The sequence below is a fragment of the Pelobates fuscus genome, chromosome 1, assembly GCF_036172605.1.
Source record: "Pelobates fuscus isolate aPelFus1 chromosome 1, aPelFus1.pri, whole genome shotgun sequence".
Taxonomy (NCBI): Eukaryota; Metazoa; Chordata; class Amphibia; order Anura; family Pelobatidae; genus Pelobates; species Pelobates fuscus.
In genome coordinates, this window is record NC_086317.1 from 150,472,720 (window position 1) to 150,544,808 (window position 72,089).

The 72,089-nt window shown below is 42.0% G+C and overlaps 3 protein-coding genes across 3 annotated transcripts; all 3 read right to left on the minus strand.

Moving 5' to 3' along the window:
- Positions 1-17,060: 17,060 nt before the first annotated feature.
- LOC134601110 (olfactory receptor class A-like protein 1) lies at positions 17,061-21,725 on the minus strand. The gene is made up of 2 exons (XM_063445576.1): positions 21,708-21,725; positions 17,061-18,063 (listed from the first exon to the last, which is right to left on the minus strand). The coding sequence occupies exon 2, from the start codon at positions 18,036-18,038 to the stop codon at positions 17,061-17,063; it is 978 nt and encodes a 325-aa protein (XP_063301646.1). The 5' UTR covers positions 18,039-18,063; positions 21,708-21,725.
- A 20,996-nt stretch (positions 21,726-42,721) lies between these two features.
- On the minus strand, positions 42,722-43,702 carry LOC134601195 (olfactory receptor class A-like protein 1). The gene has a single exon (XM_063445691.1). It carries the CDS (start codon positions 43,700-43,702, stop codon positions 42,722-42,724), a length of 981 nt encoding a protein of 326 aa, XP_063301761.1.
- Positions 43,703-61,559: 17,857 nt separating this feature from the next.
- Positions 61,560-62,534, minus strand: LOC134601289 (olfactory receptor class A-like protein 1). Its single transcript, XM_063445799.1, has one exon. It carries the CDS (start codon positions 62,532-62,534, stop codon positions 61,560-61,562), a length of 975 nt encoding a protein of 324 aa, XP_063301869.1.
- Positions 62,535-72,089: the final 9,555 nt, after the last annotated feature.

Sequence of the window (72,089 nt, forward strand, 5' to 3'; positions counted from 1 at the left end):
CCTTATGGGCATACCCACCGTCAGGCCCTGGAGCCCAGATCTTGAGCTGTGTAAGAGGCCCCCCAAAAATGGAGCTGCTTCCAATTCTCCCAGAACATTTAATTTTGTGACCACAGTTGCAAACAGCCTCCAGAGATCCTGTTCTACACCAGACCAGTGGAGCCAAACTGCAGCCCATCATCATCCTCATCTAATTGTAAGTAGGCAATCTAGTATATTATTAGGGACACTAATCTATAATTTACCTCACATTAAAGGGACACTATAGCTTAATGAAGTGATTCTGGTGTCTATAGCTGGTCCCTGCAGGCTTTTTAATGTAAGCACACACTGTGTGCAGCACAGGCGTTAGTTCATATGGCAGATCATATGGGTGGGGCATTGTGATGTCACCATGGGGGGGCGGCAAATTTATATTTTGTCTAGGGCGGCAAAAATCCTTGCACCGGCAGGTGCACCAGTCTACTGATGACCCACAGGAGGAAAGTGCACTGATTGCACTGCACTCTCCTCCTGCTTAGACCCGTCTTGACCGCAGTCCAAGTGCCCTCTGCCCCTAATTTACAGTGGCTCACACTCACAACAAGCAGTGCCTGGAGCCCTTTGCAGAGACGGAAACAAAGAGGTTCTGCGGCAGCTGGCCGTCCTGCAAGCATTACATTAAACAGCTGTTCCCCATGCAGCCACAGGTGGCGTTGTGCTGGGAGACTGTGATTACTCTTCACTTCCTCCCAGCCTACAGAGCAGCGCATGGGGGAGAGAGAGGAGGAGGCATGATTTAATATTACAATAAATCCACTAAGCAAACCTTTATAAATTTGGGGGGATCAGCTCTGTTTCCACAGTTTATTGGTGTTTACTCTGATGTCTGTATTAATATTGAGGGATGTCTAGGGACACAGTGTGTGTCAGCAGGGCCAGCCGTTGGGGTGGGCAAGCTGTGCGGTCACGCAGTGTGCCATGACAACAGAGGCACCCGGCGGCCAACACAGCTCACAAGTTGGGTACACCAGCATATTTAATTTCAACGATTCGCTGGTGGTCCACTGGTGCGCACCAGCAGTAGGTGCAGTCAGATCATATCCTCTACCTCGTGGTTCCGGCGCTCAGTTAGTGAGTCAGAGCACAGGCTCAGAGATTCTCAGCCTGTGCTCTGACAACATTGAAAGTTAGAGCCGTGAAGGAGCGGGTATGGCAAAGAGCTACTGATTAGCATAACATCAATATCCGTTATAAAACCAGGAAAAGGTGGGCATGGATGGTGAACTGATTTGGTGGCGCAATGGGCCACTTGACTGGTTTTGCCCCCCAGGCCTAAGGCTGCCAGCCCTCCCCTGGAGAAACTCCATTCCTATTTTAAATTTAATGTGGAGGGTGATAACATTGAATCAATATGGCTTGACCATAAGTGTTATAATAGGGGTCTTGTTTGAAATATGCTAACCATAAACTTTCATGTGCGTACCGCAACACCCAAATAATGGACCCAAAAAACTCAATTCCTCGACTTTGCAGAAAAATGAGCACTTCTGAAAGCAACTTGATGAAAACCGAATTCGAGCAATCCAAGATTAACTTTATGTTACGGAAACCTAAACACCACTATTTTGCGCAGTTCAATAAGGTTGGGGTGTTACTGGTGGCCCAATTGATAAAGAAAATGGCACACGCAAAAATTGCCTACTTAACTAGAGAAAATGGCAAGAAAACAATTAACCTTAAGCTGATTGTAGAGGGATTTGCTGAATATTACAAACAACTTTATATTCTCAAAATAACCCCACTACACAGGTGTAGACAGGCAGAGATTGAATCCTTTTTAGCCACACTTTAGATACCTTACCTGCCATAGTCATCATACATAAACTTGACCAAACCATTTAAACCCAGGAAATACAAGACATTATAGATGGACTGCCAGCCCACAATTCACAGATACCAGACGATCTCTCAAACTAATACTACAAAATCTTCAAGCAAATTCACATACTTGGTGAAATGTTCTATCTTCAGTTATAATAAGGAGTTTTGGATTTATATTAAAGGAATGCTGCAAAGGTGTTCAATTCCTCCCCTTTCAAATATACAAATGGCACAGGGTAATGATGCCGTTTGCCTTCAGTACTATTTCTCCTATTTGTAGAACCCCCTGCTATGAAAATTAAAGCTCACCCTGACATTACAGGCATTTGCCTGGGCCCCAATGAACATCATATCTCCTTATTCACAAATACTATTGTAGCGGAGGCCTGATATTTCACAGGTTAACTCCACTATAGATCCCAGTGAGGCTCAGGAACAAGTATTATAGATCCATAGAGTAGTAATTTCAGCAGGCAAAATAATACAATAATATCCCAACAGCACTCCCAATAACTGGACGACACACAGCATCAGGAACAGAACTGACTTTTAATCCACACAGTCTCCTTATAAAGCATTCTCCCATGCAAGGGAGGGATTCACATTAATTAGGACAGTAACCAATAATATAACCGTTACCTCCCACACATCTCCTCCCCTCAGTATGACACTTAATCACATTATACATACTGTATTTTCCCCCCAGTTCTGGATGTACCCTAAAACAAGTAGTTAATAATACAATAATTCTGGGGTTACCCTCTGGTAGCCCTGATCTGGGTGACTGACATATCCAAAAATCACCCAGATCGGTCCAGGGGTTCGGGAGTTAGGTAGAAGGTATAATTTGACCGACCGCACACGAGGTGGTATCTGGAAAGAGTTCCATAGGTTTTCGCCCTGCGGTCGGTCTTCGTTCGGGAGGTAAAATACACATTAAACATTGCCATCCATGATTAATCTTGGATTCGTATGAACCCCCTTGTTCGGTACTTTGAAACTACCGAACGGGAGACTGATTAGCCTTCCCGTTCGTAAGTTACGTAGCTATGGAGGTCTCAGTGGTGTTCGGGTAATCGAGTGTTCGATTTGAGTTCCAGACACTCGACGACCAAACACCGCTGAGATTTTTGTGCGTAAGATGGCCACCGCCACTGGTTCGTATCCCAAACAGCGGCCACCCAGATACTCCATAAAAGTACCAATTAACCTGCGGTTATAGAAGTGTAAATGATTAATAAGGTACATACTTCTCTCTGAGGTGGTCTATGGGTTCGGTAGTTTACATTCGTATGGAGTACGGATGGAAACTACCGAACTATTATACGAATTTCACATACATTTTAACCGTAGGAATAAAAATAACACACGAATTGCAATAATAGTACAGTCTTTGAGGACAGCCCTGGCACCATCTGTGTCACGACTAGTAATGTGGTCCAGCACGCAGAAACTATGTAAACATATACATAAGTAAGAAAAGGAAAATAATAGGAAAGAGCGTAAACCGGTCCTTAGAATGGCCGGACTAATACGCTAGAGACAGAGAATGGTCAAAGGGAAAGCCGAGGTCAAGGAAGCCAGAAAATACTCAATACCGATAAACAAGCCAAGTCAGTACCGATAAACAAGCCCCCACTCGAAGACCGCGCACCGGGCGGGAAGGACCCGGCTTAAGAGGAAAGCGGTTGTGAAACGACCGGATAAGACGGGGCGCATGGACCCGGTCAGCAGGAACCCAACAACGTTCCTCGGGACCATAACCCTTCCAGTCAACGAGATAGGACAAGACACCTCTGGATAATTTGGAGTCCATGATAGAATGGACTTCGTATTCTTCTTGATCACCCACTACCAAGGGTGGAGGAGGAGTGGATACCCTGGTGTAGCGATTGCAAGTAAGGGGCTTGAGCAGAGACACATGGAAAGTATTCGCTATTCTCATATGAGCCGGTAGTGCCAAAGAATAGGTCACTGGATTAATACGTTGGGTAACTCGAAAAGGACCAATGTACCGAGGGGCAAATTTCATGGATGGGACCTTAAGCTTGATATGTCTCGTGGAGAGCCACACCCTGTCACCTGGAAGATAGACAGGATTAGCGCCCCGTTTCTTGTCAGCTTGGACCTTCGCTCGGAATGAGGCTTTTTGCAGAGCTGAATGGACGGAATCCCAGGTATCATGAATCGATTCTAAACGGGTGTCCAAAGCGGGGATTTCTGTGTCTGAGAATGCAGAAGGTAAAACAGCGGGGTGATAACCCTGATTAACAAAGAATGGACTGTGATTAGAAGATTCATGAGTGGCGTTGTTTCTGGCGAACTCAGCCATGGGTAAGAGCTCATACCAGTTAGATTGATTGGCATTTATAAAGCAACGTAAATAGGCTTCTAAAGACTGATTCGCCCTCTCTGCTGCTCCATTTGTTTGAGGGTGATATGCTGATGAAAAGGAGAGTTCGATGCCCAATTGTTTGCAAAAGGAACGCCAAAACCTAGAAACAAACTGGGTACCTCTGTCAGATACTATGTTTTTGGGTACACCGTGCAACCGAAAGATCTCTCTCAAGAATATTTGAACAAGATCTTGAGCAGATGGTAATTTCTTAAGTGGGACGAAATGTGCCATCTTCGTGAATCTATCAATAACCATAAGGACTGTATTAAACCCGTTTGAACTGGGTAGATCCACAATGAAATCCATGGCCAAGTGGGTCCAGGGGGCACTAGGTATGGGCAGTGGTTGTAACAGTCCAGGAGGTGACCTAGGAGGAACTTTAGAAACTGCACATATTTGACATGCCCCAACATAATCTTTGATGTCGTTTCTGAGAGCAGGCCACCAAAATCTCCTGGAGACGGCTGAGAGAGTTTTATGGACTCCAGGATGGCCCGCTGTGAGGTTGTCATGGAACAAATCTAGTATCTTCTTTTGAAACTGAGGTGACACATATAGTTTGTCCGGAGGTTTTCCCACAGGTGCCTGAGTTTGATCTGCTATTATGGCACAGAAAAGTGGAGAAGACACTTCGGAAACAGTAGTGGCAATGAGGAATTCAGGAGGTACAATAGGATATATCTCCTGTTCTGGTACTTCATCTGTCTCAAACTGCCGAGAAAGTGCATCTGCCTTGATGTTTTTAGTACCAGGCCGGTACGTAATTACGAAATTGAATCGGGAGAGAAACAATGACCACCTAGCCTGACGAGAGGACAGTCTCTTAGCTTCCCCAATATAAGCCAAATTCTTATGATCAGTAAAGATCAAAAGTGGCTCTTTGGAACCTTCTAAGAGATGCCTCCATTCCTTAAGGGCAAGTACAATGGCCAAAAGTTCCCTATTCCCTATGTCGTAATTCCTCTCTGCAGGTGTGAGTTTGCGAGAGTAAAATCCACAGGGATGTAAAGGCGTATCAGGACTTTCTCTTTGAGACAGAATGGCTCCAACTCCTGTTTCTGATGCATCCACCTCTAGGATAAATGGTTTGGATGGATCAGGATGGGTCAGGACAGGTGCTGAGGAAAATAAAAATTTTAATTGTTCAAATGCCTCTCTTGCTTCTTTGGGCCAAGATATACAATTTGTTCCTTTTTTTGTTAAATTGGTTATAGGGGAAATCACGGAGGAAAATCCCCTTATGAATTTGCGGTAGTAATTCGCAAAACCTATAAAGCGTTGAGTAGCTTTAAGGCCCTTGGGTAATGGCCACTGTAAGACTGCCTCCAGTTTACGAGGATCCATCTGGAAACCAGACGGAGATATAACGTATCCAAGGAATTGTATCTCCGTTTGGTCAAACTGGCATTTCTCCAGTTTACAGTAAAGGCCGTTTTGTAACAGGGTTTTCAGTACAATTCTCACATGTTCGTGATGTGTCTCTAGGTCTGGGGAATAGATGAGAATGTCGTCCAAATACACTAGAACGAACATGTGAAGGTACTCTCTTAGGACATCGTTAATAAAATCCTGGAATACCGCTGGAGCGTTACATAATCCAAACGGCATAACCAGGTATTCGTAATGTCCCATTCTTGTGTTAAATGCGGTCTTCCATTCGTGACCGTCCTTAATCCTGACTAGATTGTATGCACTTCGGAGATCGAGCTTGGTAAAGACTCGAGCTCCCTTCAATCTGTCAAATAGTTCTGATATAAGGGGAATAGGGTAGGCGTTTTTAATGGTAATCCTATTCAAACCCCTATAATCAATACAAGGGCGTAGGTCTCCTTCTTTTTTAGAGACTGGGTAAGAGGCCTCCCATCAATGGCCTCGACTGCTATAGGTTTCTCTTTATGTCTTAAGGGCAGGAGATGTTTTGCAGAGAATTCCTTGTCTAGGAAATTCTCCGCTGCCCCAGAGTCAATCATAGCCTCACATTGAATAGTAGTGTTCTCGAAAGATAAGGTTACTTTGATAAGGAAACGGTTCTTAGTCAATTTAGGGGACATATACATCACACCTAAGGTCGGTCCCCGTACGTGCCTTAGGTGTGCAAGTTTTCCGGCCGAACCGGGCATGATGACCTTAGATGCCCTTTCTTGCCACAATACATACATAACATAACCCCTCGTTACGTCTGTGTTGTCTCTCTGCCTCAGTGAGTTTAGCACTACCCAATTGCATGGGTTCTGGTTCTGGAAGAGGCGTCTGGCTACTCACCACTGGGTTAGAGAAACGAGGAGCTATGGACAAATTAGAGCGTCTGTTACGTTGTTTGTTTTTCTCTCTCTCTCTGAGCCGGTTGTCAATGTCTATCATGTAGGCAATAAACTCATTTAGACTAACCGGAAGGTCTCTAGCTGCAGTCTCATCTTGTATATTCTCAGCTAAACCTTCAGAGAAAGCAGCCACCAGACCGCTATTGGTCCAATCAACCTCAGACGCTAATGTCCTGAACTCTATAGCATAATCGACTACAGAACGACTGCCTTGCTTGATTCGCATAAGGGCTTTGGCAGCGTTCTTCTCCCTGCCTTTGGGTTCAAATGTAGCTTTAAAAGCCGTAAGAAAAGTATTGTAATCACGAGCTACTGCGTCACCACTTTCCCATAAGGGGTTAGCCCAGGTCAAAGCTTTTCCAGATAATTGGTTCATCAGATAGCCTATTTTAGATCTATCTGTTGGGAATGAACCTGGAGAGGCCTCAAAGTGGTATTCAATTTGGTTTAAAAAACCTCTGAATTCCTTAGAATCACCTCCATAGCGTGGGGGCGGTGACAAGGTTATGGACGGTGGTTTATGTGGTACGGGAACCACTACAGGTGGCGGAACCACAGGTGGTACCGGAGGGACCTCTAAATAGGCAGTCCTCTGGAGCAAGGTCTGAAATGCCTGGGCAAATTGGTCTAACCTGTGGTCCATATCCTCCACCCTACTCTCACATGCGATCATATGCTTGCATAATTCTGCAGGATCCATGGCCATGTCGTAATGTCACGACTAGTAATGTGGTCCAGCACGCAGAAACTATGTAAACATATACATAAGTAAGAAAAGGAAAATAATAGGAAAGAGCGTAAACCGGTCCTTAGAATGGCCGGACTAATACGCTAGAGACAGAGAATGGTCAAAGGGAAAGCCGAGGTCAAGGAAGCCAGAAAATACTCAATACCGATAAACAAGCCAAGTCAGGGAAACCAGAGATCAGAATAACCAGGGAAACGCCAAGAATCAGGATACCAGGAAATCAGAAACACGAGAATAGCACTTTCAGGAAACCAGGAAACTGAAACCACGACATGGCAAAGTAATGGGGAAAGCTAGGGGTTTAAATACCCCTCTCTAGGCTATGATTGGTCAGAGGGCGACCTCTGACCCCAAAACGTGCGTGTGCGTTGACGTCGTGACGTCACGCACACGTTGGTATAATTCTCGGGGGCGGGGCTGGTAATAGACGCGACCACGCGGTCGGCGCCATCTTGGATCCGGGCGCGATGCCCGGAAGAACTATGTGCGCGGTTCCCGGCTCGCCGACGAGCAGGTAAGCTCGTGTAGTCGGAGCGGTCGTGCCGGTCGGGCACGACCGTGAGGCTCGGCGGGCCGGCGACCGCAACAATCTGCTACAACTATATTACTCACACTGTCAAACCATATTATCTTGCAGCCTAATCTGCCTTCATTGTTATCGCATAATGGTTATCTAGCTTATAAACTTAACAGGCCAAAAATCCATGCTCTGCCTATTAATGATCTAACCACTGCAATTCAGAATATGAGACAAAACTGATAACTCATTTTTTAATGAAGGAAGGATTTCCTTGTCTACCTTGGTCCAAATATTACAAAGCTGTTTTTTACTTTGTATAAATATAACTGCCTACCCTTGCTTAAAACTTGAAGACAACTTTTCCAGTCTTGGACCTCCATCAGGATTTCCTGGGCAGGTAGAATTCACATAAAAATAGGGCATTACCAAAATTCCTATACCTATTCTGAATCCTACCAACACCACTTCCCCCTTCCTACTGCAAAGAGGCTCAACAATGATACACTAATTTATTTGTGTTAAAAACATGCAAGAATTTCCATGCAAATCTTTAAACAACCTGGCTCCTAGGGGGGTATTGAGGTACCCAATAGCTTTAATTATTACAGAATAATAGCTACCGGCTCCCTCCTTGAAATAAATATTCATTCCTACCCTCCCTTCCCCCCGTATTAAAACCTATGTGGGTCACTATTACATCCATATTAATAAAAGGGAGGTTAAATCCTCCCGCATGCCCCTACTCGCGAGTAGAGGCATTTCACAAAAACAGTGAGCAGCCAGTGACTATTGCTGCCCAATCGCTAGTGCAATAAGGGGGGACAAGTCCCCATGGTGGGGAACCCAAATGACTAAAATGGGGGATCATAGTGCCCCCCCACCGCATCCCCACCTGTGACCCGCGGGTGGGGCTATTAATATAAACCTAGTGTCCCCCACAGGCCCCCACCCATAACCATCAGGGGTGGACCTTAATTAAATAAATAAAGGGGAACCTAATGTCCCACCCAGGTCCCCACCCATGAGAGGCCCACCTAACACTCTCCTCCCAATAAAAATACTTTACCTACCCCCTGACCCTAATTATAGTGAGGGGGAGGCAATAAACTAACACCCTGTAAAATTAAATTTTACACTTACTATTAGATGTCTTCTTTTCTTCTTTCTTTTCTTTTCTTTCTTCAGCCCCAAAAAAGGGCAAATAAAAATCCATAATTGTCCCATCAAAAAAAAAACAAACAAAAAAAAAAAAAACAAAGACGGAAATATATAATCCATCTTCACCCAGCCAGGGCACCTTGCAGACTGAGCTCCGCAGGGTGGGGAAAGGCTTATAAAGCCTTCCCACGCCCTGCATTTAGACTTAGAGCACTCTGATTGGTTTATTCCAAGCCAACTAATCAGAGTGATCTGACAGGTAGCCTATATAAGGGTCTCATTCTGCGCGGAGCACTCCCTGGGTGAACATGGAAAAATGTTTGTGTCATTTTTTGGGGGGGCGTCTCTTTTTTTGCCCTCTGGTTCTTTTTTTTATTTTAACAGTTGCGACAGGAAAATTATAGATTTTTATTTTGTCTTTTTTGGGCTGAAGAAATAAAAGAAGAAAGAAGACATCTAATGGTAAGTATGAAATGACCCCTAGTCACTTTATTATTTGTGGTCTCCACCTGCCGGTCATGAGTGGGGACCTGGAGGGGACATTAGGTCCCCCCATTATTTAATAATTTAAGGTCTCCATCTGGTGGTCATGGTCATGGCCATTTTAGGTCCCACCATTATTTATTTATTTAGGGTCCCAACCCACCGCTCATGGTGGGGACCTGAGGGGGGACATTAGGCCCGCCCCTTTAATTATTTAAGATCCCCAATCACCAGTCATGGGTGGGAACCTGGGGGGGGGATTAGGTGTCCCCCCCATTATTTATTTATTTATGGTCGCCACCAGTGACTGCTCGCTGTCATTTAAAACTGGATATAAATGTATCTTATATAGAAGTGAGAGCTACGTAAGAATATGTGTAAAAAGTAGCTATTTAGATCAGTAGCACAGCCTTATTGTGTTACTGATCTAAATAGCTAATTTTTCATATTGCAACATTGTTATTGTTTTTGCTATAACTATTGGTTACATATACTCTTACCGTAGCTCTGTATAACTTCTATATAAGTCACATTTCTATCCAGTTTCAAATGTTTAGGCGACATGTCCCTTCTACATGGGGGGACCTGGCATACGTAGGGGCATGTGGGAGGATTTAACCTGTGCCAGCCCCCCCCTTATTGCACTAGGCCCAGTCACTAGTAGTTTTAAATCTGTTTAGGGGACATGCGAGTAGGGGCATGCGGGAGGATTTAACCTCCCTTTTATTAATATGGTGGTCAGAGTGACCCACAAAGGTTAATGCAGGGGGCGGGGGGTTGGAATGGATAATGTTTATTACAAGGAGGGAGTAGGTAGCGCTGGCGGCTCCCTCCTTGCGTTTTTATTTTATTTTATTTAAAAAATTTGTGCAGGCGCAGTGCTATTTTCATCTTAATGGACAAAAACAAATTATTTTTTACCATACTTCATACCGAAAATCTAATAGTTTACGGACTAAATTCAGGATTGACTAATGAAATTAGTGAAAATTTCACTGGTGAACATGTCTAATGGCAACTCTCTGTACTCTATTATTAAGTTAAGAATTTTCATCTCGACCAATGTGTTTGAACGCCTTGGCAAACTCCAAATAGATCACACCCACAGCAACACCCTGAACTATACTTCTGCTTACTTCTTTGTAGAATGCAATCAAGTTAGTTTGACATGACCTGTGCATGACCTTTGAACCATTTTTGAATATAGGAAGCACACCTGCCTTCCTCCAATTCTCCAGTACACTTCCTGAAAGAAAAAAAAGAGAAATTCACTTATTTACACACTCAGTTTCTTAAGTAATCACGAATACCCCTTTCTGTCTCATTAGAGATATCTTTGCCAGAAGCTCAAGGAAGCAAGGTGAATGGTTAGAGTTAGGACCCACCTAAGAAGCCTTGACGTGGCAGGTGGGCATACCCTCTCATGGCCTTTGGAGGTAACTACAAACCTCCTTTTGTTTAAATATATATAGGGATTTGGGAAAGAGTGCAGGTAACTTTTTTCTTTGGTTTTTACTGTATGTATTTGGGATGATGTGTACCATGGTCGTTGTGGCTGCCCAGGAGTAATGGGAGTTTGAGTGCAGGACTTTTTTTGTGTGTAAGTACTCATGAATGAATGAGGTCATGCCCTGAAACTTTGTTTATATTAACTTTCTTTAGTTGCTGAAGCACCTTGTCTTGAGCCATCCAATTGCATTTTTTCTGCAAGTTTTTTGCAGCAATCATTTGCATATCTATTGCCATAGGTTCTTCCTTAATATATACCAAGAAGAAATAGTTACCTTATTCTTCGCTCCATAAGATGCACTTTTTTCCTCCTCAAAAGTAAGGGGAAATATCTATACATCCTATGGAGCGAATGTGTGTTCCCTGGAGTCGAATCGTCAAGTCTGAGTGCAGGGGCGAAAAGCAGATCTCGGTCGGGAAGCATACTGAAATTGTGCAGCATGGAGGAAGGAAGGCTGCAGAGAGGAGGCTGCTGTGGTTACTGTGCTGGAAGGAGGGAGGGCCCTGCAATTCAACTTACCTGTTCCTGTGTTGGGTCTGCTTGGAGGGTGAAGAACGATCCTTAGTCGTGTAGACGGCATTCCCCTGCTAGTCCCCTAACAACTGGTCTCACCGGGACAGCAGTGCACATGCGCATCTTCCTTTACCTCACTCCTTCAAGCAGGGCCGGACTGGCCCACCGGGATACCGGGAAATTTCCCGGTGGGCCGCGGCACCTGGGGGTTGCGCTGGAAATGTATGTGCCACCGGGTGGTCGGTCCGGTGGCACACACTCTGAGGGGGCCGGCCGGCCGCATTCCATGCTGGAGCCGCCGGACCGGGTGGCAGCCTCGCCGGTCCGGCGGCACTCCTGTCACTAATGCTGGGGGCTGAAGGAGGAGGGAGGAGCATGTCTCTGTACCATGCTCCCTCGCGGTTCCCACAATTCCCAGCACAGGAACCGCGAGGGAGCATGGTACAGAGACATGCTCCTCCCTCCTCCTTCAGCCCCCAGCATTAGAAATGCCGCCGGACCGGCGAGGCTGCAGCGTGGAACGCGGCCGGCCCCCCTGACTCCTCTCAGGTGGGTGGGGGGGGGAGAAAGGTAGAGGGTTCAGGGAAGAAAGAGACAGTGGCAGAATAGAAAGACAGAGGGGGGAGAATAGAGAGACAGAGGGGGAGAATAGAGAGACAGAGGGGGAGGGAGAGTGCCATAAGGAAAGGAGGGAGAAAGAGACAGAGGGGGGAGAATAGAGAGTCAGAGGGGGAGGGAGAGTGCCATAAGGAAAGGAGGGAGAAAGAGACAGAGGGGGGAGAATAGAGAGTCAGAGGGGGAGGGAGAGTGCCACAGGGAAAGGAGGGAGAAAGAGACAGAGGGGGGAGAATAGAGAGACAGGGGGGGAGGGAGAGTGCCATAGGGAAAGGAGGGAGAAAGAGACAGAGGGGGGAGAATAGAGAGACAGAGGGGGAGGGAGAGTGCCACAGGGAAAGGAGGGAGAAAGAGACAGAGGGGGGGGAGAATAGAGAGACAGAGGGGGAGGGAGAGTGTCATAGGGAAAGGAGGGATAACGAGACAGAGGGGGAGAATAGAGAGACAGAGGGGGAGGGAGAGTGCCACAGGGAAAGGAGGGAGAAAGAGACAGGGGGGAGAATAGAGAGACAGAGGGAGAGGGAGAGTGCCATAGGGAAAGGAGGGAGAAAGAGACAGAGGGGGGGGGGAGAATAGAGAGACAGAGGGGGAGGGAGAGTGTCATAGGGAAAGGAGGGAGAAAGAGACAGAGGGGGAGAATAGAGAGACAGAGGGGGAGGGAGAGTGCCACGGGGAGAGGAGGGAGAAAGAGACAGGGGGAGAATAGCGAGACAGAGGGAGAGGGAGAGTGCCATAGGGAAAGGAGGGAGAAAGAGACATGGGGGGGGGAGAGTGCCACAGGGAAAGGAGGGAGAAAGAGACAGAGGGGGAGGGAGAGTGTCATAGGGAAAGGAGGGAAAAAGAGAAAGAGGGGGAGAATAGAGAGACAGAGGGGGGGGAGAGTGCCATAGGGAAAGGAGGGAGAAAGAGACAGAGGGGGGAGAATAGAGAGACAGAGGGGGAGGGAGAGTGTCATAGGGAAAGGAGGGAGAAAGAGACAGAGGGGGAGCACACTATGCTGGCGCGACGCGTTATGGGGCTGGTAAATATTTTTTTCCAGGGCTGCTTTTAATTCCCAGTCCGGCCCTGCCTTCAAGCACTGTCCCTAGCTAAGGTAAACATCAATCCTGACTGCAATTCTACATATGTGGCAAAAACAAACATAAAAATTGACTTTGTACATCATATGTAGCTTGTTTTGTTCTTAATGACTCAAGCAATTTAGCATTTTTGCTATGTATGTGTGTTCAACCACAATTTATATTTGTATTTTTGTTATTTATTGTACCAATACATATTATATACCATTTTTAAAGAGCTAAAATAACTTTAATTTAATATGACAGATAAATATGGAAATTTCCATTTTTTATGAATTTAAAAAAAAACAAAAAAAACAACAAACATTACTTTTACAGTTTTGGCAATAACAATGTGTACATGTTTAGTGCAGCTAAAGAAACGTAATTCAAAATTATTTAATTTATTTGTGCTGATTTACAGAGTACATCATCTGTCTAGGATTTCTGATTATTTTTAGTAGTTACAGATTACAAAATACAAGGAAGTAAAATACAATTTCTATGTGCATTGACTTTAGAATGTCTTCTAAATTTAATAGCCGTCACAGAAAACAAAATTGCCACACAACAGTTTGTAATTATATATAATAGGCATAACAGGTTATTTAAAAAAAAAGGGGAAAGATTCAGCGCTTGTAGAGTACTGTTGCAGTTCTAAGGCAGCTTAATCACCGAGCCCAGAGCCTCTCTTGTCCGTTGTAAAGAAAGGAGGAACAGAAGTGTGGTGTAGTACCTACTATGTCTTTGAGATATGTAAAATAAAAGAAGAAACCTTATGGTGTAGTATGCATGTAAGAATGATAAAAAAGTAAAAAAGAGAGTGGAATATCCCTAGGCGGGGATAATTCTGCCCAAGCGCGAAGGTTGGAGCTACACTCAGGCTCCTAAAAAGTGTGATTGGTTTCTCTCTCTATTTTTTTTATAATAATTTTTACAAACATACTACACCATAATGTTTCTTTTTTAATTTTACATATCTTCAAAGACAATGTAGGTGCTACACTTCCGTTCTGTTTTTCCTTTCTTTACACTGGATAAGAGAGGCTCCGGACTCGGAGATTAAGCTGCCTTAGAACTACAACACTACTTTACAAGCGCTGAATCACCACCCTTCAATACACCACCCTTCTGTTTCTCCATAACAGGTTATTTACCTAAAAAAAAATAGAATTTTTTTATTTACCCATATCTTTTAAAAATTGTAGTAAAATTGTGTTGTCTTTATTTTACATACACACATAAAGTTTGTTAATGTGTATTTCATAATCCTGATGTGTGCTATGTCTGTACAAAACCCTGTATTGTGTCCAGCTACACCTTCTGAGTACAATACCCCTAATGTATGCATTTTCCACTATCCTGTTAAACTACACTGCCTATATACATACTTACATGCTATTAGAGACCTGACCATTTCAGTTTTCGCAAAATTTCGATTGAGGGATTTGATGGGTCTATGTTTCATTAGGGGGCATTGTATCAGTTTGACTCTATAAATTACTCAAGAAAGGTCTACCATTTGTGAAATTAGGCACTTCATGGTATGTATCTTCCCAGGTAAAATATTTTATAAATATAAATAAATGTCGTATGGTGTATATTATGCTTTAACTTGCTTAACTTTTGTTCCCAGTTTATGTCAAAATGTGTGTGTGTGTGTGTGTGTGTGTGGGTGGGGGGGGGGGGGGGGTTATAATTTTTTACACACATTGCATTTTAGCCATTTAGATATGCGCTAATATAATTGACCCCCCAAAATTATGCTTAGCAAACTCTTTGGAGTAAAAAAAGACCCCCCAGTGTTCGCTTTTTTTCATCTTGTGAAGTTAATGTTAATGTAACATCTCTATATTGTGCTCAGCTATATCTCCTGGGTACAGATTTTTTTGTGCAAATACAGGGCAGAATTATTGTTCTACCCACAGCAGTTTTTTGTTTTTATTTTTTTAATTGCAAAGCAAAGAATGGTCTATTGGGAATTTGAGAAGTTTTACTTTTGTTTTGTTTTTTTAACGAGAAAAGTAAAGATGGGTCTATGTTGGGAACCCTGACACTGACCTAAAAATAATAATTAGGGTTGGAATCATAACCCTAATTATAATTATAATGCAATACTAAATACTAGTCCTAACTTTAACCCCTTAAGGACCAAACTTCTGGAATAAAAGGGAATCATGACATGTCACACATGTCATGTGTCCTTAAGGGGTTAAACACTTTAAGCTTTAACTCGCGCCCTAAACATGATTACTAACTAACCCTATTTACGAGCACAAGCTAACTTTGACAAAGTGATATGACCATATGGTGTACCCGATATTTTTTGCTAAGATTTATTATTTTATGTAGCCTTGTAAGCAGTGGCGTACACATGACCCATGGGGCCCCGGTGCGAAAATTGATCCATGGGCCCCCACCTCCCCCCCCCCCGGGGGGAGGCCCCGGCCCGCACAGAGTAAGTACTCTATGCGGGCCGGGGCCGCAACACATGGCGGCGGGCACCTGGTCGCAGGGGTCACAGGGCTGCGACCGCGGTATGTACGCCAGTGCATTCAGATACACATACACTTAAAGGACCACTACAGACACCCAGATCACATCAGCTCACTGAAGTGGTCTGGGTGCCAGGTCCCTCTAGTTTTAACCCTGCAGCTGAAAACATAGCAGTTACAGAGAAACTGCTATGTTTCACTGAGGGTTAATCCAGTGAGAAGACGCTGGACGTCCATAGGAAAGCATTGAGTAATGCTTTCCTATGGGTGGTTTGAATGCGTGCGCGGCTCTTGCCGCGCCTGCGTATTCGGAGCTCAGAGGCGGATCGGGGCGGAGGGATCCCCAGCACCAAGGGAGTCCAGTGCTGGAGAAAGGTAAGTGTTGAAGGGGTTTTAAACACACACACTCTCAGGAACAGACGCATACACACTAGCTAACAGACACACACATTTACTGACAGAAACTCTCACTGACAAACACACACTCACTAACAGACACCAAACAGACTCACTAACAGACACATAGAAACTAACACACTGAGTAACAGACACACACAGTAACACACTCACTGACACACACACACTCACTGACACACAAACTAACACACAGTGACACTCACTAGCAGACACACACACACAAACTAACACACAGTAACACACACACAAAAACTAACACACTCACTGACACTCACTAGCAGACACACACAGTAACACACACACTGACACAAAACTAACACTAACACACATACACATACACTCTAATACTAACACACATATACACACACTCTAATACTAACATTAACACACACACATACTCTAATACTAACACACATACACACACACTCTAATACTAACACACATACCCACACACGTTTTTTTTTAAATTTAATCCCCCAGCCTCCCTACCTTTGGGAGTGCTGAGGGGATTCCCTGGGGTCCAGTGGGGCTGCCCGGCGGCCGGTCTTGCGGGCGCACGAGGGAGCACTCTCCCCTGAGCGCTCTCTGTTCAGCTTCCTCGCTTACTGATGCCGAAGCTGGTATATGACGTCATATTCCAGCTCCGGCATCAGTGCGGTGCGCACGAAGGAGCTGGGCAGAGAACGCTCAGGGGAGAGTGCTCCCTTGCACGCCCGCCAGCCCGCCTGGTGACACCAGGGCCAACCGCGACCCCTGCGACCGCGGTATGTACGCCACTGCTTGTAAGATTTAAAACAGTATTTTTTTCTGTGTGCGTGATTTTTCCTTAATCTGTATTTTGCATGTATGCTGGTCTTTACAGCAGAACCCGTACTACGAAATGCATTTTCTGGGTGTTTCCTTAAATTCCCCTTTTTTCTATGTTTCAAAATCAATTCATCTGACATGTTAATCACGTGAATTATTTGCTAATACAATAAACCTGCCCATCGCTTTCTGAACCATTCTGAGACAACAGAGGCATTGATCTATTACAATGACAACATACAAAGTTTTTCTGAAGTTTGGGATTGGTAAGGACAATCACTACAGGACTGAAAGCTGAATATGAACATGCTAAGAAGATCCGTATCTCATTCGTACTAGGACTAACATTAGAGAGAGTCAGGGTATAAATCCACATGGAATTATCTAATCCAAATAACAAAACATACAGGGTAACCAATGAGATGACTGATCTAGATGCCTTTTGCTCAACAGTTCTTTTTTGAGATTTGTCTGAACTCCTCATACCTTTCAACGATTTCTCATGACGAAGCAATGTGTACACAATATAACTATTTGCCATTGCCATTAGTCCTACAAAAATAAAATCCCTAAGAGCATAAAATGAGCCATTGACCATATATGACACATATGTTAAAAAGTCAAAGTCACAGTAGACCAAGTGCAAAGTGTATGGTGAGGTTGTAATGTTTCTCCTGGCACGGGAATTCAAGATGCTATAAGGATACATGCAGATGTTAAGGAACCACAACATTATTATGATAATCAGAACATTTTGTGTTATCTTTTTTTTAATATAAATCCAAACCTTTGTGCTTGGAGCAATGAGGACACACTGGTAACAACTTAGTAAACTGGTTACACAAATAGACATTGCCCGACTAACTCTGAAAGTAAGGATGGTCAATTTACACTCGGGGTCATCCAGTAAATCTTCTACACCCAAGGCATCCAAGGATTGTGGGATAATACGGGAAAAGATAATAAGTAGATTTGCCACAGCTAGTGTCATCAATAAGATGTTGGCAGGAAGAAGTTTCTTCTCAAGCAGCCTAATGTAAGAGAACTGCAGCAAAATAAAAACATTTCCTGGAATCCCAATTATCACCAGAAGGAGAAAACCTGCAGCTTTGATAACTATCAGGATGTCCATGGTAATTCTGGAGACTGTGCTATAGCTGAAAAAAAAAAAAGAATGTCGTCATTTTAAAGTCAATGATGCTGCTTTACACTTTCATGTTATTTTATTTACTTGTGTTTCAATAGCATCAGCATAACACATTCAAGTGTACATTTTTATCATTATTTTCATCGTTGATGTGAAACATATTATCTCATTTGGAAACTTAAACATAGCAGCTACACCCTTATTAGAAATACTTAATTTGTATGATGTAGAAAAAAGACCCCCTATCATAGACAAGTAAAATAACACATCCCTGCATTTTGCTACTCTCAAACTAGTGTTACTATTACCCAAAAAAACAAATAGTACTTGCACTCAATCACACCTTAGGCCATTTGAAGGGATACAACATCCCGAGCGCGCAGCCCCAGATCTGCCTACCTCTATCCTGCTGCTACCTCTATCCTGCTGCTACCTCTATCCTGCTGCTACCTCTATCCTGCTGCTACCTCTATCCTGCTGGAACTCTCACAGACACAGTGAAGGAGATCTACAGTGGAAGAACTCATCCTTTTCCTACTTTCTGGAGAATCTGCACCTAAAGATTATCCACCAGGAGGCCTCCTTCAATACCTTTAGGTGAGATCTAACCTAGACTTTACTACAGAACTTTTTTTTATTTTTTCATTATATATATTTTTTCATAATTTTTTCACATTTCGCATATTTATTTTTTTCATTCAATTTTGTATTGGATCTACTACCATACACTTTGGATTGGGACAGATCATTGACTCTTTGAGTATATTTCAGGAACTCTGCTGCACAAGTTATTGACACCTGTGTGCTCTTTATTGATCCTAGTTATTTGCTTTTTGCATAGGGACTGTTGGCAGGCAGTATTGTATATGTGTATTTATTTTGCACTTTATTGTACATAGTTTTAGTATTTATGATGATTTGGCACTAAGCACTTTAAGTTATGTTTTGCACTATAAATATGGTGGCGTAGCTATTTAAACTGGAATATATTTATCTTTACATAGGATAGATTAGCACTCTTTCCTATACTACTATGTTGTGTCAATAAATTAATCTTTTTCAATTTTGCTATAAAATTGAGTGCAGTATCCTTTTGGTATTTAGTGTTACTTTTATAATGAGAATCTAAACTAAAACATTCTGAATCCAATGAATGTTCTCTTAAACGGATACTATAGGCAAGTTTTACCTAATAAAGCAGTCTTTTTGTATACTTCACACCCCTGCAGTCTCACTGCTCAATTATCTGCCATTTAGGAGTTAAATCATTTTGTTTATGCATCCCTAGTCACACCTCCCGGCGTATAACCTACATAGCCTTCCTAAACACTTCCTGTAAAGAGAGGTGTAATGTTTAAACTTTGTTTATTGCAAAATCAGGTTTTTGTTTAGAATATCATGTCTCCTGTTTTGTTTTTTAATAGATTGTTAGTTTTGCAGTAGTCTTATGTGTGTAATTAAAGTTTAACGTCGAAGAAGATAAAAAAACTTCTAAACTAAGTTTAAGATTTGATTGAAAATGATTTTTTTTTCCATGCAGGCTGTGTGACTCACAGCCAGGGGATGTGTGGCTAGAGCTGCATAAACAGAAACAAAAGCGATTCAACTCCTAAATAGCAGAACATTTTGCAGTGGGGCAGCCTGGCATGATCTATACATCAAAACAGCTTTATTAAGCAAAAGTATGTGTTTGGCAGATATGTCATGTCATCTATAATTATTTTATTATGATATGATATTGTGAACGTATGTCTATTATTTATTTTGTCTTGTGTGGTTTTGGTGGAAAAATGTTTAAATTATTTTTTTAACAAAATTAACTTTTCTTACAACTGTGTTCCTTGAAAAATTAATCCACACACTGGAAAGAATAACATCTTAGCTGAGCAAGCCATTGCATGTATGTGCCTCTTGTTAACGGTCACGTTTTCATGTTTTAGTACATATAATCTTCTCAGAACCTCTGAAAATGCATGCTTGAACCAATTATATCCCCACATCATCCCCATTTTTTCTATCTACACTGATCAATTTGAGCATGTGTGTCAGTGTTTGTGTGTATTTGTGCATGTGTGTCAGTGTTTGTGGATCTGTGCATGTGTCAGTGGATCTGTGCATATGTGTTAGTCATTGTGTGACTGCAAGTATCTCTAGGAATGTATCAGTGTTTATATGTCTGTCTGCATCTGTGTGTGTGTGTGTGTAATGTGCACATGCAAACACCAACACTACACAGAAACACACCCCTGCATTCAAACGCCAACACTACACACAAGCATACACTTGCATTCAAATGCCAACACTATACACAAACATATCCCTGAATTGACACACTAATACTATACACAAACATACCACTACATTCAAATGCCAACATTGTACACAATAAAGCCATGCATTTAAATGCCAGCAGTGCAGACAAAGACGTCATTGCAAGCAAACACTGAGAGTGCAAAAAAGCCCTGCATATAAACACCAATACTGTAATACCGTAGAAAATACACTTTGACATTTAACATCAGCATTATACCCCAAAACACAAACATTCACATGCAAAACCATGCATACATTCACACACAATCACTGCACACAGATACAGCCCTGCAATGATGGCTTGCTGCTTGATGAGACAAAGGAAAGGGGACAAATCCTTAATTCTGCTGCCAAGTGGGGGGTTTCCACAGACAGTTGTGCAAGCAACACAATATTACCCACTAACTAATGCATAACTCCTTTACTGCCAGAGCAACAAACCACTAAATGATAATTAACCCATTCTGTGTTAGAGACCTCAGAGACCTGTACCTGGCATTTAACCCCTTGCCTAAATGCCATCAAAACCCCTAAAGTATCAACAACCAATAATATTAGGGACAGATTCCTGGCATTTTAAATCTTTCTTGATGATTTCTAGATGAACTATTTAACCCTCCTGTTCCAGAAGGAGAATATCAGTGTAACATTTAACCCTGGCTTCTCATTGACAAAAAAGATAGATCTCTGAGTCTAATGTATCAAGAAACAAGACACCTCGCACTCTGGTTCCACCTTAAAATCTAGACACTATCTCTGGAGGTGCTCTGTGTAATAATGGACTCTATCAATTTGTCCAAGTACCAGAAGACCAGAAGAATGGGTAGCACTCCAGGATATAAGTGGTAACTATTTATTAGAGGGTAAGTCATCTCAGAAGTGCAATGTTTTGGCTTGTCCGAGCCTTAATCACACAGTTACCACTTGTACTCTTGAGTGCTGCCTAATGAGTGACCCTAAACTGTAGGAGAGTTTCTTGTAATTGTTTCATATTATAGCATTAAACACATGAAGAGGCTAGAGAGACAGACAACCAGACAATGTAATTGTATTGGCTTCTGTGGGCATTGCTCCTGCCTTAGCAATTTGTCCTCAAAGTAGACCCATTTGGCCTTGATAAATATGGTGACACGATACTAACCTATTCATACTTGGAAACCAGGGTCACATATGATGATATTCTGAATAATTATATGAAAATAAGACTTGCCTTACACATATCATCTGCAGCATGCACTGTAATATCCTAATGCAGGGAAGAGGTTAATCCCAGCAAACCGCATTGTTGGCAATTAAGTCCTTAGTTTATCTATTACATGTGTAATAGGTGACAGGACTCACCTCTTCGCTCGCAGTCCGTAACCTTGCTGAGTGTTCAGTGAATATCAATTACAGCTTCCACCTGTATTTATAATCCAAATCCATCCCACAAGAGATCAATTAGCTTGAGAAGCTAATAGGGGTATTTAAATAGATTGCATGGTTCACTAATTCCGACAGGGTTATTCACTAAAGTGAGAATTGTCTGGAATTCAAAGTGAATTCAAAGTGAATTTCAAATTTAGGCCAACACATCTTATGTAAAAGCATAGCTGACTCGGATAATCATACCAATTCAGCTATTTTGGCCTTACATTTGAAATTCACTTAAAATTCATTTTTGATTTCCGACAGTTCTCACTTTTGGCTGAGAAATTCATTATAGTTTGCGTGGCTCTGTACTGAATGGAGCAAAACCACCTGGCCTGAATTTAAAATCCAGACACGATTATTTCAAAAATGCATTATTTTTTAAAAACACCTGACATTCTTTCCATGACTTGACCCCTGGATTAAAGTGGGAATTACATTTAATTAAATATGATAAAATGTAAAAGTACTAAAAATGCAGTTATGTTGATAGCCTAAATTGAATTTTGGGACTACAACTAGTTGCATGGGTGTCCTGAAGGTGGATTAAGGGACCTCCTGACTTTAAAATGGTAACACTTAGACAGGCTGTGACCTTCCCTACCTTCACAGTTTCATATGTCAATGTAATTTTGCTTTAGAAGACTGGAGCCATTACAAGTTTTATGTTTGATGACAAACTGCATGCACCCCGACTGTACCAACTCTGATGGGACCACCCTAGTTTTGGACTTGTGCCCCAAATCCTCTGATTTTGTTCCCATGTCTCATGCACTTTAGCAGCGTTCTCTGCAGGGTCTACCCAAATTGGGGCCAGCCTGGAAACTGTGAGTCAGCCTTGGGTGCATTCACAAGGCAGATGTGAACCTTCTCAAGGCAACCCTACCCCCTTTATGGTTAGATCTACTCATTTTGGGCATCTTCAATGAATGAAGTGCTGTCACTGGCACACCCCTTAAGACTGGCCCATCCCTTGTCCCGATTTCATACCATCTGGGAAGCATGTACCTGCAGTCCACAAAATGTTATTCAGTTAGAGAAGAACCACTGATGGCACACTTCAAACAGTAATCATTATATTTATTGAGCTAGATTGCTTGGTTCAGATTTATACTGCATTAATTTGATCTGTCAAAGAAAGACTATAGCATAAAAATGTATATTTTATACACTAGTGTTACCCTACCTATTTGGATTATTGGGCCCCCCAGAACTAAACAAAAAAATATGTTTTACCCTCACTATTCCACTGTGAGGGTCTCTCAGGCTGCCATGCCTTCTGTGCTGATGATTAGTGATGTCCCGAACGGTTCGCTGGCGAATAGTTCCTGGCGAACGGATGCGATGTTCGGTCTGCCCCCTATTCGTCATCATTGAGTAAACTTTGACCATGTACCTCACAGTCAGCAGACACATTCCAGCCAATCAGCAGCAGACCCTCCCTCCCAGACCCTCCCACCTCCAAGACAGCATACAATTTAGATTACTTCTGAAGCTGCATTTTTTTTTTTTTTTTTTTTAGACAGAAGTGTGCTATATTTGAGCATGCTAGGCTGAACGTGCGTATATCATGGCTAGTTGCAGAGGTTATGAGTATATAGCAGTACATTGTTGTGAAAGATGGCTGTCATGTTTAGGGTGTAGCTTGCATGACCGTTATCAACTGTGTATTTATATCAGCAGCTCCACCACTAGTTTTAAATCAAGTGTGAGTCGCCCCATGAGATGAGACTAGTGAATAACATAATACATGAACGGTTAAGGTAAAGGCATGTAAGGAACTACGACAATAAACTCTTTAGGAGGTGAAATCATGACATGTTTAAACGCTTGCTACTTTACGATTAGTTAATGTGCAGAGAGCAGTTCATGTGATCAAAGGCATGGTGTGGAGGATCGGCTATAGTGGGACATGCTTGGCAGGCTGCTGTTTACTGCTTGTGCTCATCCGATCCCTTCTGGGTGCTAGGTGCAGACCCTGGGAGTCCCTGATACCTGGAACAACAAAGGCAAGTCTCTGGCTGAGTGCCGGGTTCGCGGCTTGAGGTGGTGGAAGCTTGCTTTGTCGGGTGGTCGGATCTGTCCCGGTGGTGCTTCACGTCCGGTGTGGGATTGTGGTGGCTTAAGGTGGAGGCGAGTGCTTGACGTGGGGCAGGCTCTGCATTTCTGTTTGTGCCTCCGGTCCCGTCTTCGACGCCTTTTGCGTTGGTGGATTTTAATGGGGACTGCTTCGCTTAGCTGTGGTGGATCTTTTTGGTGCTGTGGTGGAGCTTGTTGGGGCTTCCTGCTTGTTATTTGCTTCCAAAATTGATTAAAGAGTTTGTCCAGCTTAGACTCAATATCCTGCCATGCTTTGCTGGTACCAGGAGGACACGCGGCTGCCGCCATATTGGGAGAGTCGCAGATGAGTATGTCAGCCTGGGCGGCTGTGCTCTGTGCGTCCATTAGCTCCAGACAGCCTCTCAGGGGTGGACCGGGATAACCCCCACCGATCCGAGGGGGGGGGTAACGGAGCTCCTGCCGGGAAGTAGCTGCTCCTGGGCATCCCAGGATTGGGAGATCAGCCGCCTCTCCTGCCCGGTGAGCACCAGGCCACACTTGCCACGCGGAGGTAAGTAAGACTCTGTCGAGTTGCTGACCACTATTAATCATGTCGGTTCGGTCAGGTAGGAGCAACATTGCTGGGTCATCCCCTTCTGGGGTGAAATTCGCTTGTTGATAGCTGCTTAAAGTGAGATATTGATGGAGCTCACATGAAGTGCGTCTTTCCTCCATGACAGCTAGGCCCCGCCCCGGGAAGCTGCATTCTTAGTGAGAGGAGGGACAGTTTAGCTGCTGCTGATTTAATAGGGAAATCGATAGCTAGGCTAGTGTATTCAGTGTCTACTACAGTCCTGAATGACTCATCTGATCTCTGCTGTAAGGACAGCACCCCAAAAAGCCCTTTTTAGAGCTAGAACATCAGTCTGCTTTTTTTTTTTTCTGTGTAATCTAATTGCAGTTGCCTGCCTGCCAGCGTGTGTGTCAGGCTCACAGCGTATACTGTGCCCACTGACCCAGTGCCACCACTCATATCTGGTGTCACAATAGCTTGCATTTAAAAAAAACAAAACTTTTTTGACTGTAATATAATAGCAGTCAGTTTCCTTCACACATGTGCGTTTCAGGGCCTGCCAGGGAACAGTGTCACACCAGTGCAACTCATATCTGGTGTAACAGTAGTGTACATTAAAAAAAAAATAAAAATTTGACTGTGAAATAATAGCAGTGAGTTTCCTTCACACGTGTGCGTTTCAGGGCCTGCCAGGGCACAGTGTCACACCAGTGCAACTCATATCTGGTGTAACAGTAGTGTACATTTAAAAAAAATAAAATACAGGGGGTTTGTTGTCGACTTTCAGGGACCCTTGGTGTTGTACGTGGCTGGGTGGAGGAAGAGAACTTCAATGACATCAGTGAGGACAATGAACGGGACATGGCTAGCTTGGTATCCAACCTTGTGCAAATGGGGAGTTTGCGGTTGTGCAAATGGACTGTTTGCGGTTGTTTGCGGTGCGTTAAACGGGGAGTTTGGTCTGTCACTGTGAAGCGGGCGTAACCCTTACACTACCTGATCGATACAACATCATACCTGATGTTTTAAAGCACGTTATTCCAAACAATTTAGGAATGTTAGGTGATTTATGCCCTTTATGGATTAAAACCAGACTCTGCATCAACTATGTAATTTTCCATGGGAGTTTTGCCATGGATCCCCCTCCGGCATGCTACAGTCCAGGTGTTAATCCCCTTGAAACAACTTTTCCATCACTATTGTGGCCAGAAAGAGTCCCTGTGGTTTTTATTCGCCTGCCTATTGAAGTCTATGGCGGTTCGCCCGGTTCGCCCGTTCGCAAACATTTGCGGAGGTTCGCATTCGCCGTTTGTGAACGGAAAATTTTATGTTCGCGACATCACTACTGATGATCATCAATCATGATTGAAGCTTTAAGGACCATTTTCCATACCCTCCCTAATCAGTGGCATACACACAACCCATGGGGCCCCGGTGCGAAAACTGATCCGTGGGCCCCCCCCACGCACTTACTCTGCGTGGGCTGGGGCCGCAACACATGGCGGCGGGCACCTGGTCACAGGGGTGCGACCCCTGCGACCGCGGTATGTACGCCAGTGCATGCAGATACACATACACTTAAAGGACCACTACAGACACCCAGATCACATCAGCTCAATGAGTGGCCTGGGTGCCAGGTCCCTCTAGTTTTAACCCTGCAGCTGAAAATATAGCAGTTTTAGAGAAACTGCTATGTTTTACTGAGGGTTAGTGGCTGTCTCATTGACAGCCGCTAGAGGAGCTTCTGCAATTGTCACAGTGAGAAGACGCTGAACGTCCATAGGAAAGCATTGAGTAATGCTTTCCTATGGGCGGTTTGAATGCGCGCGCGGCTCTTGCCACGCATGCGCATTCGGAGCTCAGAAGCGGATCGGGGCGGAGAGATCCCCAGCGCCAAGGGAGTCCGGCGCTGGAGAAAGGTAAGTGCTTAAGACACACACACACACTCTCACGAACAGACGCATACACACTAGCTAGCAGACAGAGGCGGCTCTAGACTTTATGAGGCCTTAGGCGAAATGCAAACATGAGGCCCCACTAACAAAAAAGTGTCACATATACACATTGATGCACTGTCTACCTGTGTATGTGCCTGAGAGTGTGTCTGACAGAGAGTATCCTTGTGTGTGTGAATGTATGTCTCTGTGAGCATGTTTGCGTTTTTGTCTGAGACCCTATGTGTATGGGGTAGTTGCTTTAAGTGTGTTGTGTGTATAGGGGGTGATGGTGAGAGGGAGAGACGGGTGATGGTGAGAGGGGGGTGATGGTGTGGGGGTGATGGTGAGAGGGAGAGGGGAGGGTAATGGTGAGAGGGAGAGGGGGTGCGATGGTGAGAGGGAGAGGGGGTGCGATGGTGAGAGGGAGAGGGGGTGCGATGGTGAGAGGGAGCGATGGTGAGAGGGAGCGGGGGACAGGGGGTGCGATGGTGGGAGGGAGCGGGGGAGAGGGGGTGCGATGGTGAAAAGGAGTGGGGAAGAGGGGGTGCGATGGTGAGAGGGGGTGCGATGGTGAAAGGGAGCGGGGGGTGATGGTCAGAGGGAGTGGGGGGTGATGGTCAGAGGGAGTGGGGGGTGATGGTCAGAGGGAGCGGGGGGTGATGGTCAGAGGGAGCGGGGGGTGATGGAGTGGGGGGTGATGGAGTGGGGGGTGATGGTCAGAGGGAGCGGGGGGTGATGGTCAGAGGGAGCGGGGGGTGATGGTCAGAGGGAGCGGGGGGTGATGGTAATGTGAGAGGGAGGGGGGTGATGGTAATGGGAGAGGGAGGGGGGTGATGGTAATGTGAGAGTGAGAGGGGGTAATGTGAAAGTGAGAGGGGGTTAATGTGAGGGGCCTCGCACCCGGCGGCATACCGGGCAAGCCGCCGGGCCCCCTCCTGGTGTCAGGTCCTCGGTCAGTGACCGAGGACCTGACACACTCTGCCAACAGGCGGTTTAGGCGGCCGCAAGGCCCCCGCCAGCGCGAGGCCTTAGGCGGCCGCCTAAACCGCCTAATTAGAGAGCCGCCTCTGCTAGCAGACACACACATTTACTGACAGACACACACTTAGTGACAGACATACATACACACTCACTGACAGACAGACACACTCACTCACTTACAAAACACACAGTCACTAACAGACGCACGCGAACGAACTCACTCAGTAACAGACACACACAGTAACACACTCACTGACACACTCTAACACTAACACACACACACTCTAACACACACACCCACTAACACACTCTAACACTAACACACACACTCTAACACTCTAACACACACACTAACACACACAGACACTCTAACACTAACACACACAAACACACACACACACTCTAACACTTACACACACACACACTCTAACACTAACACACACCCACACTAACACTAACACACACACACTAAGACACACCCACTCTAACACTAACACACACACACACTAACACACATACTAACACACACACACACACTCTAACACACACACACACTCTAACACTAACACACACTCACACTCTAACACTAAAACACACACACTAACACACACACACACACTAACACACACACACTCTAACACACACACACTCTAACACACACACACTCTAACACACACACTCACGTTTTTTAAAAAAAAAATGTAATCCCTCAGCCTCCTTACCTGTGGGAGTGCTGAGGGGATTCCCTGGGGTCCAGTGGTGTCACCAGGTGGGCAGGCAGGCAGGCTGGCGGGCGCGCGAGGGAGCACTCTCCCCTGAGTGCTTCCTGCTCAGCTCCCTCACGCGCCGCGTACTGATGCCGGAGCTGGAAGATGACGTAATCTTCCGGCTCCGGTATCAGTGCGGTGCGCGAGGGAGCTGAAGAGGAAGCACTCAGGGGAGAGTGCTCCCTCGCGCACCCGCCAGCCTGCCTGCTTGCCTACCCGCTGACACCAGGGCCAGCCTCGGGGGGCCCTGAGGTGGCCGGCTCCTGGGCCCCCCAGGAGAAGAGGCTGGCCACAGTGGCATACATACCGGGTCGCAGGGCGAGCCGGGCCCGGTTGCAGCCATGACCCATGCAACCCAGGTATGTACGCCACTGTCCCTAATGCAAGCCTCTACAATTGAACGCTACAGCTTTGAGGACCATTTTTCATACCATCCTGTCAGGATTACAAGTTGATCCAGCACGCAGTACTGTGTCACACCTAGGACTAAGGATAACGTATAACCGGACCTTAGAATGGCCGGACTTAACGTCTCCAAGAATAGTCAAAATACTTGCCGAGGTCAGGGACACAGAATCAGACACAAAGATGAGGGAAAGCCAACAGTCGAGGATACCAGATATCAAGGAAGTCAAAACAAAGCCAAAGTCAAATGCCAGAAGATCAAGAACGCACCCTCGGATAACCATAGGCATTAAACCACGACATACAACAGAAAATATGCACAACGTGGAAGTAGGTATAGTGTACTAGCTCAAAAACACCTGTAAAGTGGTATCCCCTACACCACTTAAAACATAGAATTATACATACATAAAACAAGTGGAGCTTTTAGATTTCAGCAGGCGTTCTGTAAAAGTAAAATACATACAGAAAATAGTGCAATATGTCTATAACACAGTATATAGAAAAGGGTTAAAAGATTTGTCAAACTCACAAGCCTGGAGTCATACCCTCATATGACTCTGGTGCTATAAGCCTCTGGACCATTTGGGGGTTGTCCAGACCCTTCTTTGGCAGCGTGCTGGATGTTGAGTAATTCCTTTGGTGCCTTTCTGACTGGTTTCCAAAATAGGAGTAAGTACCCAGTGTGTCAGGATTTAAAAAACGATTTATTCCAAAGAAATATAAAAACAAGATATCTATAATAAAAAATACTTATCCCAGGTAATACTGGGTAGACTCAATAGTCTCAAGTTCAAGTAGATAGTCCAAAACGCGTTTCGCCTTCTCATAAGGCTTCCTCAGTTGGCTGTTCTGTGTTCCGTCTGTTCCAGTGGCTTTTTAAATGCCTTGTTTGCCGACAGGGCACTGAGCAAGAGGAGAACTGGGCCTAAATACCCCTCCTGTGGATCCGATTGGCTGTAACCAGCTTTTGACCCCTTAGGCAGTTACCAGGTTTCCATTTGCATAATTACTGCTCAGCACAAACCCTCCTGTGGATTTGATTGCTGCTCGGCACAACTTTTCCTGTCAGGACAGTAATGTTGCTCAGTACAACTTTTCCTGTCAGGACAGTAATGTTGCTCGGCCCAACTTTCCCTGCCAGGACAGTAATGTTGCTCGTCACAACTTTTCCTGTTAGGACAGTAATGTTTCTCGGCACAACTTTTCCTCTCAGGACAATAAATGCCATTAACTACATTCTTATGTGTGGATAAATACGTGATACATCCCTACTGCAAGCCTCTACAATTGCACGCTATAGCTTTAAGGTCCATTTTCCATACCATCTCTACTGCAAGCCTCTACAATTGAACGCTACAGCTTGAAGGCCCATTTTCCATACCATCCCTACTGCAAGCCTCTACAATTGAACGCTACAGCTTGAAGGCCCATTTTCCATACCATCCCTACTGCAAGCCTCTACAATTGAACGCTACAGTTTTAAGGCCCATTTCCCATACCATCCCTACTGCAAGCCTCTACAATTGAATGCTACAGCTTTTTTTTTTTTATTGGCAATTTATAGAAATTCACAGTCTTATTGCAGGGTATGCGGGTTACAATCACGTTTGCAGCATAGATAATACAGTATAGTGTACATTGTCATTTTACAGTCATATCTTTCCATTGGTAAGAACATGTCGTGAACATACATAGATTAGTAATACATAGATTATCATAGATTAACATAATATCCTGACAAATGCTATACGTATACTTGTTTGTGTTGCCTTCTTTACAAGTCCAGTGGACGTGTAAGTCAAAAATTTCCTTTCTCCCTGCTGATATTGGTACAGTTTATTTATTTATTAGCTTTTTTGTGAACAATAAGAAGGGGAACTTTTTTCTAGGGGATCCTGGTGTTACTTAGTAGCTCCCCTCCCTCCCCCCTTTTCTCCCCTTCTCTCACCGATCGCTACATTATACTCAATTACACCCTTGCTTTTTTATTCTTTCCATTTTTTCTGCCTATATGGTTACATGGGAATTTTCCCCTACCTCTGGCCAATTTACTATAGCAATCAGCACAATTACTGGCCAGCTCTAGGGGTAAACTTTTTTACTGGTGATATCATGCTTCTAATAAGGATTTAATAAAGGCAGTTGCCATTTGACTATTTAGCATAGCACCAGTATAAGAATTTGGGGAGCCTCTTTTTCTCTCCCATTTCCCTTCCCATGTACACATCACACTACTGACGGGACGTATTGGAGGCACAGACCCCCACAGTTGTCAAACGTATCATCATGCCAGTATAACATATTTCTCTATTTAGTTCTAGATGGGCTGTATTGAGTGTGAGTTTCTTATTCTCATACAATATATATGACCACTGCCCGTTCGTTAATTGTCTCCCTAATTCCGATTCCCATGCTTTTACAAATTGTAGTGTATGTGGATCTAGCGATCGGTGATGGTGATTGTACAGTGTGGATATTAGCTTAAGTGTTTTTTTCATCTTTGTGCAAAGGCTTTCCAGTGCAGTTAAATTTCCCCATCTGTCACCCGTAGGTAGTATGCTTTTATTTTTCTGTAACCACGAGCTTATCTGTCTGTGTGCAAATTCGGCTGCGTTGGTAATTGGTAAGTGTTTTGCAGTTGCCTGAATGGGATTACTTCTCCCCGATCAAACAACTGATGTAAGTATGTTAGTCCCTTACTGTTCCAGGACGCCATGTTCAATGAAGGTATTAGTCCATAAAAGGAGTCTAGGAGGAAGGATGGAGAGAGCCTCCCATCGAGTCCCCTCTCCTTGTGAAATCTGTCCCATTCTCGTAGTGTTGTGGCTGTGAGTGGTGACATGTCTTTATATTTTTTCCTAAGTTGTGGAGGGGTCCACGCTAGGTGCGTTATTTGTTGTCCCCAGTGTATTCTGCTTCTACGGTTACCCAAGGGGATGGTTTGTCATGTTGGTGTAGCTCGTTGACCAGTGGTGCGAGAATAGCCGATCTGTAATATGTAACTATGTGTGGTAATCCCATTCCACCGCCTTTGTATGTGTGGTACATGGTTTTTGCTGCTATTCTGGGTTTCCTATTGGTCCAGACAAAGGTATTAATCAATTGCTGTGCATCTTGGAGGAATTTTTTTGATAACCCAATTTGTAATGTGCGGAATAGGTATTGCAGTCTCGGGAGAATTTTCATTTTGACTGCAGCTATCCTACCCATCCATGATATGTATTTCCCTTTCCAATTCATCAATTGCTGTTTTATGGATGTAAGAAGTTTGCCGTAATTCTCCCGGTGTAGATTCCTCTCTAATTTCGTAAATGTTATGCCTAAAAAGGTTAAGTGATCTTGTCTCCATTCGTAAGTATATTTCTGTTGAAAGGCTGTATGCAACGTCGTGGGCGCATGTAGACACATTGCCTGCGTTTTAGAGCTATTTAATTTGTAATAAGAGCAATTGCTGTATTGTTGTAAGAGAGCCTGGAGTTCCGGTATGGAAGTGAGTGGACTAGATAAGGTCGTCCGCAAACATCGTTATTTTGTGTATTTTATGTTTAATTTTCACTCCCCGGATTTGGCTGTTATCCCGTATGGCCTGGGCTAATGGCTCTAGCGCAAGAATATATAGGGCTGGGGAGAGCGGACACCCTTGCCTCGTTCCATTTGTAATATTGAACGGCTTGGATACAAACCCGCCATTCGCGACCTGTGCCGATGGTTTGGAGTACAGTGCTGAGAGTAGGGATAGAAATTGTTGTGGGAATTCAAATTTTTGTAGAACAGTTCTCAAGAACGTCCAGTGGAGTCTGTCGAACGCCTTCTCGGCGTCCAGGGACATAAAGACCCTGGGCTCTCCGGGAGGCGTCCGACTATAGAGAAGGCTGTGAAGTTTTCTAGTGCCATCAGTCCCCTGTCGCCCCCTCACAAACCCCACTTGATCCGGGTGTGTAATGAAGGGGACAAGGGCCGCTACTCGGTTAGCATAGATCTTGGCTAGGATTTTCGTGTCTGTGTTTAACAGTGAGATAGGTCTTAGATTTTTTGGTTGGTTAGGTGGTTTCTCTGGTTTTGGTAGCGTGGCAATATATGCTAATAGCATCTATGATGGCATCTCCCCTGTATGTACTATGAGGTTCAATGTGTGTACTAGGTGGGGGCTCAGGATGTGCGAAAAAACTTTATAGTAATTATTCGTGAAGCCATCTGGCCCGGGTGATTTCCCTGAAGGGAGTGTAGGAATAGTTTGTTGTAGTTCCTGCAGTGTGATCGGTTCCATCAGGGAATCCTTTTGTTGTTGTGTTAATTTTGTCAAATGTATCTGCGAGAGGAAGTCGTTAATTACAGCTTGTGTTGGTTGATGCATTTGTGAATCCTCTGTTAAATTATAGAGGTTTTGGTAATAGGTTGCTGTTTCTGCGTTAATATCTAGGGGCAGGGCCGGATTAAGAGCACAGTGGGCCTGGTGCTGACAATTATGATGGGCCTAATTACGGAATCTTATCGACCAAAAACACTAAAACAGTCATACCTCCCAAGCGTCATGTATCTGATGGAGATGGTGCTGGAGGGAAACTCATAGGATGCAGCTATAAGAAAAGACATACTCTATGCTAATCTCTCTCTTACTTATGCTTTCATCTTTCAAGTAAATCCATAACCCCTAACAGCAGTGTCCAGTGAAGCAGGAAGTCAATGGGCAGGGTAAAAGGGTGTGCCAATGGTGTGAATTACGTTATCAGACCCGTCAAAAGGGGGTGAACATGCCCAAAAAGGGGGCATGTTTGTCCAAAGAATTGGAAAGTCAGCCTGGCATGAATGCATGTCAGGCTGCTTGCAAATCCTGCAGGCTGTCCAACTAAGGGCATACTATGCAGGCAGCACCCTGAGCTTGACACAAATGCACCTCATGATGCGCTCACTCAATGCTTTCTAAGGACTGTCCCCTAGCACTCGCTGGTCCACTTGTCTCCTTACCTTCTTACTAGCAGGCAGAAGTTCCTGGTATATTGTCTGAGACAGAGAAAAGGTGTATGTAGTGAGTATAGAAGAAAGGGGACATGCCACAGTGTTAGAGAGACCAACGTCTGCATTACCTAAACTAATTTTATTGTCAGCCAGTCCACACAAGTTTTGTTCCCATACATCCCTCTTAAGCTTCCAAACTTAAAGGGACACTATAGTCACCAGAACAACTACAGCTTTTTGTATTTGTTCTGGTAAGTAGAATCATTCCATTCAGGCTTTTTGCAGTAAACACTGTCTTTTCAGAGAAAATAACTCCACTGGCCGCTCCTTAGATGGCTGCTAGAGGTGCTTCCTGGGGCAGTACTGCCTAGTGTGCAGCACTGCCATTTAGTGTCTCCACCCTATGCATGCAGACACTGAGCTTTCCTCATAGAGATGCATTGATTCAATGTATCTTTATGAGAAGATGCTGATTGGCCAGGGCTATGTTGGACTTGCTGGCTCTGCCCCTGATCTGCCTAGTTGACAGTCTAAGCCAATCCTATAGGGAAGTATTGTAATTTTCTCAGATCACCACTTCTATTGATGTCAGCAAACAGTCAGTTCAGAGGCAGAGCCAGCAGCTGCAGACTTGAATACAAGTAATATTTTGCTATATTTAGGGAGGCAAGAAGGGGCCAGGTGGTGGTTTTAACATAATAGGGTCAGAAATACATGATTGTGTTCCTGACCCTATAGTGCTCCTTTAAGCAAGAGTATGTGAAGAGTAGTTAAGGTTGCCACCTTTCTTGGAAAAAAATACCAGACTTAATCATTTGTATAATTAATTAGTTATGCGTTACATCACATGATGTAAATCACAAGGAGTCACATCAGAGAAAATTCTGTAAAATCACCAACAAACTACTCACAGTTTGATTATGCTGTATAGATGGATTGCTCCCACTGTCTCCCTGTCTCCCAGTGTCTCAGTCTCGCAAGTCACCCAGTGTCTCAGTGTCCCTATGTATCACAGTGTTAGTGTCCCCATGTCGCCCAGTCCCCTAGTCTCCCAGTGTCTCAGTGTCCCCATTTCTCCCAGTGTCCTAATGTCTCAGTGTGTCCCCATGTCACTAGGATACTGGGAACACAGTGAGACATGGGGGCACTGAGACATTTAGGGAAACTGGGAGAAATTGGGACACTGAGACACTAGGAGACATGGGGACACTGAAACATTTTAGGACACTAAGACACTAGGGACACAGAGACATGGGAACACAGACAGTGGGGACACTGGCTGGGAGACATACACTTGGGGACACTGGGAGACATGGGGACAGTTGTGGACATAGACATGGGGACACTGGGACATATTGGGAGACATGGGGACACTAGGCACACTGAGACACTAGGAACACAGACACTGGGAGGCATGGGGACACTGAAACATTTGGGGACACTAAGACACTAGGGACACAGAGACATGGGAACACAGACACTGGGAGACTAGGGGACAATGGGAGACTAGGGGACACTGGCTGGGAAACCAACACTTGGGGACACTGGGAGACATGGGGGCAGTTGTGGACATAGACATGGGGACACTGGGTCACACTGAGAGACATGGGACACAGACACTGGGAGACTTGGGGACACTAGGGACACTGGCTGAGGGACATGGGGACACGAGGATATAGTGTCTCCATGTCTCAATGTCTCCCAATGTCCCTATGTCTCACAGCATCCCCATGTGTCTCAGCATCCCCATGTGTCCCAGTGTCTCCATGTGTCCCAGTGTCCCCTAGTGTCCCAGTGTCCCCTAGTGTCTCAGTGTCCCCATGTTTTCCAGTGTCCCCAAGTGTCTCAGTGTTCCCAGGTCTCCCAGTGTCTGTGTCCCCATGTGTCCTAGTGTCTCAGTGTCCCCTAGTGTCTGTGTCCCCATGTGTCTGTGTCCCCTAGTGTCTCAGTGTCCCCATAAGTCCCCTAGTGTCTCAGTGTCCCCATGTGTCCCTGCTGCCTTTCCCCCCTCTCTCACTTACCTGAGCTGTAGAGCTGCTGTCTGGACTCTGTGCTGTGTTGCTGCTCCGCCACGGATCAGTGAGTAGTAGAGAAAGGCAGGGATATGCTGTAACTTCCTATCCCTGCCTCTCTCCACACACAGTGACCCCTACTGGCTGGTGCTGGTATTGCAGAGTAATCTCCATTTATTCTGAGAAAAATACCTGCATTTGTATTGCCGGTATTACTGCAATACCGGCACGGCCAGGCAGCTTCAAATACTGGCTGTGCCAGTAAAATACCAGTCAGGTGGCAAACCTAAGAGGAGTGTGTAAAAAACATGGGCCTGGCCTGGAGCTGCAGCTCCATCAGCCCCTATGTTAATCCGGCCCTGTCTAGGGGGTTGTATATCTTCCCTCTTGTGCTGGTGAGCAAGTATGGGATTTTGAATTGGGTGAGTTGATGCCTCAGTAGTGATGCTAATTTTTTCCCCGCTCTATTTCCTTGAGTGTAATGCTTCAATTTGAGTGTTTGTAAGGTGCGAGCTGTTTTTTGAAGTAGGAGATCATTTAATTGATTGGTAATTTCTTCAATTTCAATGTTAAGTCCCGGGTTGGGGTGTAAAAATTGGGCTGTATTTAGGTCACGTAGTTTGGTCAGCAGTGTAAGGCGTAGTTTCTGAGAAGTCCGGTTGAGAAAGGACGCTCTGCTAATAAGCTGACCTCTAATGACTGCTTTATGGGCCTGCCAAGATGTGGTGGGTGATATTTCAGGTTGGTTGTTAAGTTGGAAGTAATTATTTATTTCAGTTTCCAATTCCTTTGTAAAAGCGTTATTGTATAGGAGAGTATCGTTTAGTCGCCATGGGCCTTTCCCTCTGTGTTTGTAAGTGTCCTGGGTCGTGAGGGTCACTGGAGCGTGGTCTGACCACACTATGTCCCCTATGCTACTTTGTACAGTGGAGGGTAGTAAATCTCTGGATACTAGTATGACATCTATTCTAGAATGAGTTCCATGCACTCTGGAATGGAAAGTATAATTTTTTTCATTCGGGTGTTTTGTTCGCCATATGTCGTATAGATTGTAGTCAAGTAGTAGCTTAGTGATGGCTTTACATTGTGGTATTAGGGATCTGTGTCTAGGAGTTGAAGGAGACACTGTCGTGTCCATAGTCGGCTGGAGAATGTGGTTCATGTCTCCGCATACCATGACGGCAGACATGTTCTGTTGGGGTAGTTTACTCAGTACTTTATGCAGGAAATTGCGCTGGTTGGAGTTAGGGCTGTATATGCCTACCAAGGTATATATGGCGCTATTGATTTGGCAATGGATTATTAAGTATCGGCCTTGTGCGTCTGTTTTAACGTTTAGCAGCTCAAAGGTGAGCGATTTGTGGAACAAGAAGGACACTCCTCTAGTTTTGGATGAGTAAGTCGTATGATACTGTGTTGGATAGTCTTGTTTCCCAAACTCTGGTACTCTCCCACGTACAAAGTGTGTCTCTTGAAGGCACATAATATCTACTTTAGCTGTCTTAGTTTCTTCTAAAAGGACTCTACGTTTATGAGGGGTGTTCAATCCCCGTACATTATGTGAGTATATCTTCATAGTTTAATAACGTATGGAATCGTTGCATATTTCTAAGCTTACTCCTCATTCTATCTTTCTTTCGTGTGTACTTGCCAGTGGAGCTCAGATTAGGTAAGATTACCTCTGTGGGAATGATAGTGATCATAGTTGGTGTGGTCAGTAGTGTGGACTTTCGTATCCAACCGGGACTAGGGGCGGGAACATAGGGTAATGTGAACCGGGTGATAACTTAAAGTATATACAAGGATAAGTCTTGGTACTGATGGAGAGTACCGTGGGGGTGGAAACTTGCATGTTTCCGCGTCGTGGCTATGGGTCTTCCGCTGTCTCTTAAATCTTTAGGGCAGTCGGTCTTACTAGGTCAACCATACATCAATTAACAATAGTCTTACAGGATCACTGGTGTGTGCCCTGCTGTTCTAGGATGAGGTTGTCAGGGTGGCGGTCCGGTGCCCGGGACCCAGACACTATCCAGGCGGCGGTACAGGACCGGGACCCAGTATGCCCGATGTTCAGAGTAGGAGTCACAGCGTGGAGGTGGATTAGCAGGGTCTGGTGCAGGGTAACCGCACGCCCCCTGGTGTTGAGCACCAGCGTTTGTGCAGCCACATACCAAGACCCTGAATCAGCTTAAGCGGATACCAGGAACTAGGAGCATGGAAATTAAGCAGACCTCCCAGGAGCTGAATAGGGAGGCTCTGCAGCAAGATTGTATCCAGTACTAGAAACAAGGCAAGACTAGAGATAGGCACCAAACATGAAAACAAGACAGAACTAATAGAACCCAGAACCAGAGAAGGATAGTAAGCTAAACCCAGAACATATACACAAGACATGAGGAAAACATGAACATAACATGGGCATGACTGGACAGGACTGTACATGGGCTGGGTATACAAACTAAAACAAGACAAGATAACATAGGCAAAACAAGAGGAGAAATAACTAAGTACTACATATGGAAATCATGGGGATTTAGTCACACTATATGATCATACATTGCATAATCCTGCCAACAACGCCAATGTACCCCATATCTGGCAGGTCCTACACTGCCTAATGTATGCTAAAATAACCACAGATTCAGAACACATATATAGCACTTACCTGCAAGAAGGGACAGAAGCAGTGAGCAGCTGCCTGCAGGAACACTGAAACATAATGAAAGATGGAAACAAACGGGTGTGACAAATAAAACAAACATTTAAAGGAAACCTGGAGACTGGGAAATCCAGGGACGAACTATAGGAATGGACCCAGAAATCCCAGCATAAAGAAAACCAGACATAGAATAGAAAACCAAAAACCAAGAAAAACTAAACAAGAATTGTAACAAGAGTACTGGATACCAGAAGCCATTGCAGACATCTTCACAGAACAGAGCAGGACGTGGCAGAGGTTAAGTGGTATTAGAGTTAATAAAATTGGTTATGCACAACTGTGAGTACTTATGAGTATACAAACACAATTTCACCTTAAACTGTAGTTTGAGAGCAAATTCTATAGGGTAGCGTCGCGTACCTTAGTTGCCGGAAGGGCTTGTTATTTAACAATTGTCCATTGAATATCAACGGAACAGGTTTTTTTTATTATTATTTTTTTTTTAACTATGTTTCTTTTATTCTGTCTGTGTAATTTAAGGGTCGGGGATCTGCATTACTGATTGATCTCTTAGTAGTTCGACCAGTTTTATCCTCATAATATACCTGTTAAGAGGCACACTTGGAAGTTAGGTGTGTCCTCTGTGGATCTTTGTATCCCCTATAGGCTACAGTAGGCTAGGATAGACTAGTCCAGCTGTTGACCCAGACATCTATTGGTTACATGGGTATTCTTTACTCGTCAACTTAATTAGTATTAGGGAACTGTATAATCCAACGTAAAATAACCAATCACGTGTTAACATAGAAACAATAGGTTCCTTTTTTTTTTTTTTTTTTTACATGATACCTATGCTCAGTCTTTGGCCATATTGCAAGTGCACACATATGAGCAGGCTTTATACTTGCAGATGTCCATAGCTCATGCTTTGTGCCAGTCCAGCTGAATTCGTCTGGAAGGTGAGGCGTTATGTTCCGGTCCTTGGTCCATGAATCCCCATGCTTGTAGTTTACAAAGTCCATCTTCAGGTGATGTGATGACTTGGGTGGCGTTGTCTTTCGTCACCAACATTTTGGTAGGGAAACCCCACTGAAATCTGAGGCCGTGCGCTCTCACGGAGTTGGCAACTTGAGCAAATTATTTTCTTCTGCGAAGGGTGGACGCGGAAAGGTCAGCAACAATTTGCAGGTTTGGGTAATTTTCCAACGGTGTCGCTCTATTCCTGCTTGATTTGAGTATGTGCTCTTTAATATGGAAATAGTGCATTCGCAGTAGCACATCACGTGGGGCAGTTTCTGGCAGGAACCGTGGTCTGGGCAGACGGTGCACACGGTCCAGGAGTAACATGTCGGTAGGTATGTCCGGGGCATATGCGTGAAACACACCTCTGACATATGTCTGCAAGTTCTCCGGCACTATGTCTTCCGGGATCCCTCTGATGCGCAGGTTGTTCCTGCGTGCGCGATCTTCCAGATCTGTTATTTTATTTTCTGTCGCTAGTAATTTTTGCTCCAGTTGTTCCACATGAGAAGCTATGTCATTATGCGCTGTAGCAAATTCTGCCATCTTGTTCTCCATGTGGGAGGTGCGTTTGCCGAGCTCTTGCATATCTTTCCTCAGCGAATCCGCCGTGTGTTGCCACGATGTGATTAGTTTGCTTGACAGGGTGTCCAGAGCTTTCTGTAAGTAGCTCTTAGTGAGTTTATCAGAGTCCCCTTCATTCAGTGCCATCGTATTCTCCGGGCTATCCGAAGCGGAGCCGCCATCTTGTGACAAGGCCTGAGCCTCCTCCGGCTCGTGGTGCGGCTTGTTACCGAAAAAATTATTTTTCTCTGCTTTGGATGCAGTCTTCTTACCCCTCTGCTGTGCCATCTCTTAGTTGTTGATGATTTTACCATCGTATTACGCTGGATGGAGTCGGATTGCGACCCGTGATGCCGGAGTGAACGTCCATTCCTCTTGGCGGTTAGCCACGCCCCCGAATGCTACAGCTTTAAGGTACACATTTAGAATTCAGAAGATGCTCCACCGGATTTCTTTCACCTTTGCCACTAGATTACTTATTTATAATAATGTTTTCATTGTTATCTATAGTGTACTATTGTAGTATCCTGTACTTGCAGCTACATGCATTAATTAATAATCTGGCTGTTAGGATTTGATTGGTAAAATTCTAAATTGTAAATCACAACTGTTTCTTGTCCCCCTCCTTCCCCCATGCTTGCCATTCCTAGCTGTAAATACCTTGATATAACTCTTTATCTCTACCCTTCCCTAGGTCCATTTTCCATACCATCCATACTGCAAGCCTCTACAATTCTACTCGGCTCAACCCGCACACCCGCACGCCCGCCCACCCAGGTTCCCCCTAAATTTATAGCATGCTCCTACAGCTGTTTAACATTCTCACTCACTTACCTCTTCATTCTCTCTATATTCTACCAATAGCTGCAACTCTCTGTTTCCTTATTAAGCCATCACTTCCAAATTTCCCCTGCTACCTCTTGTCTCAAATCCCCACGGTATCCTTTAGATTGTAAGCTCACCGGCTATCTAGCTATGCACTTTGTTTAAAAGAGCTTAAATGGCAAGATTTCAGCGTATGGGCAGGGCCCTCTCTACCTTTAGTATTTGTGTGTGAATATTGTATGTTCTCCACTAATTGTACAGCGCTGCGGAATCTGTTGGCGCTTTATAAATACCAGTCATAATAATAATAATGATGATTTCAGCCAATCCAAAACTTGCCCTTAGGGAAGCATTGGAAAGCTAGTGCACATGCGTGCCAAATCGCTGCACTGCACCAATCAACATCTCCTTAGAGAGATGCATTGAGTCAATGTATCTCAAATGGGAAGCATTTAACGTATTCATGCAGAGCATGGTGATGGTGAACGTAGGTCCTGCAGTGTTTGCAAAACCATAGCCACTAAACCCCTCTAGTGCTGCCAGAGTGACAACCACTGAAAGTAGTATTAGAAGTAGTATTATTCAGCAGTGTTACATAGCACAATTTTGCAACAAGCTAGGAAAAAAAATCCTTCTTGACCCCAGAATGGCAGTCAGATTTATCCTTGGATCAAGCAGTTATTACCCTACATTGAAAGATTATATCCTTGAATATTCTGTTTTTGCATGTATGGATCTAGTAGCTGTTTGAACATCTGTATGGACTCTGATAAAACCACTTCTTCAGGCAGAGAATTCCACATCCTTATTGCTCCTTACAGTAAAAACACCTTTCCTTTGCCTTAGACAAAATCTTCTTTCTTCCAGTCTAAACGCATGGCCTCGTGTCCTATGTAAAGTCCGGTTTGTGAATAGATTTCCACACAATTGTTTGTATTGGCCCCAAATATATTTGTATAATGTTATCATATCTCAGGCGACGTTTTTCTAAACTAAATAGGTTTAAATTTGTTAACCTTTCTTCATAGCTGATATGTTCCATTCCTTTTATTAATTTTGTAGCCCGCCTCTGCACTTTTTCTAGTGCCATAAATGCAGTTGACACACTTCATTGAGCTGTGGTGGATAGGTGTTCCTTTAAAGACAATAGGTGAATGAAAAATCAATCTGTTGTATTAAGTAGAGCATGTAGATATTTACTATAGTTTAGACATTTGACCATTTGCTAATCTCATTTATTGACTGAAAGAGATATAAAAAAAAGGATTGAACAGTGATGAAACACTACAACCATTAGGTTTTTGTCTTTGAAGTACAATAAATAAAATAGCTAATCACATCTAACGGTGCAGTTTTCTGCTAGCTTGAAAAGCCAACGTTTCTGTTACCTCTTTGTCTCCGTATGAGCACATTGTTTTAGAACTGTTGAAAGACCATTGAGATGATTTATTTAGCTGATGTAAAGCCATAATTCAGATCTAACTGATTGGACATGTTTCAGGGTTATTTCTCATTTATCAAATGCAGATCACTTATAATATTATCGTTTTTTTTTCTTGACGTTTCTAGTGTTTCCTATTGTGTATTGATTAATTTACTGTCAAAAGGTTAAAGCACTGGCGTTTTAAAATGACTGGGAAGATTGTGTTTTCATTTGGAAATAATGAAGTAAAAATACAGTTGTGTCACAATGCAAACTTGTGAATACATCTTTGCTGAAAGAGCCATTGGGTATATATATACATTTATTTAATTACAAACACCAGTATTTATGTTTTTTAGTCTGTAGTACCTGGGTTTTTTATCTTTGTCATACTTGCAGTTTTACCTATACTTGTTATACAGCAGCTTGTCATATAATGTTAAATTATCTGCAGAAGATTCCATCACTAATGCTGGAATAATATTTTGCTGCATGCATCTATTCCTATCTTCAGCACCTTTTTTGTTTCCTTTAATTTTTTTTTACTTTCTGTAACCCGTTAAATGAAACTTAAATACAATTAAAATGCATTTGATTTGAAAATGTTCACGTTAATGTTTATTTTTCAACGCCTACTAATACCTTTATTGTTCTGTTGAGATAAACAGCACAATTATACATACACACAATCCAACACTGGGTTCTCTTTATTCACAAAATAAAGCAGAATACTGGGATATAGAATTGACAGAGCATTTGACATGGCAATGTGATATTAACTATTTGCTTATAGAATAAACATGTCCGTTGCTTTCTGAATTAGGCTGATACATCACAGTTGTCAGTGGTCTGTTTCTACTACAATATACAAAGCACTGGTTAAGTTTGGGATTAGTAAATATAATAGCTATAGGACTAAAGGCTGAATATGAAGATGCTAAGAAGATCCGTATCTCATTCATGTTTGGACTAACATTAGAGAGAGTCAGTGTATAGATCCACATGGAATTATCCAATCCAAATAACACAACATACAGGGAAACCAACAAGATGACCGCTCTAGATGCCTTTAGCTCAACTGTTCTTCTTTGGGATTTGTCTGAGCTCCTCATGCCTTTCATGGATCTCTCATGAGAAAACAACCTATACACAATGTAACTACTTGCCAACGTCATTAGCCCTACAAAAATAAAATCCCTAAAAGCATAAAAGGATCCATTGACGATATATGCTATGTATGTTAAAAAATCAGCATCACAGTAGACCAAGTGTAAAGTATATGGGGAGGATGTAAGGTTTCTCCTGGCACGGGCATTTAAGATGCTATAAGGGTACATGGAGAGGTTAACCAACCAGAAGATCATTATAATAAAAAGCATATTTTGTGTTACAATTTTTTTTAAATAAATCCAAAAATGTGTGCTTGGAGCTATGAGGATACATTGGTAGCAGCTAAGTAAGCTGGTCACACAAATAGACATTGCACGACTCACTCTATAAGAGAAAATGACCAATTTGCACTCTGAGTCATCTAGTAAGTCCTCTACACCAAATGCATTTATGGTCTGTGGGATGATTCGAGAAAGAATAACAAGTAAATTTGCTACAGCTAGTGCCATCAATATGATGTTGGTGGATAAGAGTTTCTTCTCAAGCATCCTGATGTAAGTGAATTGCAGTAAAATAAAGATGTTTCCTGGAATCCCAATTATCACCAGGAGGAGAAAGCTGGCAGCTTTGATAAATAATAGGAGGTCCATGATATTTCCTGGAAGTTCTCCCCAATATCTAAAAAAAGATATAGGGAGATGATATTAAGTTCCTTTTTGTTTTTTGTATTCGTATTGATTTTTCAGCAGCATACATTGAACACACAGACAGCAAAGTGTAAACGGTAAAATGAACTATAAAGAGATACAAAACAAGAAGGACAGGATACAGAAAAAAAAATAGGATTATGTTGAAAAATCTGTTATACTTCAAGTATGGCGCTATAGAGTGCACAGATTTTGGTTCACTATTGATGTACACAGCGCAGCCCATTGGTCAGTAAGCAAGAGATACTATGCTACAATAACTGTGGAGCTACCCTTGATCCTCTCCTGCCCAACCAGCCTGACTCAACTACATCCCCCCAGAGTGCCCCCCATTCCTGCCACACTCACCTTCAACTACTTATCATCCCTAGTGTTCTGTATTTTAAATGGTAAGAACTCATGTCTGTATTTTTTTGTTTTTAAAGTCAGGGTTGCCAGCCTGCCTCAAACTTCAATTGTAGTGTAGGGGAATCAATAGACAATTTTAGGTATAGTATAGGTTTGCTTTTCTATAAGTTGTGAAAGATTGGGCATATGGTTTGTTTCCAGTATGATGCGATCAAATTCCTGGACTCCAAGTTGACAATTTCAGCTATTTATCTATCAGCTTATAGGATAATTGAATGGAATAGAAGAAACAAACAGGTGTTCAGAGTAATGGGGAAGGCCTGACTATGTAAGGATGACAATAGTGGTATAATCCAGGGACACTACCAACATATGTGCATCATTGTGCCTTCCTGATCCCTGCATTTCCAACAGAATGCAGGTACATTGGGATATATTTGGTGAGTCTACTAGGCATCACATTTCATCCATAAAGCACTGTGTGCTTCTATATGTGAATAACATTTAGAAGAGGCTTTTTAAGGCATTATTGGATGTAATTCAGTCTTGGTCAGTAGGAGCGTACTCCCTTTTGGCTGTCCTAACCCTAACCCTAACCCTAAGCCAATTCAATGGCATTTTGAAATAGTTTCCATTATAGCCTTGCAGCATATGTATAGGGTTTTGTGTTTTATGGAGGATTGACAACATCATTTGTGCACCCTCTGTGGATTTACAATTTAGTGGAGATGGAGCTCATCCATGTGCTTCATTTGTCGGTAGTGGACGATAAGAGAGTTAGGTAAAGTAAACTTGTTCTGTAGGTCTAGGAAAGGCCACAGAGTGCCTTTATTACATATCTCTTTGAAAGACGAAGCCCCTGAATTTAGCCATGTTGGTATGGAAAGCCATGGCGACACGTCTTTAAAACGCTGACGTAGGCATCTTAGAATGGTATTTGTTTTGGATACCGTTTACTGTCTGCAATTGGTCCCATATGTGGAGAGTGAGGGCCGTCGTGAGAAGAAATATGAGAACCTCTTTCCAGAAAATTGAATGGTGCCTTATTAAGTGCATTTTTTTTTAATGGAAATTATGTTTTGTTTCATTTTGTACATGCACAATACTGAATGTGTAATTGATACAAATACATTAATTATCTCAATATGAAAAAAGTAGTCCTTACAAACTTGAAAGATATACCCTTTGCCAATGGAAATAAAAAATATACACACAGTATCCATACGTAGATACAAATGATTCACAATTCGATCAAAGCTTAATATGGCTTTCCTTCTCTTTACTACTAATAGTCAATTAAACCACACTGAAGCATTAAAGTCACAAGAAGAAACTTGCACAAAGCATTTTGAATAGAAATAATTCACATTTAAATATATTCCTTAACTAGGCATACTAAAATAGGTACAGCAACATGAATTTATGAAATACTCACTTTTCAGTATCATACAGGAGACACACATTATGCAGGTAATGTAAATGTAAAAAAATGAAAACAGTAAGGCAATAAATAATTAGTTGGAGCTCACATCTCTGCGTGTTTACATGTATAATGCACTTTCTGCATTTCTGATACTTGCCAAAGACCCATAGATTGTTAACATCTTAAAATGTAATATTTATTAAGGCTGAATACATTTCACTGAAATACGTGTTTGTGGTGAAACAAATATTATTCTGCTTGTCTGTCTATTTCTGATTTTTTTTTTTATGTGTCATCCTCTTGTTTTACTATATACCTCTCTACCTGATAATATGTCTGTTCTACCTATACATGTACAATCACTAGAATCACAAAATCTATCTATCTATCTATCTATCTATCTATCTATCTGTCTGTCTGTCTATCTATCTATCTATCTATCTGTATGTCTATCTATCTATCTATCTATCTGTCTGTCTATCTATCTATCTATATATCTATGTATCTATCTATCTATCTATCTTTCTATCTATATGTCTGTCTGTCTATCTATCTATATGTCTGTCTGTCTATCTATCTATCTATCTATCTATATATCTATCTGTCTATCTGTCGATATATCTATCTATCTATCTGTCTATATATCTATCTATATGCCTGTCTATCTATCTATCTACCTATCTATCTATATGTCTGTCTATCTATCTATCTATCTATCTGTCTGTCTATCTATCTATCTATCTATATATATATATATATATATATCTATCTGTCTATCTGTCGATATATCTATCTATCTATCTGTCTATCTATCTATCTGTCTATCTATCTATCTATCTATCTATCTATCTATCTATCTATCTATCTATCTATCTATATGTCTGTCTATCTATCCTTCTATCTATATGTCTGTCTATCTATCTATCTATCTATCTATCTACCTATCTATCTATATGTCTGTCTATCTATCTATCTATCTATCATCTATCTCTCTGTCTATCTATCATCTATCTCTCTGTCTATCTATCATCTATCTCTCTATCTATCTATCTATCTATCTATCTATCTATCTATCTATCTATCTATCTATATATATATATATATATATATCTATCTTGTTTTTAGCTATCCATCCATCTATATGTTTATGTGTCATTCTGGTAATCTATAATTTAGTAAGACTATTTTCCTCTCTCTCTCTCTCAAGATATGGCTCAGATCTGAGTTTCGTTAAAGTATGACATAAAACAGAAAAAAAAATTATTTGCATTGGAAAAATATTTTCTAATTTCTAAGACTTGGAATGCTTAAATATGTCTTGTGGGATTAAAAAAAAAATCTTGGGGAATTTTATTTACGGTTTCACAGTGACTGACTTCACAAACATTATTACATGATGCTATGCACAAGTATCTGGGGTATTTTTAGTAAAAATATAACACTTGAATGGATTGATCATACCACAAGGAAGAAGTTAATGCCATTGCTGAGCTCATCTTTTGGAATTCTGGTCCAAAACATGTGTAGTGGCTAAGGGAACTTACCTGTGTGAAGTTCAGAGCTTGTTCTATGAATATTAATTACAGGTTTGCCTGTATTTATAATCCACTGTGTATCCAATGTCATTACACAAGAGATCAATTAGCTAGTAATGCTAATAAGTGAATGCAAACAGTGTTTTTTTTTTTTTTTTACTCAAAATCTTTTCATTGATACTTTGGTCTAAGATACAGAACTTTAATTATGGATATTGAAATAAAAGAGAAGACATGTCATGAAGAGAAGTTTTCAAATACCTGTCAGCCATATTGGATCAGTACCAACTAAAAAAAAAAAGAATTTAATGAAAGGTCTTAATGTTGCATAACAAAGATACAAGCAGCAGAAGTATACATATACAATCACTAGAATCTAAAATTAAAAAATAAAATTATTACAAGCTATTCATGCAACATTTCCTCCCAGCCCAGGAGTCAAGCCCTGGAAAAAAAGTGTGGGAAGATTTCCAACATTTCCATATATACACGCCTTTCTCAGGAAATACAGTGCAACATGTATAGTAAAGCGCCGGTGATGATACAAATGGCGTCTGCAAGCAGCGGAGGTGTAGCGTCTTCAGTGCTGCCCACAGGGAGACTCTAAGTTGGCATACAGGGCTTACCACCCATTCCACCACTATCTTGCAAGCACCTAGAATGGCGGTAGAGTGTGTTTGTAGAGGATGTAATGCGTGTGTTGTAATGTAATGTAGTTTATATGTATAGAACATCTAGCATGTATGGAGGATAAGTGTGTGTATGGGGATGTAGTGTGTGTAGTGGATACAGTGTGTGCATTTGTATAGCAGATATAGTGTGTGTGTGTGTGTGTGTGTGTGTAGTGTATATAGTGTGTGTGTATGTAGTGTATGCAGGGTGTGTACAGTGTATGCAGTAGGTGTAGTTGATGCAATGTGTGTATAGTGGATGCTGTATGTGTATATAGTGAATGCACTGTGTGTGCATTTGTGGGGCTTAAATAGGGGTGGTGTTGAGTGGGAGAGATATCATTTTTTCGGGGGACTTATCTAATATTAATCCCCCTCCCTGCTTCTTACCTCTGCAAGCCCCAGCAGAGTGCAATATCAGAAAGCTGCCATGGTGACCTGCAGCAATGCTCTGACAGATGAAATCTGCAAGAGGGAGATTACACAGTTGGGGAACAGACAAAGGACTTCTCATACTCCATCGCCCCATGTAGCCAAAGCGCAGCTAAGCGAAAAAAGGCCTTGACAGGGGTTAGGAGGAAGCAAGGAAGGAATGGAGTTATGGGTAAGTAGGCTTGGCTATTTAAATAGGCATCCATTTTAAATGATTCACTTTTAATTTCCTACCTGGCCGAGTTTGTCCCGCCCACCCTCCCTGAGTTTTTGGTTGCAGATTAGGGTTATCCCGTTTTTTCACAAAAGTGGGATAGGGAGCTGAAGGAGAAGAAATAGGCTCCCTAGGATGAACGTCATGGAGACGAAAACTGTGGTAATTGGTGGTTGGTAGGTTCCGAGTCCTGTCGGTGGCTCAGAACCTGGTGGGGCAGGGGTATCCGGGTATACCCCTGCCATGGTTAATTTATGTTTGGCACTTTAAGTTGGTATGTTGGAATATGTTGGTATATATGTATATATATATGTGTTATTTATATGGGGGTCATTGCCTTTTATATCAACAGAAGGATTCGGAGGGCGGAGTATGGGGGGCAATGACCCATGTTTATTTGTTAAATTATTACTATAGTTATTAATATTGTAATTAATAAATTGTTATTATTCAGGATTGTTTAAATAAAGCTGTGGCCAGTGTTTCCCATATACCTGCGTGTCAATGCATTATTGGGTTAGGTATGTGGGGGGGTTGTCCTGGAATCCGACTGCCCATATGGCGACTATACACCGGTCAAGGCCTGCAATCGCACAGGGAGGGAGATCTCTTTTTTCCATTTCCTGTGGCTGTATCAGTGCTTGAGTCCTGCAAGAACAGTGTTCCTGCAAGAAAAACAATTCCCAATTATTCCTGCAGAACTTGATCACTGTTCCAACTGTCTGGATTTCTGTCAGACAGTCCAGATTACAGGTCCTGTCCCATTGTCCTGACTTTGTTCCCTGGTGTCCTACTTTTATTCATCCCAGCAGACCTGCACCTTTTCGTATCTGCCCTCTTTCACGTCACTGGCAAGCCATCTTTAACCCTTCCCAATAGTGTTCTGCTTCACAAGTCATAAAATCATAAAATAATAGTATTAACAATCACTAACAGGGTTATTTACTAAGGTGAGAATTCAAAGTCTATTCAAAGTGAATTAAAAATTTTAAGTAAAGATAACCAAGCTGGAAACAATATCGAGTTAGCAATGCTTTCAGTTCAGCAGTTTGGCTTCACTTTGAGCAATCTAGAAAGAGCTATCTACCCATTGATCAGCCACAACATTAAAACCACCTGCCAAATATATTGTAGGTCCCCTTCGTGCTGCCAAAACTAATCTGATGTGCCGAGGCATGAACTCTACAAGATGCGTTATGTGGTATATCTGGCACCAAGACATTAGCAGCAGATCCTTTAAGTTGCAAAGTGGGGCCTTCATAGATTGGATTTATTGTTCAGCACATCCCACAGATACTCAATCGGATTGACATCTGGCTAATTTGGAGCTCAATGCAACACTTTTAACTCTTTGTCATGTTCCTCAAACCATTCCTGAACACTTTTTGTAGTGTAGCAGGGTGTATTATCCTGCTGAAAGAGGCCACCAGGGAAAACCATTGCCATGAAGGGTTGTACATGGTCTGCAACAATCTCTTGTTAAGTTGTATGTGTCAAAATAACATCTATGGAACCTAAGGTTTCCAAGCAGAACACTGCTTCAGCTGGCTTCCCATAATGCATCCTGCTGCCATCTTTTCCCCAGCCAAATAATGCACTCGGCCATCCACCTGATCTAACTAAAACGTGATTCATCTGACAAGGCAGCATTTTTCATTGCTCCATGGTCCAGTTCTAACAGTTATTCACCATTTAGTGAATAAAATATTTAGATTATACTGGAACTCTTAACAGTTTTAGCTGCTTAATGATTGAACTTGGAAAGGTATTAATTACAATTGAAATGCAGATTTAATCAATCTCACCTGCTTCACTGATTAATTAACACCAGAATCATATAAATGTTACCGATGAGATTAAACATGTTATATTTTGTCTGATTTATAGAGTCTAATTTCATATAATAGTCTTTAAAATTATTTTGTGGCTGTATTGTAGAGTATATAATGAGTCCAAAGTCTATAAAATGGCTTGTGTGTATACCCGTTTACATGTCTTCATTAATATTAAAATACAACAAAATTAAAGCAGATCATTTATTTTCTGAAGAAAATTAAAGCATGCAATTTATTAATCTGACATAAAAAGAGTTGCACTGATATTTGAGTAAACTGATGACATAACCCCTTTGCGATGCTGGGCACAACTTAATCATTATTATTATTAAGGATTTTGGCAGACTCCCCAGCATTACATCAAAGTGACAATAAAACCATTAGGATGATTGGCACATTTGACACCGGCTGGGACGAAGTGAAACATTCCATCCAAAAATTTTGGCCGATACTCTTGAAAGATACTCACCTTAACAAAGTCCTAGGCCCACATGTTACTATCACGGCTCGGCGGGATAAGAATCTCCGTGACATGTTGGTACCTAGTCACTTTGTTATTAAACAACCTCTTTCCACCACCTGGCTTGGACGCAACATACCTACAGGCTCTTTCACCTGCGGTAGATGTGTTGCTTGCAGGTATATCCTCAGAGATTCTAAAACAGTAAGCGACAGCAAAGGCAAACAATCCTTCAAAATTACTCAGTTTTTTAACTGCAACTCTACAGAGGTAGTATATTTACTCACCTGTAGTTGCAAGTTAATGTATGTTGGAAAAACATTCCGGCCCTTTAAGGAACGTATTAAAGAGCATGTCAGATCCCCCAAAAACCATCTTGACACTCCCATTTCAAGACACCTTAAGGAACAGCATGGTGGGTCTTCTAAAGATATCCTTTTTTGTGGCCTGGAACTTGTCAGACGAGAACAAAGACGTGGTGACTTCGACAACATTTTACGTCAAAGAGAATGTAGATGGATCTACAAATTAAATACACTAAACCCAAAAGGTTTAAATGAAGGTTTTTCCTTTTCCCCCTACATTTGATCTTCAGACGTTCTCACCACTATTCTATTGCACTTTACTGCAATGTTATTTTCTCCCTATCAGCATTTTTCTTTATATTCAGATTTGTTTATTTAAAAAAAAAAAATTCTATATCTGTCTCTGTTATTGGCCGACTATTTACTTTTATATTTAATTTTGTGATCACTCTTAGTATACATTACATGGTAATACACCTTTATTCTATTTAATTTATTTTACTTATTTTTGGCAATTTCAAATTAGGTCCTTATTATTATTTTCAAGTTTTCCTGTTGACTGCTTGGCAAGCTTTTTTCTTTAAGACCCATTATTGCTAACTATCTGGGTCTCTTTTTTTCTGGATTACACTTGCATTCGGTTTGGACTTTCAAGTAACATTCCCCCTTTTACTTTGTACTGTCACCTTATCCTGGAATGGATCATTAACTAATGCAATTAGTGCAATTATAATGAAAGCAAAAATTGCTCACCTTATTTAGAGCCTATTTGTCCTCGGCTCTAAGTTTGTACGCCTAGTGTCAACTTGGGGTTACACTTCCCCCTTTTTACCGGACAAAATGCAGGATGCAGCAGTCAAATATAAATAATTTATTAACTATAGTTAAAAAGAATATATAAAAAATGAACACAATGCTAGAAAATAAAAAAATAGTCAATATAGGTTTAAGGTGCAGTAGTAGTTCCGTTCTCCTCTGCCAAGACGCGTTTCGCTGTAAAGCAGCTTCCTCAATTGGCCGTCGGCTTTCGCTATATAGTTTTAACTATAGTTAATAAATTATTTATATTTGACTGCTGCATCCTGCATTTTGTCCGGTAAAAAGGGGGAAGTGTCACCCCAAGTTGACACTAGGCGTACAAACTTAGAGCCTGGACAAATAGGCCCTAAATAAGGTGAGCAATTTTTGCTTTCATTATAATTTACCTATAGGAAGTTTTCTTGAAAATACTACACCCAGAATCCGGTCTCTCTTTTCTCTTATATCCGTATGGTGGCAAGACAAAAAGAATGGAAGGAAAAAGAGGGGTTAAGCTGTCTACCTTAAAGACACGGAGGCCTGGAAGTTTAGAGCCTAAAAACTAAAAAGGCTCTAAAAAATGTGAGTAATATTATACTCACACTTAATACCAATCATTGTATACATACTTTTTTTTCTCTTTTATTCTTCATGTATACCCCCACAAGCTAATCAGATCGGGGTGAGTTATCCATATTGTTCACTAAGCGCTGCACTCTAATTTGAGACCCGGAGAGTGGAAACACTAACCGGATCCCAAGATATTTTGTTTTTTGGTGTTGTTTTATGGTGGGATATTGGGAATACCCACAGAGTGTTCACAGCAGCTGAAACCTACTATCATCACATAATCCCTTACTAAAGCGCCATTTTCCACACCTTTTGTTGTTTACATTTCTAGCTGTATTATACGTCCAGGGACTAATGAAAGTATTTAGAAAATTGGGCAGAATAGATGGGCTGAATGGTTCTTATCTACCATCACATTTTATGTTTCTATGTTTCTAAATGGTAGGCCATTGTGGGGTAGTTTAAATTAGCAACCTGTAATCCAAGATGGAACACAGACTCATCAACACCGTCTAAAAAAATTCACAATTAAAAACCTAAATTTGTACCTTCACATAATAGTTTCTAGGTCGTATATTGGGCATATTGTTTTACTTTCTTTCTTTTAGAAGATGTAACTGAGTATAATTTTTGAGATTTTATCACAGTGGCACATATCAAATGTACAAAATACCCAGAATTTTTTTTGGTATTTTTTTTAAACACAATCTTTGGCATAAATTAGTGAAAACATTGCGGCAAGTTAAGGCACAATACACGCATATAATATACCCTGGAATTTCTGATTTCAAACTGCTATAATGCCTCAAAGTGAGACATAGGCCCATCAAATCCATCTTTGAACATTCTAACCAGAGAAACTGAAATAGCCTGGTAGCTTGGAATAGCCTGCCTACCGCCATCAGACTCTCCCCTAGTCTTGCATCTTTTAAGAAGTGCCTTAACCCCTTAAGGACACATGACGTGTGTGACATGTCATGATTCCCTTTTATTCCAGAAGTTTGGTCCTTAAGGGGTTAAACCCATCTCTTTAGGAAAGCTTATGGCCTCCAAGACTAACCCCTACCTCACATACCTGTCTCTTGCCCTCTCCTAAAGGGCAGCCCACCTTATTTGACTGCAAATTCCTGTCCTAATGTGTTTTACACCCCACCTCCTATAGAATGTAAGCTCAATTGAGCAGGGTCCTCTTCAACCTTTTGTTCCTGTAAGTTTATTTGTAATTGTCCTATTTATAGCTAAATCCCCTCTCATGATATTGTAAAGCGCTATGGAATCTGTTGGCGCTATATAAATGTCAATAATAAATAAATAAAATAAATAAAAATAGCTTCAATGAATAGTGCAAAGGCATGCAGTTGGGGTACCATTGTACTCAGCAGGTGTTATTGAACACAACATATATATTTTTTTTTTGTACAAGAATAGCACATATCAGCTTTATACATTAATGTCTGCCATCCTTAAGGAAGCGGCCCTAAATGCCACCGGAGGCATAGAATTCTCAGCTGTTTGCACAGCTCTGCACTTACCTAAACTGGGGGGGACTGCCTGACAACCCATTCAGTCCCCGTGCATCAAGTAACTTCCCAAAACACCATAAAACCTGTACATGGAATGTACTGTTGTACTCGGGAGAGTTTGCTGAATACAAATATTAGTGTTTTAAAACAGTAAAATGTATTACAACAATGATATCATCAGTGAAAGTGCAGTTTATGTGTGAAGAATGCAAAAATGAAATGGGCAACCCTGTAACTGTCCAAAACACCATAAAGCCTGTACACGGGGGGTACTGTTGTACTTGGGAGTCGTTTTATAGCAGTAAAATGCATAACGCTGATGATATCATTGGTTAAAATGCTATTTTTTGTGAAAATTGCAAAAAACAAATATGAACGCTAATTTTGGCCAGGGTTTGTGACTAGGTGGCTACTAAAACAGACTGGACATAACCTATTTTGACTACTCTGGGTTGTCTACTTTTCCAAATGGTATGCCATTATGGGGTTAGTTCTCATTTCTGAGCTACCATACGGTCTCAAAGGCAACATAGGGCTAGCAAACCAATCTGGCAAGTTTCAATGTGCAATATTAGATAAGGAGTTAGCCCTATATTTGACCATGTAAGTTTCCCAAACCCCATAAAACCTGTTCATGGGGGTACTGTTGTACTTGTGAGACATCGCTGAATGTCATATTACTTTTACTGCAATAAGAATATCAGAAGAACATGGTTATCAGCAAATATAAGCATGGTTTTATGAAGTACAGGTCATGTCAAAGTAACTTGATTGCATTCTATGAAGAAGTATAGGTGTTGTAGTGGATGTGATCTATTTGGATTTTGCCAAGGTGTTTAATATAGTTCCACACAATAGATTAGTGTTCAAACTCAAAGAAATCGGTCTAGATGGAAATTCTTGTTCTTGGGTAGAACATTGGCTTAAAAATAGAGTACAGATAGTTGTCATTAATGGTACATTTTCAAAGCTGGACAGAGGTGGCAAGTGGTGTCCCTCAGGGTTCTGTTCTGGGACTCCTTCTATTTAACATCTTTATAAATGATCTTGAAAAAAGCATTGAAAGTCATGTTTCAGTGTTTGCAGATGACACAAAACTCTGTAAAGTAATACAATGTGAGCAAGATGTAGCCAACAAACTATGCAACAATGTGCAATGTCAATCAGCAGTGGCTAAGGCCAGTAAGGTATTGTCATGCATGAAAAAGTGCATTAATTCTCAGGATGAGAATATAATTTTGCCTCTTTATAAATCACTGATAAGACCACTTATTTGAATATGTGTACAATTTTGGGCACCTGTTCTAAAGAAGGATATTATGGCACTAGAGAAAGTGCAGAGACGGGCTACAAAATTAATAAAAGGAATGGAACATTTTAGCTATGAAGAAAGGTAAACAAACTTAAACCTCTTAAGTTTAGAAAAATACCTCAGCGGAGCTATGATAACATTATACAAATATACTAATACTAACCATTGTGTGGAAATCTATTTACAAACAGGGCAATACATAAGACACAAGGTCATGCGTTCACCCTGGAAGAAAGAAGATTTAGTCTAAGGCAAAGCAAAGATTTGTTTTACCAAAAGAACAATAAGGATGTGGAATTCTCTGCCTGAAGAAGTGGTTTTATCAGAGTCAGTGCAGATTTTTAACCAACAACTAGATGCATACTTGCAAAAATATTCAATTATTTAATTTTTCAACTGTAGGGTAATAGCTTCTTGATCCAATGCTAAATCTGACTGCCATTCTGGGGTCAAGAGGACATTTTTTTCGAGGTTTGTTGCAAAATTGGAAGTGCCTCAAACTTGGATTTTTGCCTTCTTTTGGATCAACAGCAAAAAACAAAGGCTAACACTTGATGGACACATGTCTCTTTTCAGCCTATGTAACTATGTAACTATGTAACTATATAAAAGTAATATGACATTCACAGTTAAAATGTCATGCAGAACTTAATAAAATAAAAACATCTTAATAAATAAAAAACATCTTAATTAATTAGATTTTATTCAAATAAAATTATGTTTCATTGTAACGGAGCTCCGTGTACTCCGACTGAGTACCCTCCGTTGATGGATGCTCCTAGCGCTCTCAGAGGACTCCAAGCACTGCAGACGACACCACAACCACCGCAGGCTCCACAACCGCCGTAGCTTAACTGGAGCCGCGCCGTCTTCCTTCCACCCTGGATCGGCTTCTGTCCTCCAGGACCGTGTGGGGAAGACCTCTCCTCCAGGAGAGCGTATCCGGAACGAGCTCTTACAAGAGCTAAGTGATTAAGAGCTCAGGGGAATATACAGCGCATAGCAGTCCCCAGTGAGATATAGCAGTTCCCTCCAATAACGAGACACGGCTACGTATTGAGGGTCAGAAGAGGTCTGAGGACTGGAACACCCAGCCTGCTTTTTATTAGGATAAGGTACACACAGGACACTCCCAGGGGGAGGATGAAATTAACCAATAACAGCATAGTACCGCCCACAGGTTCCCTCCCCTCAGATAAACAGTTAAACCAATTATTACATACAATAAAAATACAGTTTTTACACACACACTGTAACTTTAAAACCATACATTCAATTTCAATAAAAGTTGCATATTCAGACTCAGCATACATCAAACATAAACCCTTCCAAAAATCAGCCAAATCCCTCCAGTGGATCAAAAGTTAGCTGGAAGTCCTTTATGACCGACCGCAAGCACAATTTCCTGCCCAAAACAGTTCCATAGATTTGGGCTGTGCGGTCGGTCAATTTCATGCGAAAAAAACGACTAAGTCCCATTTCGAACGGGACTTAGTCTCTGGAGCTGCAAGTTCTGTATGGGAGAAGGTAAGGGTCAGCGGTGTTCGGCAAAATGTGTAGCCGATTTTGGTTCCACAGAATCTTTAGCATACACCGCTGACCGCATTCGAGGAAACCAAGATGGCCGCCGCCACGTGCAATTGACCGGCAGTAACCTCACAGCCTGGGAGGTAAATTGCCTGCACACTTTAGCTTCTGGGTGGTCCGCCTGTGTGGTACTTGGTTCAGTAAGCCCTATTTACTGAACCAAGTGGGGGAAAGCCAGGAACAAGTTATTTTACAGGTCTGGGGACATAGTCTTAAAGGGACATTGTTCAGCAAAGTCACAATATGTCCCCAGACGGTTCTTAAAGGGCCATACACACCCAATAAATGTTAATAAGTTTTCAGGGGCACAATCTTCCAGGGGCCATAGTCATGAGGCAGGAGGCTGGCAAACATGCTTCTCCACAATCCAGGGAAGCAGGGCAATTTCTCATTTAAAGGGCCAGTTACAAATAGCGATTTGTAACACATCTCCCCTTTGGGGGGAAGACTAACCAGGCACCTGACCTTCTGTCGGTCAGTGCCTCCGTTAGTCGATCCACCAACCCACAATAAACAGATGTCCGAGTAGCCCCCCCACAACATCAAAGTACAGGAACAGCCCACCCACAACACACAGTCACTGCACCTGGGTATTTGGCTGTGGTAATGAGGCCACATGCCGAGGGTACTTGAAGGGCAGAGGCCAACTGCACTCTGCCCAGATGCCAGCTCTTCTGCTGGGGTAGCCTGCAGGACATCAGGCTCTGGACCAGGGACAAAGGTAGGGCAGAGGCCGACTGCGCTCTGTCCAGCTGCCAGCTCTTCCGCTGGGGTAGCCTGCAGGACATCAGGCTCTGGACCAGGGACAAAGGTAGGGCAGAGGCCGACTGCGCTCTGTCCAGCTGCCAGCTCTTCCGCTGGGGTACTGAGACCATAGTCCGGCTCAGTAGTCAAGGGAACATGGACGTCAGGAGGGGTTAGCATCGCCTCCGTTAACCCTGGTGCCACGCTAGGAGTTAGCTGGGGAGGGGAATTTGTACTTACCCCCTCCTCTGGGTGTCCCGGTGAGGGTAGTTGGGGATCTGGAAAGGCTGTCCAGCATCCCTGTAGGTCAGGCACAGAGACCACGGTCCCATCTGCGCCGTCTGGGGGATTGGTGTCTCCCCTTGTTAGAGTAAGCTGCCGCTGGGGAGTGGGGGTGCTGTGCTCCTTTCCCGGAAACACAGGCTGCCGCTGGAGAGGGAGACCGCCTGTCTCCACTCCCGTAACATTGTCCTGTTGCGGTAGAGAGGGACCAACTGTCTCTGCTCTCTGTAGGACACACTGCTGCTGGGGGGGAAGGTCGGCACCTTCGGCCCCCTGGGGTACACACTGCCGCTGGAGAGGGAGACCGCCTGTCTCCACTCCCTTACCATTGTCCTGTTGCTGTAGAGAGGGACCAACTGTCTCTGCTCTCTGTAGGACACACTGCTGCTGGGGGGGAAGGACGGCACCTTCGGCTCCCTGACACTCACTCTGGGGTTGGGGATCTTCCCAGTTAACATCTACGATATCCTTCCAGCTGAAGGGCTCTAGACCTGGTTCTGCTTGTCGGGTAGGTTGGGGCTGCACGGAGCTGAGCAGGTGTAGGTAGTCTTGCTCCAGCTCCCACTCCCTTGTTACCAGGTGGGTCATGTCTTCTCTCACCTCTCGTTCGTCAGCCCAGACATACATGCCCATCCGGTAGTCGTAGATGTCCCAGAACCTAGACTCCTCCGTGCTGCCGAAATCAGGCTCCTCCTCCATGGCGTCCAGAAGTAGACCAGGACCATCATAATCATCCCCCTCCGGTAAGTCGTGCTCGGCTGTCCAGGGAGTAAGTCGAATGGTATGCCACCAGAGGGCCTGGTATGCGTTGTCTAGCCCGATCTCTCGCCATACCAGGGTCTCTAGTCTTGCCACCCATTCATCCAGGGGCTGCTCTCCCAATAGACACATTCGCATTGCCACACGCCTCTGTAGCCGCTGCTCATCACTGGGGAGACTCTCACCTCGCCGCCACTGGGCATCTTCCAGGGCATCATACCAGAGTTCCCTTCTGGCTACATCCCTGTAATCTGCGGCCTCCTTCTCCTCCTCATCATGGAACGCTGTCCGCAAACCAGCTGATTCCATCCTGTTGTAGTCAGGGGCGCTGCCCAATGGCTAGCGTTGCCCTCAATTGTAACTCCAAACGTTACCAGTGTCTCTGAGCTGCTTCTCCTCGCACTAGGACGCCATCCCACCGCTGCCACCAATGTAACGGAGCTCCGTGTACTCCGACTGAGTACCCTCCGTTGATGGATGCTCCTAGCGCTCTCAGAGGACTCCAAGCACTGCAGACGACACCACAACCACCGCAGGCTCCACAACCGCCGTAGCTTAACTGGAGCCGCGCCGTCTTCCTTCCACCCTGGATCGGCTTCTGTCCTCCAGGACCGTGTGGGGAAGACCTCTCCTCCAGGAGAGCGTATCCGGAACGAGCTCTTACAAGAGCTAAGTGATTAAGAGCTCAGGGGAATATACAGCGCATAGCAGTCCCCAGTGAGATATAGCAGTTCCCTCCAATAACGAGACACGGCTACGTATTGAGGGTCAGAAGAGGTCTGAGGACTGGAACACCCAGCCTGCTTTTTATTAGGATAAGGTACACACAGGACACTCCCAGGGGGAGGATGAAATTAACCAATAACAGCATAGTACCGCCCACAGGTTCCCTCCCCTCAGATAAACAGTTAAACCAATTATTACATACAATAAAAATACAGTTTTTACACACACACTGTAACTTTAAAACCATACATTCAATTTCAATAAAAGTTGCATATTCAGACTCAGCATACATCAAACATAAACCCTTCCAAAAATCAGCCAAATCCCTCCAGTGGATCAAAAGTTAGCTGGAAGTCCTTTATGACCGACCGCAAGCACAATTTCCTGCCCAAAACAGTTCCATAGATTTGGGCTGTGCGGTCGGTCAATTTCATGCGAAAAAAACGACTAAGTCCCATTTCGAACGGGACTTAGTCTCTGGAGCTGCAAGTTCTGTATGGGAGAAGGTAAGGGTCAGCGGTGTTCGGCAAAATGTGTAGCCGATTTTGGTTCCACAGAATCTTTAGCATACACCGCTGACCGCATTCGAGGAAACCAAGATGGCCGCCGCCACGTGCAATTGACCGGCAGTAACCTCACAGCCTGGGAGGTAAATTGCCTGCACACTTTAGCTTCTGGGTGGTCCGCCTGTGTGGTACTTGGTTCAGTAAGCCCTATTTACTGAACCAAGTGGGGGAAAGCCAGGAACAAGTTATTTTACAGGTCTGGGGACATAGTCTTAAAGGGACATTGTTCAGCAAAGTCACAATATGTCCCCAGACGGTTCTTAAAGGGCCATACACACCCAATAAATGTTAATAAGTTTTCAGGGGCACAATCTTCCAGGGGCCATAGTCATGAGGCAGGAGGCTGGCAAACATGCTTCTCCACAATCCAGGGAAGCAGGGCAATTTCTCATTTAAAGGGCCAGTTACAAATAGCGATTTGTAACATTCATAAATACATATTTTGATGTGAAATTAAAGCCCTGTTACTCAAATTTATATATATATAAATTTATATATATAATAGGCATGGGTACATTTAATATGAAATAGGTGAATTATGGTTGAACATATAGTCAAGTTCCAGGTTTTGTTTACCCCTTAAGGGGTTAAAAAAAACCTTTTAATATGTCTATATGCAAAAAAAGAAAAAACAGAAAAAACACAATTTTTAGCAGAGATTGGTGGTAAAATAGCTACGTAAAAAGTTTCAAAATAACCTTAGGTAAATATCCTGTGATGTCTACCTTATATATATGTATACTTTTGTGTGGCAATTTTGTTTTCTGTGATGGCTATTAAACTTACAAGACAAACATACCAACTTCTAAAATTGTGTTACATTTAAATTTGATTTTAATCCTTGTATTTTCTGACCAGTAACTTTCAAAATAAATTGAAATCCTAGACATATTATATACCCTATACAAAAAAACAAGTCCTACGCTCAAACTCCCACTACTCTTGGGTGGCAACAATGACCATAGTGCACATCAGCCTCAATACATACAGTAAAAACCAAAGAAAACAAGCTACCCCTATGTATATTTTTTGAATGGAGGTTATTTAGTTACTTCAATGGCCATTAGAGGGAAATGCCCACCTGCAACGTTAAGGCAAAACTCTTATGTGGGTCCTACACTAACCATTTGCCTTGCTTCCTTGAGCTTCTGGCAAAAATATCTCCAATCAGACCCCTACATGCTTATTAACCCTTAACATGGAACACATGGGATGGGCGGCAGCATTGTAACATAGATCTGTGATACAAAAGTGAAAACAAATACATAAAAACATACTCTGTAAATAAAGACACATACACTAATTTATTTTGAATTACTTTTCCTAAACTGAACATATTATGCACAAGTTATTACTGACAAAACAGTGAAAAAAAATACTTTGTTTTAATTTATTTATTGCATTTTTTCATAATAAATGAGAATTTATGTATGTATATGTCACATCAACCTAAAGCCCATTTTGTACTTTAAAAATGGTATATAATATGTGTTAATGCAATAAATTAGAAAAATGCAAATTGCGGTTGTACACAAACAGCAAATAATGCAAAAATGTCTTGTGTCCTTATGGGTAAGTCAAGTTTCTGAAGCTGTGTCCTTAAGGGATACCAAACTGTCCGCAAGGCACTAGAGCAGTATTGGTTGACCCCATCCTGCACATCTGTTCAATGTACTAGCATTTGTTCTATACTTTAGCAATTTACAGGTATCAACTGACATTGTAAATGTGTACTTCAGGTTGAGAGCTATTTGATGAAGTCCAATGAAGTGACCTATTCTTTGGTGAACGTTGCATTTTCTGCTGCAGTTTCGAGTTGGTTGCTATGATGACCAAGGGACTGAGGGCGGAGTAAGAGCAAGCTAATAATATTCTAGCATCATTTATATCAGGACTTACATTAGACATGGTGAGAGTATAGATCCACATGGCATTATCCATCCCAAATAGTACAACATACAAGGCAACCAACAAAATGACTGCTCTGGAAGCCTTGTACTCAACTGACCTTCCCTTCTTTCTGTCTGAGCTCCGAATATTTTTTATCATTTTTTCATGAGATAGCAATACATATACAAGATATCCACTTGCAAGAGTCATCAACCCTACAAAAATGAAATCTCTGGATGCCATAAATGCCCCATTAAGTATATAAGAAAAATAATTTAAGAAGTCCATATTACAATACACCACGTGCAGCGTGTATGGAGATGTTGTAAAATTTCCTTTAGCTCGTGCTATAGACATGCTGTAGGGATACATTATGATGTTGATAAACCATAAGATTAGAATGATAGTATTAATATTGCTAATCATTCTTTGTTTCAGACATGACCACATTCCAGTGTTTGGTGTAATAAGAATACATTGATGACAGCTAAGTAAACTGGTTACAGAAATTGACATAGCTCTACTAACTCTATATGTGTATAGGGCAAGCTTGCACTCTATGTCATTGAGTAAGTTCTCCACCCCTATGGCTTCTAAGGATTGAGGGATGACACGAGACAGGAGGACAAGAAGATTTACAAATGAGAGGACCATCAGGATGACATTAGCCGGCGGAAGTTTCTTTTCTATGATCCTCAAGAAAGTAAACTGTGATAATATGAATATATTTCCTGGCACACCAATCACCAGTAGCAGCAAAAAGCCAGTCGCTTTAAAAGCGAGACGAGTGTCCATGATGCTTCCTTTAAACAGATGTCTGAACACCAAAAGGAAAATCAATTATCGTGAAGATTCAAACACTCAGATCCAACATATTCCACTATAATTGAGCTGTAAAACACAAATAAATGAATGTATGCATTTTAAATTTCTGAGGAAAGAAGAGTTAAAAAAAAAAAATCCTTCAAAAATTAAAACATAGTGATCTGTACAAGGTGCTTCTGGGATATGTATATAATGATTTTATTATACTTCCTCAGTGATACTGTATTCGGTATGTGTCAGAGTTACCATGATTATATACTAATGCCTATTGTTTAACCAAAATTCAAAATAAAAAAAATATTGGGTGTATAGTTTTGACTACATGTATGGCTACATTGCATCTCTCTACCTTGAGGTCCACCTCTCGTATCATGATTAGTCACATTTATATGGCATCAGGGCCGGCGCTACCATTAAGGCGAATAAGGCGTTCGCCTGGGGCGCCGGCCTCTAGGGTGCGCAAACCGAGAGGTTTCCCGGTTGGCTGCCCTGCTGTAGCTGTCTGGGGATACTGTGCTGGGTGAGCGGCTCCTTAGCCACCCCCCAGCACAGCCACTCACCTGCTGGGCTCCCTCAGCAGCCGATTACCTGCCCGGGCAGTGGGGTTTGCAGTAACCCCATCCCCCGAGCAGAGCACTCTGCTTCCTGCAGGCAGGGGGAGCCTGTGAACACCGGAAGCACTGTGAAGGGAGCAGGAAGTAGATTGTGCTTACAGTGCACGGCTCTCCTGCTGCCCCAGGAGAAAGAGCAACATCCTGGATCCTGCAGCCTGGACCTCTGCTCATCACAGCACCCAGGTATGGCATGGTTAAGGGGGATTGCTTATTGTGTGCATGTTTGTAAATGGGGGAGTGTGTACATTGGTTTGTTTGTGTGTGTAAATAAAGTGTGACTTAATGTAAAGATTGTGTTTGAGTGACAGTATGTGTGTTAATGAGTGTGTAAGTGACATTGTGTGTTAGTGTGTGCAAGTGACTCTGTGTGTGTGTGTTAAGGAGAGTGTGCAAGTCACTGTGTGTGTGTGTTAAGGAGAGTGTGCAAGTGACTCTGTGTGTGTGTGTTAAGGAGAGTGTGCAAGTGACTTTGTGTGTGTGTGTGTGTTATGGAGAGTGTGCAAGTGACTGTGTGTGTGTGTGTTAAGGAGAGTGTGCAAGTGACTGCGTGTGTGTTAAGGAGAGTGTGCAAGTGATTCTGTGTGTGTGTGTGTGAAGGAGAGTGTGCAAGTGACTCTGTGTGTGTGTTAAGGAGAGTGTGCAAGTAACTCTGTGTGTGTGTTAAGGAGAGTGTGCAAGTGACTGTGTGTGTGTGTGTTAAGGAGAGTGTGCAAGTGACTGTGTGTGTTAAGGAGAGTGTGCAAGTGACTGTGTGTGTGTGTGTTAGTGAGAATGTGCAAGTGACACTGTTAGTGAGTATGTGTTAGGGAGAGTGTGCAAGTGACACTGAGTGGTGTTAGAGTGTGTAACTGACAATGTGTATGCCAGTGAGAGTGTGTATAAGTAAGAGTATGTAGGTGACACTGTGTGTGTTAGTGAGAGTGTGCAAGTGGCACTGTGTAGGTAAGTGAGAATGTGTATGTGTTAGAGTGTGTAAGTTAGTTAGAATGTGTAAGTGTGTATGCCAGTGAGAGAGTGTGTATTAGTGAGATTGTGTAAGTGACACTGCAAAGGTAATTATTGCAATTTTTAAGAAACTTCAATAATTACCGTTCAGGGTTAACTCCTCTATTGACGTCCAGTCACGGAAATACCACTGCAAGCGCGGCCAATGAGGTGCGAAGGCGGAACCAAGCCAGCACAAAAGACTGCTGGACCCAGGTAAGTGACAGAAGGTGTTTTAACCCCTGCTGCACCACGAGGGTAGATGCGCTTGATGGAGGGGGAATCTATAGTGCCAGGATAACAAGTTTATTTTCCTGGCACTATAGTTTTCCTTTAATATCTACTCAGTGTGCCTCTTTCCCTAAATGTCTCTTTAGTGTAATTCAGAGTTTAGTGAATAAGCCTTTAGTGAATAAGCCTGCGTTCATAAGGGGGCGTCAAAATGTATTCTTGCCTAGGGTGGCAAGAATCCTTGCACCGGCCCTGTATGGCATACAGTGATTCAGCCCATCTACTCTTCAAGGGTCTCTCACAGCAAATAGATGGATCTAGCTCAGCTTATGTATACATTTGATAAAACACATGACAAAAACTATTTCAAAGGGTTTGTTATTTTTGTAGCATGACAGTTTACACTTTTACTTAAGGAGAAAGGCAAAGGTTGAATAAAAAATAAAAAATAAACTTTTGTAAAGGCTATTTGAAAATGAATGGTGGAGATATGGGTAAAATACTATGGGGTGCGAGATTCCTGCATCACAGCATTTATCCTTATTGTAGCACAACCACAGTAAGAAAATAATGAACCTATACTAATAACACAAGGTATCTTAGTAAATTCAATGTCACCTTTGCTGACAAATGTAATTATAGTAGAAGATCATTTATTAATCTAACACTGTAGTAACCATTACTTAACATGTTGCTTTAATGTTTGTGGTAGTAGTTCTTAGCCTTTTTTTTATGAATTAGAACACTTTCAAATGCAAAGAATGACATTGTAAATCTATCCATGCGGTGAAAATAATAGATAATAACATTTTTGATAAACATGAGATGTAAAACTAAGGTAAGATGTAAAACTAAACTTAAAATTTTAGATAATAAAACAGGTTTTACATGCCAGCATGTTATGCCCAGCTTAATTTAATAATTTTAAACTTTCAAAATATTTAAATATTAAAATATACAATATATGAAAATATTTTTTTACAGTATTAAAAATTGTAACTACATTAAACCATTTTAAACGCTTATTTAACAACTTTAAGTCAAGGCTTTAGTTAGCTATGACAACTCTATAATGTCCTGAAGTCATATACTTCATTATCCATTCCATTTTAGGATATGATTATTAATGGACAGATTGTTATGATGCCAAAGACCATCACTGGACCTTGAGAGGTTAGAGAAGCAAAGCAAAAAGTATCAATTCATAATTACAACATATCTTGCTCACTCTATCACACTGTGGTAGATCCTCAAAGTCCACGTCCCAAAATTTGAATGTACATTTTAAATATTTATTATTACCTGACATGGTGAAATATATATAGCACAACCAATAAAGTTAAACGTCTTTAATACTGGCCATAGAGGATAGGTTGAAGAAGCACATGCAGCAAAATAATTAAATGCTATGTGTAAATGAAAGAATGATTCCAATCATCAGAAGACCTGCAATCATTACTCACCCAAATTGATGATGGATATAGAGCAATCAATATGATCCCTTCTTCCTGAAATAGTCTTGCTCTTCGTTGACTTTACATTTTCTCTGCTCATTTGTTGTTTAGTATTGTATATAAATACTGTATAAAAGAGTTCTGTCTTCTATTTATACTTCATACTTTTCCTTTCTTGTTCCACAAGGAATTAATTAGATCAAAGCATTTACCCTCTAAAGGATCGGTGTTATTTTTATCCTCAAGCTCAGAGCAATTTTTGGTATTTTTACTATTTATTTGATCATAATTTTCATTTCTCATGTAGAACAACCAAACATTATATATTGTTTATTTTAACAATCTGCCAAGTTTCCTTTTATTATATATTTATAGATATAACCCATCATTTAATATATAAAAAGGAGAAACACCATCACCCTTTTGGTTTAGTCATTTGTGCATAGATAATGCAGTTGAAAAATATACCATGGATTGATTTTGATTTTTTATTTCCATGTAATAGTTTTAAAAATGTTAACAACGTTTAACCTACTTTTTTCTAACTTTTTGTAGTATTGATGTGTGCTTTATTTCCGCGTGTTATTGCTTATCTCTGAGCATCTGCTTCAAAATGTATATATTTTTGAATAATAGACAGTTGAGAATTGTTTGCATTAAAAACTTGTTTCAAAGAGACATATTATTGGCAAACTTTTTGTTAGATTGTGCACTAATATTTTTTGTAGATTTTACTCCCACAAGGCTCAGTATTGCTTAGATTTAAGTGCACATCATACTATTCATCTATGTTTATAGGTTTTGGAAATAGTTTGTGTGCATGAACATTGAACATTTGGACATTTACAGGACAAAAATTAGACCTTTAAATATTTTTATTTTAAATAAGATTATTTTTATTTTTTTATTCTTTATTTTTTCCTGCAAAGAATAAAGCGGTAACATACAATGCCAGTGGAACATCGCTTAATTCAGAATGATAAAAAACAGTTTGACATGTAGATGGACAGCACATTTTATAATATTTATAATGCAAACAAGAGCGGTACGTAGCTTTGGTCAGGTAAGGGGATATGAGGACTAGAGAGCCGAGTGAGTGTTTGTCAGGGATTGTCAGTGGGTTAAAGTGAGTGGGTTTCTGTCTTCTATAGTCAGCAGGGGTTTCCATGTCTCTTATGAGCTTATTCACTAAAGTCCAAATTGGCCCCATTTCTAAAGGGAAATATCAAGTACAGAGCTCCTAATAGGAATGGGTGGATTTGTATAGTGTTAGGGTTTGTGTTAGACATCAGACTTTCACAGGATTATTCAAGACAGAATGGTCATTCGGACTGTAAAATTGTGACATTATTCACTCTATTCAACAATGTCCAGAACACCGCTGGACAGATAAAATCCAGAACCAAATGCTAGAAATACATATCTAGATTTTTTTTTTAAATCCGGGAGCAAATAAATATAAGATCTGGGCACTGTTAATTATGTGGTAGCTGGCAGGCACTTACTAGCTACATTAAAAAGTAAAAAGAACAACAACTTAAAAACCTGATAAACATGAAAACCTGTTGGTGTCAATAAGTTACCCCATATCAATATAAGGGAGGTTTTTAACCTTCCTATAGTCTCATTCGCCATTCAGAAAAGGTGGACACATTTACTAAATGTTTGAAACAAGCAACTGAGCAGACATAGCTCCCAATCCCCCCACCTATGAGCATTGGTTGGGGACTTTAAAATACATAATTGGGGGTTGGCATGTCACTGACAACCCCCCACCCGAAGCCATTAGTGAAGGCTGTTTAATAAAAGAAAAAAGGGGACATTCTAATTTAGGGCTGCAGGGGCCCTAAATATAATATTCAGGGGGGAGGAACTAGTCCCCCCCTCCACAAGATCCCCATCCAGGGGTGTTGGGTGGTTAGGGGCTCCCAAAACCCCTTGCCAAACCTCATTAAAATAATGTAACCCTACCTACCCCCTCCCCAATCCTAGTGAGGGGGAGGGGGGGAGGGGGGCAATAAGTGTAAAATAAACATATATGCCACCAGCAGTTTTTTTTGTCTAACTCTTCTTTTCTTCAGCCCCAAGAAAGGTCAAATTAAAATCTAAATATAATAGATTTAAAAAAAATACTATTTTGTAAACTATGTAAACTTACTAAACCAATCAGAAAGTGTATCATGCTGCACAAAATCAGTTAGAGCACTTTGACTAATATTGCATATCTGTTAATTGTGAATCTTCCAAATACTATACTTTATATAGAACAACGATTGCTGCAGATTTGCTTTGGCCAAATCAATTCCAACTGTATTTGGCTTTATTAAATCTGAGAATTTCCATTGTAGTTGGAATTTGGTAATGTCATTGGATTTTGTCCATCCAGACCAAACCTGTGAGATATCATTTTTTCAAGGAGGGCACATTTTGTAGGGGCTGACGCTGGCCGATGTCACAACTTTAGGTCCTATCATTAACAGGTTTGCTATATTACATAATCCCTTCCACCTTGTTAATGCCAAGATAATTTGCTGCCCTGTACTAATATAATAAATCTGTTCTGCTGTGATCCTCTGGAAATGCAATATAAATTAAATTAAATGGAACCTTTGGGATACTGTGGAGGATATTTGTCATGGAGGAAGACAGGAAGTGTCAAGCTAAGCAGATATTACTATGGGTAGCCCTGACCAGGTCTAGGTTCAGAGATTAAACATACTCTGTTCTTATCAGGATCTACATAATGTGTAGTTCAAAACACTTGCATAAAACAACACATAATTACTCAAGTATGTTTAAAGGAATACTCCAAGCCCCATTATGACTTCAGCTAACTGTAGTGGTTATGGTGCCAGGAGTGCCATGGCACCAACCATTGCAAGGTCTCAAACCATTTCAATTCCAACTTCCTACTTATAGCTTAGTGAAGGCCAGAAGCTCTCTTCACTGAGCTAAGCCCAGTGATGTGGGGCTTAGCTTATGGACCGATGCTCTCAGCCAATGCACTACTTCTGCACTGTGCAATTTATTTCATGGAAGCTAACAGAAGATTATGAGTAGGAGCTCCTTGCCAGCACAGACTGTCACTTCTTTGCAGAGAACACAAAGCGCCACGAGGAAGAGAGGCAGAGAGGGAAGGGAGAGCAGACTGGGAGATCATTTGACTCCCAACATCCTCCACCAGCCGACTGGACCCCAGGGAATTCCCCCACCTGCACCCACAAGGTAGGAAACAGGAGGGTGGATACAAAATGTAAATTTGGCTTATATGTATATCTATCTGTGTATCTATATGTGTCTGTGCGTGTAACTATATATCTATCTGCATGTCTGTATTTGTATGTGTGACAGAGTATCTATCTGTGTGTCTGAACATGTGTCTGTGTATGTATCTGTGTGTCTGTGTGCCTGTATATATGTCTGTCTGTGTGCATATGTATCTTTGTATCTATGTGTGTGTCTATCTGTGTTTGTATGTGTATCCGTGTCTTTTTGTGAATCTATCTTTGTCTGTATGTGTATCTAAATGTGTCTGTTTCTGTATGTGTATCTGTGTGTGTATGTGTATCTTCGTGACTGTATGTGTGACGGTGCATCTGCTTGTTTGTACCTGTGTATTTGTATGTGTGCCAGTGTTTGTACCAATATGTGTCTGTGCGTGTATCTGTGTATCTATCTGCGTGTCTGTATTTGAATGTGTGTCTGTTTATTTGTGTATCTGTTTTTGTATGTGTTTGCAAAAAAAAACAAGAGCATAATGCACACACTACAAAAAGGGGGGAATAACTTCCTGCAGGATGCTCCAGAAAGAGATGGCCAATCACTAAAGACATCAAATGGAAGAAAAGACATATCCAGGCACACCTGAGGTTTCTTTTAAAAGACAGTCTTTTTATTTTAACCCCTTAAGGACACATGATTCCCTTTTATTCCAGAAGTTTGGTCCTTAAGGGGTTAAACAAGAAATTGGAGACAATGTTTCGGATCCTCGCTGAGATGACATGATAAAGGCTCAGAGAGGAGCCGAAACATTGTCTCCATTTGTTTCAAATAAAAAGACTGCCTTTTAGACTAAAACTCAGGTGTTGGATAAAAACAGGGGGGTAGGCGCAGCGCTTCAGTAATCGTTGACAAGGTATATGTGAAGAGAACCAGAGAAGGAATAATAGTGTAGTATTTAAAACTGTAGTGGTGATAAATAAAATAAAAGATGTACACTTTCCTGGAGCTTCAATACTGCTCCAGTGTATGCGCCTGGGCGGAATAATCCCCGCCTATGGATCAAGTGCAGAGGCAATTCTCCAAGTTATAGATGTGGCAGGGGGTATCCTCATAAAAAACAAACAAATAAAAATCGTATATGGTGAAGTATGTAGAGCTATGAAGCAAGGGTAGGTAAAAACTATAAAATGTGCACTCACGTGTAATGGAGCCGTAAAACCTGGCTCCTCTGATAGCGCTTGAAGTGGTATGATCCCCACTCAAGGATACAGGTGTAAAAGCAAATTCTTCCCTCCGTGTATATGTGGAGATAAACATGAATGTAGGAAAGAAATGCTTACACAAAAACATACAAACATTGCTCAGTGCTAAACAGAATCCTGATATGAAGTACAAATTATAGATCCCCAGCTTGCAAAGCATTGTGGGAGTTGTACAACAAATGAGGATCTACCTATTTTTCCATCCTTGCGATAGAGGGTCCTCAAAACAATTCTTGCACTAGGGCCCTCTCCATTTTATTTCGGTCACTTCTTCTTGCTCTCATTTAGCTGTAGAGGAGGCAGTAGCTGAGCCCAGCAGACCCCAGCAAAGCAGTCAAACTATTGACTACTTACAATGGAGGTATGTGTTTATGGTGCATTGAGTGTTCCTTTAAGTTACCAGCATATGCAATTTAAAAATAAAAAATGAAACGAAGGAATAAATATTTTTCTTATGAAAATATGAATACAAATTGGCTTACGCACACAATTCTGAGTTTTAAGTGATATCTGTCAAGACTTCCTTATTGTAATGAAGCTGGATGTTCTTGAATAAAACAGGAAGAACAAGTATTGCAGAAGAGCTAGAAAATATGTAAAATATAATCAAATTTAATTTCACATCTATACAATAGATATAATTAAAATATATAGAACTGCAACCATATTCAACAACCATATTCTCTGATCACTTAGACATTTGATGAAAGAAAGCCTATCAAAAAGATGAGGACGATTGAAAGGGGAGGCTGATATGGACACATGACTGAATCTCTTTTATTGTAAGAACATTTTACAACAATCAAGTACAAATTAATACATGTAAAATATGAATAATGCTGATTAGAATGCTTAATTTATATTTTATACTATTTATACTGTTGTCATGGTTGATATTTGCATAGTTATTATTATTATAATTGCCATTTATATAGCGCCAACAGATTCTGTAGCGCTTTACAATATGATAAAGTGGGAGAGGGGATTTAACGATGAATAGGACCATTACAAGAAAACTTACAGGAACGATAGGTTGAAGAGCACCCTGCTCAAACGAGCTTACAGTCTATAGTTACACATTGTTTTATTGAATATGTTATCCTATATACAACCTTTTTAACCAAGTTTATAGAATATGTAAAATATGTTGGAATTAGTATTTTTCTTTTTTAAATACATTTTTTTAACCATTTCAGTGTGGTCTTTCTCACAGCATGAAAGACACCGTTGTGCATGAATGCCTTATTCGAATAGAACAGATACCAAAGAGAACTATGCACAGATCATGCATTAAACGTAGTAAAGCAACACACAGGGGATTGACAATATTAAATCACAAAATTAATGTATCAACTACCATTAACTATTGCATTGCCAGCTAGGCCAGCTTGTGTGGGTTATTGCATTTGTCAATCTTTATTTTGCGGCATATGAGATGGGATACAGAAGAGAGAGATGGGGAAATGTACGGTTTGTTCACAGGATGGGGTTACATAGTTACATAGTTAGATAGCTGAAAAGAGACTTGCGTCCATCAAGTTCAGCCTTCCTCACACCTGTTTTTTGCTGTTGATCCATTAGGGTTAATACATAGTTAGCGCAAGATTAGGTAGATACATTTCCTTGTTTAGTAATGCCACTTTTTGTTTTTTTAAGTTGATTAACGAAAACATATATAAAGCATTTTAAAGGCAAGCAAACACCGCCAATGTTAAGTTACTACCTGAATACTGGAGCTATGCTTGGAGCTCTGTATTC

Excerpts from the sequence above, each read along its gene's own strand:
- LOC134601110 (XM_063445576.1), bottom strand. The coding sequence starts at position 18,038 with ATGGACATCCTGATAGTTATCAAAGCTGCAGGTTTTCTCCTTCTGGTG.
- LOC134601195 (XM_063445691.1), bottom strand. The coding sequence starts at position 43,702 with ATGGACCTCCTATTATTTATCAAAGCTGCCAGCTTTCTCCTCCTGGTG.
- LOC134601289 (XM_063445799.1), bottom strand. The coding sequence starts at position 62,534 with ATGGACACTCGTCTCGCTTTTAAAGCGACTGGCTTTTTGCTGCTACTG.